General features: G+C 45.3%; 1 pseudogene across 1 annotated transcript; it reads left to right on the top strand.

The window, feature by feature from the left end:
• Positions 1-31514: 31514 nt before the first annotated feature.
• LOC144125137 (sodium-coupled monocarboxylate transporter 1-like) lies at positions 31515-69809 on the top strand (annotated as a pseudogene). Its single transcript, XR_013313339.1, has 17 exons — positions 31515-31635; positions 32160-32622; positions 46299-46364; positions 49755-49828; positions 52380-52447; positions 52605-52758; positions 54757-54897; positions 55764-55893; positions 57925-58013; positions 58117-58229; positions 59544-59611; positions 59792-59878; positions 60378-60550; positions 60632-60729; positions 62348-62466; positions 63823-64015; positions 69534-69809. The product of XR_013313339.1 is annotated as a sodium-coupled monocarboxylate transporter 1-like (transcript).
• The last annotated feature ends 2280 nt before the right edge of the window (positions 69810-72089 follow it).

The raw sequence follows: 72089 nt of genomic DNA, 5'->3' as shown, positions 1-72089 counted from the left end.
CGGAGGGAAAAGCCGTACATTTGTGGCTTGAAAAATCCTCCTCCGCCCCCTTACAGTGCATACAGCAGCAGAGCGGGACAATAGACAGTCACATTTTTTTTTGTTGCAAAGAGGAAAAAAATAAAATAAACAGCACTATATCGCATCACAAAATAAAATAAGCCTAAATAAGAGTTTCAATAGAACACTGGGTTTGGACTCCTGGAAAAACATTTTTTTTTGAAAAGTAAACAATGCAATGTAATTGAACATAAAGATAGACCTGTGCGTTCATTCACAAAAAAAGAGTATGAGTAGCAAAATATTTGTACATATTTGGAAGAGACATATTGGATACATCAGCGCCTTCTTTTTCTGCAGCATTCAATAATCGCGGAAGGTTATACCGGAGTGTTTGTTGTCCATAGGCAGTACGACATTTTGGAACTTTCCATCGTTCTGGAGTTCTGGTGCTGTAGATAGGATAATTGGGTTTTAGTTTTGCCATTTCAGTAAAAACTGTACTCTCTCGTTGGACACTTAAACGGTACTGCCTGCATAATTTGTATTCGTAAATATTTCTTACTTTCAATAAATTCAGCGAAGCAAAGATATCTGAAGAAGGCGCTGTGTATTCAACGTTTTCAATTATTCGTACTATTTTTTTCTGTAGCCTTTCAAGCTTCAACAGATTAGTTTTTGTTGATGTTCCCCAGACTAAATGAGAGTAGTTTAGGTGGGAAACAAAGAGAGCGTTATAGACCATTAGTTTAACTTTTTTTGGAAGAGTATAGCGGTTGCGATTTGAAATTCCAGTTATGCAGCTCAGTTTACTGATTAGACTGTTTACATGATCATTCCATTGTAAAGTTGAAGTAAAATATACCCCTAACACCTTGACAGTATCTACCACATCAATGGCTGCGGATCTAAACATTACGGTTCCTTGTAACGAAATTTGTTTACTTTTTGGTCGAAAAATTACCACCTTTGTTTTGTTTGCGTTAAGTTTTAATTGATTGCTGGAAATCCACGAGTCCAATTTGCGCAGAAAAATATTTGCTTTAGTAATTCCTTCAGCTTCAGAACGTGATGGCACCAAAGCACTCGTGTCGTCGGCATATATAACGAACTTGGTATCTGAGCAGATGTGTACAATATCGTTAATATACAAATTAAATAGGACACGGCCTAAAATGCTACCCTGTGGGACTCCTGAAATTATTTTTTTTCTGTGAGAAATGAAACCATTTATGTCGACATATTGAAATCTATTTGATAGATAACTTTGGAGCAGGGTCACCGAAACCAAGGTGCATAGGGGAACGTTATTTTATTATTATTTTTTAATGTGTTGTGCTTATCAGTGGGATAATATTACTGAGATTAATAAATCGCTTAAATGAAATTGCTTATAAGGCAGCAGAAGAAACAACCATGCCGCCGGTGGGATCCGAACCCACGACCTCCGAATATCGCGTCCGGTGCTCTTACCAACTGAGCTACGGCGACGGCTGTCCGATCTGCTGCTCTCGTGGGTTGTTTTTTTCTGCTGCTTTATAAGTAATTTTATTTAAGCGATTTATTAATCTCAGTAATATTATCCCACTGATAAGCACAACACATTAAAAAATAATATTAAAATAACGTTCTCCTATGCACCTTGGTTTCAGTGACCGTTGGCTCCCTTTATAAGTTTGTCAAACGGGCCCCTCATTCCCATTACCTTGTCTGCTATATATATATATATATATATATATATATATATATATATATATATATATATATATATATATATATATATATATATATATATATATATATATATATATATATATATATATATATATATATATATATATATATATATATATATATATATATATATATATATATATATATTAATATATATATATATATATATATCAGACCGTTTCAGCGCAGGTATAGGTGCAGTTGATTATTCTAGGTGATTGTTTGCGTGGCGACGTGTATATATATAGACCTCCTGCATGTTTGTAACACAAACGAGGTGGCGCTGCAGTCGCTAGCGAGCTCGTGGTAGGCAAAAGGTCGGGGAGTGGCGTCGCGGATAGGTGTTGAGAGCGGGTTTTCAAGGCTTGTAGGCGCGTTTCCAGTTTCTGCGAATCATAGCAATGGTCGATGCTTCCAACTTAGTAATTTGTTGAAGTACACGAGCTCGCGTTGGCCATGTGCGGCCTATAAAGAGAAATAGTTTGCCACTGTATTGTATATATGGTTAGTAGTAAACGTGTAGAAAGCGTTCCTGCCGTTTATTTATGCGCTAGGCATTGAATAAAACAAGTTTTGACACTCTGCACTAGCCGGAATGATTTTACTTCGGGACAATAGTGAGGGGAAGTGCTGGCCTTGTTTCGTCGGAGCAGACATACGCTCATCGTCTGCTGACATACGTACGTGTCGCGCTGTGCGAAAAGTGGGGACAGCGTCGTGTCCCTGATCTCCTGTCTCGCTTAGCGCTGTTTTTAGCCGCATGACCACGCACCAGCCACGCCGACTTGTCCTCTTGTTAGGCTGGTCGATTTGGTGAAAATTTTTGACTTCTAGAATTATTTTCTTTCCTAGTCCTGAAGTCTATTTTCATGACGAAAAATTATAGCAAAATATTCAGTACAAATTTATAAATTACGCTTTTTAGAAGTGTCGTCGTCAAAAATTGTGAGGTAATTTCTTTGATTTCAGTGCCGCATTTCTTTGACCAAAGCGAAAGCGAAGATGCCACAAACGAGGGAATAAACTTTAAGGTTCGTTTTGTGACCTCTCACATTTTCTGCGACTGGATGACTCACTTTCGTAATTCGCATGAAAATCAAATGATTCCATTTGTCGCAAACTATTCCTGAGACGTTGAGGAGCGTAATAAATCTCTCGATTTTTTTCCCTACACGTGCAGTACTGTGTTAGTTATTTCTTGTAAGAAACGTTTTCATGTAACTATGCATGCATAAGTACTGATCATATTGAAAAAGAACTAATCGCGTCATCGTACAGAACAGGGCTTTATGTACATGCTGGCATAAAAAAACTGCGCACTATCTACTCAATTATTTGAGACCTTGGGGGGACTTGACGGTGTCAATTATAATTACATAGAACTGCACCAGGTATAGCTATAAATAAAAGGAATTACTGAAACTAGCGTAGGAATTTCATATTTGCACCAAGTTTAGTTACATATCGCATGCATGAATAACGAAAAAACTTTTCATTGCCACGTCCCCTCTCAATCTCGCCACGTGTCTGTTAGTAGCACGCCTGCGGCTGCTTCTTTTCAAACAAGCTTCGCGATCATGTACTACCTCATGAAACATGAGACATGCATGATGCAATGAAAAATCATATGGCGTTTAACACACTTAAGGTTCGCTATTCTAAGCACACCAACGCGACCGCGCAAGATTGACACAACTTACCAGACTTCTTTCTACTCGAATGAAATAATTACGTCGTCATATCAAGAAACAATTTCAAGTAAATATTAAATGTCATAAAGCGCGCCATTAAAACATGGTGTGCTATTAACAAAAAAACGCCTTCCTTGGGGGCGCGTGAACCTGTCGGCGCCCCGTGCACTCCGGCTCAAGGTGATAAGTACGTGTGCAGCTGCATATGTCTTTTTTTTTTCCTTGAGCAAATATCAGCCTACTATCCTGAAGTTCAGGAGAATGAACACAGTAACTTGCATGCTATTAAGTGCATTGAGTGGCAGTGCCTATCGACTCCCAGACTTCGCGCTTTACTACCGTGGCTTAATGCCTGTTAGCCAGTTTCCGAATGCGGCATTTATGCGCGAGAAACCTATCGAGGCTAATTTAATATTTTTTATGCTACTACGCGGATCCAGCAGTGACGCAGCTGGTTAATACATGCTGCTTCTGCAGTGCACAGGCTTGAAGCAGCCGCCGGTAGCTGCGGCAGCTGCGGTAGGCACGGGCAAGCGGAACCTGTTTTGCCTACCATGCGAAAGTCGCTGCTAACATCAGCGCCACCGCATCTTCGTGACGTCGCGGGGTGAAGGAGGTCCATACACACGTCGCCACACACACAATCACCCAGAATAATAAACTGCGCCTACACCTGCGCTGAAACAAAGACTCCCAGTTCTCTTGTGGATTATAAATAATGCCTACACTCATATTTTGTGGTTATTCACACCACATTGGGTTGCATGCGTAGCTGTAACCCTTTATAAACCCTTCTTATTGGTCAATATTTCCCGTTTATTAACGCGATAGCATTAAAGGCCCCGTTCACTAGAAAATCCGATGTTGGTGTTGTCAGCGTTGGCATCGGTGTTGTGAGCGAAAAATCACCGGCATATGGTTTTGGCAGGCGGTGCCGAGAGGGAAGTCTACGAGGCAGGTGGGGAACCTGGGTCACGTGACCTTACGGCGTCGTCCCAACCTTCCCACCGAATAGTGAGCAAACTGCCAACCGTGGAAGGTGGCAGTTAAATTATTGATTGGTCGCTCGGGGAAAGGAACGCACAGGGCCCACCGCTGGGAGTGCCTCTCATCGCGGGTCAGTGGCGCCTCGCTCAAACGCTGCGTCACTGCGCCAGGAGTGGTATGAGGACTCCCAGGGACCTAAGGATGTAAAGTATAGAGTGTATAGAATGTAAAGCATATGAGGGAATTAACTTACTACGCTGTCTCGTCATATCCTTAAGGCGAAGCTTGTGTCCACTGCAATTGTGTACGCCGTTCACGTATATTCCCATTTTCCCGCATGTTTTAAGTCGTGTAGCGTAACGCAAGAAAAAAGAAGAGCAGAACACTCATGTAAAAGTGCAGCCGGATAGCTATGGGCAAGCGGCGCCAAGCAGGAGAGCCGCTCTTCACTTTTCTGCAAGTACTGTCGCGAGACGAGCCTCCGAGGCAAAACCATCAACGGCGAGTGAATAATGTGAGTGACCAGAGTTTATGATGTGCAATATGTCTAGTGTGCTTCCATTTGCATTTCGTTTCGTGTTTTATCATTATCAGCAATCACTCGTTTCCTTTGGTAATTATAAGCAGCGGAGGTATCGGATTACCCGACTGCCCCTAGCTATTCCAGCCGCGGCGGTCGCATTTCGATGGAGGAGAAATGCTGGAGGCCCGTGTACTGTGCGATGTCAGTGGACGTTAGGGAACCCCAGGTGGTCGAAATTATCCGAAGCCTACCACTATACGGCGCCCCTCGTAGCCTGAGTTGCTTTGGGACGTTGAACCCTATAAACCAACCCAAACCGTACAATGTATGTGCGACACCATATTCGATGTCTCACCGAGTGTGCTGTTAAGAACTTTCTAGAAAATGGGGCGTTCACTTAAAAGCTATATTTGCGCGAGTAAGTTGTCGTTTTACATTATTTTTGAAGACTGTTGCTAGGGTTCCTCAGGATATATTTATTTAGAACATAATACAGGACGAGACAAGCGAGTTCCCGGGAAGGACTCGCCAATAACTATGCTTCATGCAGAAGGCTTGCAATACATACAAGCACAGACATATGAGGAACCAAAAACAAAAAAAAACAACAGATTATCGCGAGAGAGATTTATTTATTTATTTATTTATTTATTTATTTATTTATTTATTTATTTATTTATTTATTTATTTATTTATTTACCGAACCGCTTAGGGCCAGAGGCATTACATAGGGGGATTCGAAATAAATAAGAATAAAATTAGAAAAATAGAGGAGAGAGACAAATTTAAATAACACCTGAGTATACAATGCTAGGTATGGCTTTGCGGAGCATCTAGTAATTATTAAGGTCAGCAATATCTGCTGGAAGGTGATTCCAGTCGCATGAGGTACGCGGCAAGTATGAGAAAAATATTTGGTATTACAAGAATCAAAACCCACTTTACGAGGACGATCAGTACGATGGGATACAGAAGACGACCGCGCAGTATGGGGTGATGGTACAATTTGTGAAACAAAGCGATACGAGACACTTTTTGACGAAGTGACAGCAATGGAAGAGAAAGACTAGATTTCATTGTAGTTATACTTGCAGTGCGGTTGTAATTAGTCAGAACGAAGCGCAGACACCACCACCACCAGACACTCGAACCTGGACCCATGGGCCCCAATACCGGGCATTTTTGAATTCTTAGCCGACACCGGCCCGCACATGTACATGTAACTATCGTATGCCGAAGGGCATATTTGCGCAAATAAAAAAAAGCACAGAGCTATTTCGAACCACCTCAAGAGCAGTAATATGACTGTCATAAGTAGCATCCCAGACTGATGTTGTATACTCCAGTTTGGAGCGAATGAGTGTTTTATATAGCAAAAGTTTCAAAAAATAAGGAACGTTGAAAAAATTGGACGTAAGTAACCTAGCATGCGATTAGCATTGTTGATTACGTGCTCGATATGAAGAGATCAGTCTAGGTTATCAGTGATGTAAACGCCAAGGTATTTATATGAGGTTACAGGCTCTAAAGAAATGTTATCAATGTAATACAAAAGCGGGCAGAAGATTTTCTTGAAACACGCATGACTTTGCATTTGTTAATATTTAGTTGCATTGACCATTTCTTGCATCAGTTAGCTACAGTGGTAAGGTCAGACTAAAGTAGACAGCTGTCTTTGGTGTCGGTTATTTCTCTAAAAATAACGCAATCATCCGCAAAAAAAAAGAGTATATGAGAGTTAACAAGAGACGGAAAATCATCGATGTAGATTACGAACAAAAGAGGCCCAAGGACTGAGCCTTGAGGAACGCCTTAATGCACTTGAGTAAAACCGGAATTAAAACCGTTAGCGGCAAGAAACTGTGAGCGATTAAGGAGAAAACACTGAATCCATTTCAGTAGATTAGGGTCAATATTAAGGTTATTTAGTTTTAATAACAGAAGCCTTTGACACACCTTATCGAAAGCTTTACTAAAATGTAGATATATACACTCGGCTAGTGATGATTGGTCAAGGATACGGTGTAAGCCATGTGTAAAACGTATTAGTTGAGTTTCGCATGAGTAAAATTTTCGGGAACCGTGTTGTGGCAATGAGAAGAAAGCGTTTGATTCAAGAAAATTAACAAGATTTGTAAATATTATACGTTCGGACATTATTCAACACGTGCCAGTTAAAGAGATGGGACGATAGTTGAGGGGAGATGTTCTGCTGCCCGACTTTTAGATCGAAATCACCGTTGCAACTTTCCACTCTTTCGGTAGGGTAGATTGGTCATAAGATTGTTGGAACATTTTTGTTAGCATAATGGAAACATAGGCTGAAGTGTTTTTTTTTTCAAGAACTGAGCATTAATAAGATCACAACCTGGAGCGGAATGAAGATTGAGGTTATCAATAAGTTTAATGACACCAAAAGTATCAAATAATATTCGCGACATATATAGTTGCATAGTGGCGATTATGAGTTGTGGGCATGAGTGCACCAAATTTGACAGAACGGTTCTCAGCAAATGAATGGTTAAGAATAGTGACAACAAGGTCTGAAGGAATAGGGTCACAACAGGAGTCGGTTAGGACGATATTTTCTTCATTCGTGGGAATAATCACGCGGCAAAATTTCATAATATTTGTTGTGAGCATAGACGGAATAATCTGTCAGTGAAACTGTTTCTTTGCGTCTATAATTGCCGCACGTATGCCTCGAATTCAGCCGAGTACGAAGCCTAGCGTTCTCTAGTGGGGGAAAGCTTAGCGATGCGATAAAGTCGCTTCTTTTTATTAGATAAGCGCTTGATAAGATTGCTATACCAGGGAGCATTAGTGTGGTTAATGATGGCGCGTTGAGGAATGAACCGTTCAGTGAGCAGGTCCACTTTGGCCGAAAACATGTTCCAGTTAGTTTAAACAGTACAACTGTCAAAGCCATCAAGAAAAATGTCGATAAAAGTATAGAGTTCAGTGTTTATTGCCTGAATATTGGCTCGCTTATAATCGCGTATCACTGTTACCTTTTTGTTAAATTCTGTACAAGTTCACTTAATTAAAAAGACAAGGAGAGCGTGATCGCTAATGGCAGGCATAATGATTTTTCTTTCGTCACCAGAGAGGAATACATTCATTAAATGGTGGGCAGTCAAGGAAAAATAAAAATTGCCGGGTCCGCACCACCTATGGCACAGTGGACTTAAACAAATTAAAAAACATAATGAGGCACGATGAAATAAAATTAATTATGAAATTCGCATAGCGGGAAAAAAAGCTGTTTTATCATAACACTAACTGCCTAGGGAGGGTCGGGCTTGGGGGCGTTTGCAGAATTTTTGAAGGACTATAGACACCCATTTTTTTTCTTGCGTATTTTCTTCTTTCAAATGGTGCGTTAGATATTAACGTACAGAACACCGCATAATGTTCGCCTACGGCTGCTAAACAATTTATAACTGAATTTTTCTTGACGGTGTATCGGTTTCGGTCTCATCAACCGAAAGATGGCTGCGATGTGTGGGTGACCATGCGATGACCTTGAGGTCACGCGAGGCAAAAAAAAAAGCAATAGAACTGCTGAAACGTCGTTCGTTGTCATTACAGCTCTTCCAGTAGGCTGCTGTATGTGCTCAAGTGAATTAAAACTGCGTATCAGCGTTTATATTGCACACTTTTTTGTGCCTCAAGTGACCTAAATTTTGGTCAACTGAACGCCACAGCCATCGTTCAGTGATTCAGCTGATCAAATCGAAACCGCTGGTGAGAAAAACTACAAATATAAATTATTTACCGGTCGTAGGCAAATACCACGAGGTGGTCCATGTAGTATAGTATTGCCCCGAGCATGATTTGAAAGAAAAAAAAACACGCAACTAAAATTAGGTGCCTAAGATCAGTAGAGTAGTTTTTTAAAATACATGTTCAACTAAACGGGGTGTTTCACCTAACACTTTATACAATTTTTAAAAATAGGTCTTTTGAGTAAGGAGAGCACTTTTTTCGGTATAGAATTGTCAGTGGTGTAGTACATCAGAATACAGCTAAGACTTGCATTGAATAGTTAACTTTTTAACTATTGCTGTTGGGCTCATTAATTATTGAGAGGCGTGTAGTCCACCGTAATACCCATATCAGTTTTTAGAATTTAAAAAAACGCGATTACCGTAGGCGCTGTGGCCCAACAACTTTTGGCGACATCGCGCCAAAACACATGCGCTTTTGAGAGGCTGGCGGGCAAAGCAACCTCTCCAGTGCACGTAACTCGTTGAAATAGACGAAATTTGTTGGGCCTTAGCGCGGATCGTAACTGCATTGTCGAAATTCTAAAAACTGATATGGGCATTACTTACGGTGAACTACACGGCTCTCAGTAATTAAGAGGCCTAACAGTAATAGTTAAAAGTTAGCTATTCAGAATTAGTTAACCAGCCATCTAGTTAGCACGTCTTAGTTGTATTCTGATGTACTACACCGCTAACAATGCTAAGGCGGAAAAAACGCTCTTCTAACTCAAACAGCCTATTTTTAAAAATTGTGTAAAAGTAGCAATAATAATAAAAAGAAAATTGTGAAAGCGAAAGTGTACAGGCTTTGCATATATGATTATACTAGTTATGAGGTCACGATAAATGACAAAAGTTTTTACATAATTTTCGTTAATATTTTATTGAAGAAAAATTGTAAGAAATGCGACTTAAACGGCATATTAACTTCGGCTGTTTCATTATGCAATAGTCATGGGCATCCAAGATCTATAAATCATTTACATAATTTTGAGGTACAAAGAGTAGAATGGGCACGAAAAAGAAATGAAAGACAGCTGCCAGCCCGCGCCAGTTTTGAGGTACAGAAATTAGGATGGGTGAGTAAAAGAAATAATAATAATAATATTGCCCAGCCCGCACTGCTTAAAGCACAACGGGCTTGTTTTGAGGTGCAGTGGCGAATAAATCATCTGCATTGGTTAAGCTTGTGGCCTGACACGAATAATTAAGTGAGAAGCTGACGCCAGTGCTCGGTTTGGCCACGAAGTCTATCACGCTCGCTTTCGGCTTCATGCACGGCTTTGTCGTACCGCCGCTCACGTTTTCCCTCCCATTTAGGAGTAGAAAACTCGTTAGCTTCGGTTTCTACTACTTCAGCACACCTAGTGACTGGAAAATTAATCATGTTTGCAAGGCTGTAAGGCTGCGGCATTGGCCGAATTGTCCAAGGCTGCTCTGTTTGCGACGCCATGGTTGGAATCCCGCTCGCGGATAAAGTTTCTGTGCGAAATTACAACTTCACTAGTTTTCCTGAAAAGAAGCCTCTACCTTTGACCCTTAAGGGGCTCTGAAAGACCTTCCGATGAGACCACATCAACTTGTTCAATCGCTGCATTGTGTTGTCATGAACACCTGAGCCAACTAATGCACTTCTACACGTATCAGAGAACCCACAAGCACGCGACATGCAGTCTACTGTTGCACATTCAGCTAGACGTCTTTATAAACAGTTGCTCGCTGTGGTAGACTGGCATATAAGTGGCATATTCCACATTCGCCGAAGCTGTTACCAACCATTTTTCAACATAACACTTGTTCATTTGGCTGTATGTACCCACCCCTTATGTAATACCCCCAGTGGGTCTTTAAGGTATTAAAATGAAATGAAATGAAATATTCAGGAGCGTGAATGCTGAGCAGCATCACTTTGACCGGATAGACCATAAGGTGCAACGAATGCTGCCTTTTTTCGCGGTCCATATCGTCTACATAGATCTGCCACAAAGGGGGGCAGGGAAATCAATAGATAAAATCATTTCTATCGTCGTGACAGCTTTGAACCGTTTATTTCAGCAGAAAAAAAGGCAGAAAAGCATTCATCTCCTTACTTTTATTTCTAAGGTAGCATCAATAAATAAATACACACCGTGAACGTTTTCTCATATAGATGAACGTCTGAATGACAGTGTGCAAGTGCAAGGAACAAATAAATTGCCCTGTTGCATCGGCCGCCATTGACTGCCGGAGCATCCCCCATGAGAGCGGTAAACATATAACACATAAGCGGCACATAGACAAACACGAAGACAGCACAGAAACACATACTGAACCAACTTTTCAGGCAGTTAGTTGTTCGAAACTGGTTACGTCCCAGAAGGACACGTCCCAGGTTACGTCCCAGAAGTCCTGGGGGAGGCTCCGTAGATCCCGCAATGTCCTGCTCGGACGTAACCTGTTTCGAACAACTAGCGAAAAAAATTGTCAAGAGAACTTAGTCTGAACATGCACAAGCACGTGTATCAATATGTGCACATACTTCCAAGTTCCAACTAGGAGGCCAATGTACCACTATTTGCCGTGAACGCTTCAATCACCAGTATAGTAATGTCGCGTTCCTGACGCAGCTGGGGTTGAAGGGGTCTCGGTGAGGACCACACAGCTGCATTCTGGGAACGTCCGAGCAAAGAGGGGCAGCAGGCGCACACACTTTATTGACGCTTGGTCAACCAGTGCAGCCCACACTGTTGTTGCGACTGAAAGAAGGAAGTGCACGAGTCTGCTCACCGGCTAGCTGAGCCACAATCACTGCAACGTGCAGACAGAATAGTTCTTAAAAGAGACGTGAGAGGAAAGGTTGAAAGAAGAAATTAGCTGCGGTTTAACTATTGCTGAACCTGGTTAGAGAGCGAAAGCTCTGGCGTATCGGGCAAGTAGGCGCAGCTTGGCATCTGTAACTTTGAGTGCGTTCCGCACTCTTTATAGGTAGCGTGCCCACCCTGCCACCCTGGCTGGTGGCAGTTAAATTAATGGTTCATCGCGAGAGGTTGGTCACCCAGTGAACGCTGCGGCCTATTCTGCCGCCCTCTACTGGCGAATCGAAAGGTCAAAGGTCAAGTAGCCACAAGACCTCTGGCTCACTTGAAGGTCAACCGGCAGCGCACGGCGAAATCGGCCTTTACCTAGCGTAGTGAAGTTTTCGTTTCAAAAGACGAATACGTACGTCGCAGCAACGACGTCGGACGTTCCCCCCAAACGACAGCCCCTACTCACGCACACGTACTGAACGCATTCTGCACTGAAGAGGAGGAGCTCGTTGCACCGAACGCTCGCCAGCGTTGTACCTAATGCGCTCACAGATCCGTGCAGTTGTTGCACTGACAGCGCAATGCGAGGACAGACAGGCAGAAAAACTATTGCTGCAAGTGAGTTTTAGACCCTGCTGGGTCCCTGGGCCATTGCGCGGTCCCGCACTGCATCGTGTTGGTCATGTCGGGACGTGGCGTCGGCAGCTCGAGTCATCGCAGCAAGCTGCGATGTCGGGTCTACGGACGTGAGCAGGACCTCTCAGTCCTGAGGGGATGACAGCTGAGGGGATGATAGAGAGCGCTGAGGGGATGACAGAGAGCGGGTCTGGAGGCGTCTGAAGAGGATCTGTTGGGAGTGCGTAAGAGAGTGGTGGGGAGGGGGGGTAAGTCCGACGGTCCAAACGGAGTATTTGCGTGAGCTCTGCAAAGGTGTGCGCCCGCTCCCTCAAGAATCCTGGATCGAGACTGTCCTGAACCCGGCAAATCAAACCTCGGGCCAATTCATCGGCAGTCTCGTTTCCAGGGTTCCCAGAATGAGCCGGCACCCACTGGAGCTCTAGTTTGCGCGGTGAATTTTGGGTAGGGGTGTTCAACAATTACCAGGCAGGGTTGTGAATCATGCCCCTGGCAGCAGAGCCGTTTTGGAGTCGCTGACGATGTATTGGGCGCCCGAATGTGCAAGGGCTAGGGTGATGGCGGTCTCCTCTGCCTCCTCGGGCGTAGAGCCCGAGCGAAGACGGTGAGTTATGGGGTGGGGTAGGGCTGGATTGTAGGCAACTGCTACCGCTTCATGCGCTGTACATGTGGCGTCTACCCAAGCGGCATCGTGGGCTTGCCCATAATACTTATGGAGGGCACTAGCGCGAGCTATGCGGCGAAGGATATGATAGTGGGGATGGACGTTTCGAGGAAGGGGTTTCACAACGAGAGGTGTATGGATGTGTCGAGGGATAGCTATAAGGATTGACTGGTTAGCGGGTATGTTGATGCGAAGGGAGGAGAGTATATGGCGACCAGTGGCGCTCGCGGCAAGTCTAAAGTAGTGTGTCTGAAGGTGCGCGTCAACTAGTTCCTGAATGGTGTTATGCATGCCTGGTGCAAGGAGTTTGGCTGCGCTAGCGCTACGAGGTACGTTTAGGGCTGCCTTAGTCGCAAGGCGGATCATGGTGTTCACGCGTTCGGTTTCCGTGCGGTTTAATTTAAGATGTGGGGTTGCGTATTGAATGCGGCTAAGCGTAAATGCGTGCACTACTTTCATGTTGTCCGCTTCGTCTAAACCCTTGTTAAGGGAGGATACTCGGCCTAGAAGGTGCAACACGGATTGCGTGCACGCCTTGAGTCTTTTAAGGGTATGTTCATTTCGTCCAGAATCTTGCGAGTTGAGGGTGAAAGAAGAGAAGATTAGAGAAGAGGATGGTGAAAAAAAGAGGAAAAGAGAAAAAGAAAGGGTGAATGGTGAAGTCAAGCACACTCACGCACTCACAAACACACACACCTTATTTTCAAAGAGTGTGCACCAAACCTGTGTCTCTTAAAAAAAATCCCTAAAAATGCTTTTGTCCCGCGCACACCCTAAGCCGCGTCCCTCCAGTGTCCAAGGACATGCTCCAGGTGCACGGGGCAAAGTGTACGGGGCAGGTGCACGGGGCACGGGGGTAAGTTAACCTCAGTAGCTATGTGTGATGGCAGGTTGTTCCAGTCTATTATGGTGCGAGGAATGAATATTTCGCGTAAAGCGATGAACGGCACGTTATACGTTTTATTTTGTTATCGTGGTCACGGCGAAGAAAGACTGCGGGAGGGTTGGCAAAAAGAAGTCATCGTGGAGGGTGGGATGATGATACAATTTGTGAAATAAGGTTAGGCAAGCGAAATGGCGTCGACATGATAGTGGTTCCAACTCGCACGTTGTTTTAATGCTGTGACACTGGTGAAGCGTGAATAATCTGAAACGATGAAGCGAACAGCACAGTTTTGCAGGGATTCGATTGTTATGACGGATGCTTGTTGGGTAACCCATATGGCAGAAGCGTACTCAACCTTCGGACAGATTATCGTGATGTAAGCAAGTTTGTTTTTTTAAGTCTTAAGGCGCGTGTTGGAGATTACTCCTAAGAAGGCCGAGTGCGCGGTTTGCTGATGCTAAGATTGTGTTAATGTGGTAATGCCAAGTTAGTAGGTCAGAGGGAAAGTGAACTTGTAAGTTCTACGCTAACATTATTGAGAAAGTAGGCTGTAGGAATTCGAGTGGAGCTGTTAGTAAACGAAATTAACGTTGTTTTAGATGCATTTAGAGACTTTAGCCAGGAGAAACACCAAGCCGTTACAGCGTAAAGATCAGATAACTACAATTTTGACTTCCTATTTTTGGCTGTAATTTGGAAAGTCCGCTTACTACGAATTTCGGACACAAGGAACGTGATCTGCGCGCCGTCAGTTTCGTAATAAGTGGGATCGACTGTATTCAAAGCACACGCGGGTGTACCCACCCCTGCTTACCCTGTTCACGGCGCTTGGAGTGCATAACCTCACCCCAGGTAACACCGCAACGTTACAAACGTTAAAACGTAGCTTTCTTTTTGTTTAGTAGAACGTTAATACATTCTTCCCAATAACGTTTTCTATCTACCGAAACGCTACAAATAAACGCTGGAATAACGTACCTTTTCGTAACCTTGTCGTAACATTTAGACAGTATAGTATGTGCAACTTTCGCTAAAATGGTAACTTTGCAAAAACTTGGCCTGCCAATTCTGATCCGTACACAACTTCAATAAACATATGTTGGAAGAAGCACGAGGCAACGAGTTATATACGCACTAGTTTACATTGGAACTAATACAAGCAGCTCGCACACTCACCTTCAAAACAACAGCATGAACTCAACCTTATATAACCAGCCGAGAAAGGTACCTTATGTGGTAGCGGTGGATGGATAGCATGCAATGTTTTTGTAATTAAATTTTGACCCTGTGCATGCAGTCGACGGCAGGCATCATCTGAGACATTTCCTTGCAAAGTTCTCCTACTTGAAAACATAATTGCACAAACAGTGAGAAAAGTTTCGAGACATAACGCTTGAAAATATACGTAGTGTTGTTTTGGTGTTATTTTAACATTATAATTTGTAATGTGTTTTTATAGTTGATTTGAACATAACAGAGATAGTTCGAGCACATAACACTAAACACGAATTACTCCAAAAGGGAGCCAAAAGAGAGTAAGCCGTCCTTTAGCGCACTCCGTTAGAGCTAGGCAGGGTATGCTGGTATGCTGCCCATGCCATGGGGTAGATTTCCACCACTAAAAATACGGAATACTTGTGGTCGTGCCACGGAGACATTCCCTCTGCAAAAGGTGCGAAGTTCGTGCAGTTCGACGATTTTACCCGATGTTTCAATTCCTATTTGCTAATCTCTCCTTTGCCAACAGCAAGCATATACCGTATATTTAGCGATCTCTACCCCGGTATTTGGCTAGCATATCCTGCCCCTAAAAGGATGTGAGCTGGAGGACAGCTTACTTCCTTTTTACTCCCTTATTGGGCAGTTTTTGTTTACAGCGCAGCATTAGCATAATCCTTAATCAGAACGTTAGTATAAAGTCTGCCACGTAAGTAGGAGGAGGAAAACTATATTAAAGAAGGGGAGTTGTTCGAGCTTATGGGTAGGGTCCTTATTCCGGGGCTTACTGGCTTGAGCTGCCCTACGCACCCGTTGCATGAGGGCCCGTTGGTCTTCTGGGTTATCGCTGGTCAGCAGCGCCTCCCACAGCTCAAAAGACGTGTTTTGCATCAGCAGATTTATTTTCCACTCCGGAGAGCCCAGCACATCGAATTCAATGCTCGAATTTTTAGGTGCTCAGCGGCGCACCTTATCTTTTAGAACACCTATGCACAAGCTGTAAATAACCCAAATATTTATTAAGCTGATGTGTTTATTGCCCCAAAGCATAAAATGGATAACTATATAAATATGAAGAGCATGCTTCATCTAATGAAGTAAAGAAGGCTGCAGCTGTGGCCTAGTAGTTTGGTCGTCCGCCTCGGCTGCGGGATGTGGCAGGATCGAAACCCATCGACGGGTACCCACCGAATGGGTACAGGCGCACCCCGACCTGGCAACCGGTTCGTTCGTGAGGTGCATTCTTGGGAAAGGCTCCGTATATCTCGCTGCGCTCTTCGGAGCATACATTCTGTTTCGAACAGCCGCCTGAAAAGTTGCCAGTTCAGTCAATGTATTTGTCGTTGTGCCGCCGTGATGTTCGATGATAGCCCTCCCAGGAGTGATGCCTACGTCACGTATGCCGAGCAGGCACGGAGACTAACCCTGTCCCTGGGTCCCTCTGTCTCAGCGGCTCACTGTCCAGCGAGTGACCTGTTGAGTCCAGGTGTTGGATTCTCGTTAGCTTCGGCTTCGGCTTCTCAGGAAAGGTACACAAGGTACTCAGGGCATGGAAACAAGTCTTGGTAGTGAGGCAAGTTCCGATTACACGAGATTCCGGAGCTAGAGAACCGTTAACCCGAATTCTCCGAAGCTCAACCTCCTCTGCACAAGTAATTAAGAACACGGTCTTAAACGTTTTTATTGCGATAGCAGTTATAGTGGACATTCCCAGCATTTAGCCATTCTTCGTTTGTTTGTTTGTTTGTATGTATGTATGTATGTATGTATGTATGTATGTATGTATGCATGCATGCATGCATGCATGCATGCATGTATGTATGTATGTATGTATGTATGTATGTATGTATGTATGTATGTATGTATGTATGTATGTATGTATGTATGTATGTATGTATGTATGTATGTATGTATGTATGTATGTATGTATGTATGTATGTATGTATGTATGTATGTATGTATGTATGTATGTGTATGAATGTTCGTTCGTTTGCTTGCTTGTTTGTCTGAAGCCCGCTTTGTGGCAGGCTGCCCACCTGTTCAACGGGTTGTGGGAAACCTTCCAGCTGTATACGATAGACACTGCCCACCGTGTCAGGTAGCAGTTAAATTTATGATTGGTCGCGAGAAGTTGCTCGGGAAGAGCAAGCTGGGTCTCGCAAGCCTCACCGATGACAACACCTGCTATCCCAGCTAGGCAGTGGATCATCGTTTTACGGCTGCAGCACTGCCGCAGGAGTAATACGAGGACCTCCAGGGATCTATTAATGTAATGTAAATAATGATCATTTCCGCATATACGGATATTAACCCATTATCGCTATCCGAACAACTTCCATCGGCGAACCATGTATCCGAGCACCGGAACCTAACTGAAAACAGAAGTTCTCGCGAACCTAATTCCCATTTGGCCTAACTACGCAAACCGACCGTTGTTTTTTTCTTCGTCTCAGTTGGCTATTGGAAGCAGACAGCCCCCAGGATCCAACGAACCACTCTCGATCAGCACCGACGTAAAGACACGGCGAAGAATTGCTCGCATGCATCGTAGAATCTCCCAAAGGCAGTAATTACCCCCTCTTTCGGGAGTTTCAGCACTCAAATCCGTCTAAAGCGTAGGTAAGGGGTTAAACAGTGGCTTCCGCGACTGCCGCAGGCTACAGGCCCTTATGGAACAAGTGGTGTTGACGAGGTTTGATGTTCTGCCTGTGGCTCGCGACACAGTCGGCGCGTGCGTGCGGGAAGATCATGATTGCGGCAATGCAATGAAACCGTGAATATGCAGTACGGCTCCGTTAATGAAGAGCGCTCCTGCGTGTTATTTTCACGCGCAGTTCGCGTGAACGCCTCCTCATGACAATCGGCAGTGACTGAAAGAGAATGGTGGTTTGAAGCCACGTGCGGTCGTCGACTATTGGGGGGCACTAGACGTGCGAGAAAAAGGTGAGGGTGGTGCAGAGCACCTGTGTTGAGAGAGGAAGCTGCTTTTACACGGTGAATGCCGTTCCCTTCTCCACGTGTTTTCACGCGCAAACCTGTGCAGTTCATAATATTTCCACGAACAGACAATGCATCGCTTCAACGCATTCGTCTCTCTAGATAAGTATGACAACAAAACTAGAGACGTAACAGTGACGCCGCAGCATTGACTGTTAGGCGAAGGGAAACGATTTCGTTTCAATGATTCTAACGATAAACGACACTGAGTAGAACCTGTATACGCACGGCGGAAGAAAGGTTGGTTGAGTGTAAGATATTTCAAAATGGTTTGCCGGCACCTCAACTGGAAAACATTTTTTTTTTTGAGGCGGTACTGATCAGTTATTCTGACGCATATCCGCATCGTGCCACGGAATACGCTGTGGCTATTAACGTAGAGCCACCTACCTCGGCTCTGGAGTTCCGTATACGTTTCACGATCGCCATTGGCCCTTGTGAGTATTTCTCACTCAGCAAATGAAGTATTAGGAAGTTGATTGCAAATATACAAGTAACATACCTGAGAGGTTATAGTTAATTGAAAATATAAATCGCAATAAAGCAATACAGGTCTTAATTAGATGAAAACAGGCATATGCTTTGAACGGAGGGTCATCAAACGTACGTTATAGGCAGCTGCCTTGAAGTTCATGCGTCTGGCGGCGCTTGTCTACAGATCGATTTAAGTTTCCGCGATGCCAGTGCCACTGTACAAGGGCGGTAGTAACCCCTATTTGGTCGCGAGGTGCCAGTCCAGAACACCAAGACTGCATACATGTATGGTATGGATGGGAGGGTTCTAATTTTGTTCTTTAAATGAGACTTCTATGCCTGGCGGCAGCGCTAGGAGGTCTCGTGATCCTTAGAGATGAGGTCCTCTTCAGGAATAATATATTGTTGCGGCGCAATATTGAGACTGGGGCTCAAAATGCCTGTAGGCGTAGGCACCTTCATGCTGAGGTAGCCAAAACTGTCATCAGTGGCGCGATGTCACCGCAGCCTCGGATGTCTCTGATATTTTGATCCACTTGGTTCCCCCACTTCGTTTTCATGAGGTGCAAAAAGCGTTTCTGCTGTAAATATGTAGAACGCCCAAAAAAACTGGCTTTGGTGTCATTGTTTTTTTTTTTGCGTCATTAGGGGTGGCAAAGTCAGCAAATTGTCTTTTCTATAGTTTAAAGAAATTCGCAACCCCGAGTTTCCGCAGCAGGACGCGTGCATGTTCTTGTTGAGCCCCCTTCTTTCAGATTCACGAGATCGGATAAATGCTCTGAGTGTGTGAGCAAGGAACAGCGGTTCCAATGGGAAGGCTGACAATCCTTTCTTCTTCCTTGTTCTACAGATCCCTGTCCTTCTGGGCACGTGGTTATATGCACCTGCTCGTGGACATACCGGCACTGCCGCATGGTCACCATGTTCCATACCCCACTTACCAGTGTCAACCCGCCAAAGGCCAACAGGACAGCGGATAACCTCCTTTCTTCAGGCGCATCTTCGCTACCGACGTCACCACACTTCAAAGAAACGTCATCAGCGGCAGCCGAACCGACTATATAAAAGCCTTTTTTTTCAAACGACTTCTTTCCTATAGTTTAAAAAAATTAGCAATCCGTATAACCCGGAGCGGGGAAGGAAGGCCAGCTACAATGCTAAAGCCTGACAATCTGTTCTGCTTCCTTGTTTTCCACATGGGGAATGGCACTTCCTTACGTATGAGGCGTACTTGCAATGTTGGTACGCTGCTTTTTCCTTTGCCCACTTGCATTCGTTTCAACGATGTGTAAATACTTTCGCGTTGTAAAGCTCATTCTCCATGCGCAAAAAATGCCGAAGAGTCTCCCTGATCGTAGCTCACTCCCTATCGTCCAGGACACGCATTCTTTCCCGGCAACGAGCGCGCACACGCACTCGCCCGAGAACTTACAGGCCAGGCGACGGGCGTTCCGACCTCAACGACGCACTTCCGGTAGAACCACTCACATACTCAAATACTACACACGCAGCCCATCCCTACCAAGGGCGGAGGCCATGGCGTGGTGCCAGCTAACAGACCAACTCCTTCTCAACCTCCACCCCAAGCGTACCTTCTTCCCTTCACAATACCCCTCTCACTGCCCATAATGCAATCGCGCCCAACCCACTCTATACCACTCCATCTGGGAGTGCCCTAAGCACCCCGCTCCCCCTCCTCGGCAGCGACCCATACCCCACCCCACTACCTACCTCCTCATTGGAAGCAGCTGCTCTGTCCAGCTCTAGCCTGGGCGATCAGCCGCGACTGATCGCGCTTCCCGCAGGATAGCAGAAGCTACCGGAGTCCACGACTGAGGACCCCGCCTTCGAGGACCGGCCCCCCAGTCACCCTTTCTAAATAGTGCTTTCCTCCTTCTCCTCTTTTTTAATGTTACTGAATGGCACGGAGTTGAATCCCAGCTGAGGACACCCCGCGTCTAACTCAAATGCCGACCTGCTTGCTGCACTTGCTGCACTACTAAACTACCTGCTATGTTATGCCCACCCCTCTGTGCTAATGGATAGATTAAAACAATGAAGGCAAATCAACTTGAACAGCACAGTGTCCGACGCCACTACCAGGCTTCCGACAGTTCAGTTCCAAAGTACAGGGTGCGTCAGAAATTTTCAGGCCACAAGGTCTGCATTTCAGCTGTATATTCTGCAACCTAAGACCCGAATGAAGCTGCCAATGTTGATGATGATATTTTATGGCGCATGGGCACCTGTGGAAAAAAACCACCATGAAACCAAGAAGTTTTCATCTATACTCTATTTCAATTTCAATTTATTGCGGACATAAATGCATGATAAGAAATATGTCCACGAGGTAAGGCACAAAGAGACTGCTATATATATATATATATATATATATATATATATATATATCCTGACGAGGCCTTCACCCCTAACGTACACTTCTGACAGCCCGCACAACATCACTAAAGCTATGTTAGAGACGATGAAATTTGCAGAGATAATTACACAGGTATCCACACCAGAAAGAACGCATATAAAGGCACTGGAACAGAATTATTTGTGAAGACGGTTATACTATTACTAACAGTGCACGTTCCCTAGACTACATGGCAGTATGTCAGGTGAGAGTGGATAAATGAGAAATACAATTGTTTCCTAGCACGCAATGGCAAAAGATCTTTTACTCTGTATATCATGCCAAGAGATCTAGATAGCTTCACTCGGATATCATTTATGTGTTCAGTCCAACTAAGCTCACACCTGAAAAAGTCTCATAGAAAGCGGCATGAGTCTGCGTGCATTATTTTAGAATTATTAATGCTCAGCTTTATATCACAAAGCAGTGGTTTGTTTTTTGGTCGAAATATTACGAAGTGGGTTTTTACGTTTACGTTAGCCTCATTCACATTAAGCCAAATGTGAACCTCGTAAAGCCAGATGTTAGCACGCTTCTGTATTGAGTAAAGGTCTGCTCCTGTAAAGAAAACGTGAGTGTCATCTGCGTACAAAGCAATAGCAGGGGTTAAGGGAATATTAGCAATATCGTTTATGTACAAAAGAAAAATCAAGGAAACTAAAATTAATCCTTGTGGGATACCAAAATTTATATCCCCCAATCCTGACCGGAATTCGTGAAGCCGTGTGTATTGTAGTGTGCCTCCAAGGTAGCTCTCTATTAATGAAAGTGCCAGCCCACGGATACCATATGCAGCGAACTTTCGTAGCAAGATTCGGCGTTTAATAGAATCAAGCGCTTTTCGGTAGTCAAGAAAAATTCCCGCTGTAAGAAGCCGCTGTTCAAAGTTGTCAATAATTATTTCTTTTATACGCAGTAATGCCAATTCAGACAATTTTCCCGACTAAAAACCAAACTGCTGTTTAGAGACTATGTCTTAACTTGTATAATACAATGATACAATGATACAATCTTTTATCAATCGCGCGCTCTTCTATTTTAGAAAAAAAGCGGCAATACCAATATTGGTCTGTAATTATTTAGGTCATTTTTGCGACCACCTTTAAATGTAGCTGTGTTCGTGCTACTTTCATTCTATCAGGGAACCTGCCAGTCACTAGCATGCTGTTACAAATGCAGGTAAGTGGATCAGAAATATAAGACTGGCAGCTTCATTCGGGTCTTAAGTTGCAGAATATACAGCTGAAATGCAGACCTTGTGGCCTGAGAATTTTTGACGCACCCTGTACTTTGGAACTGGACTGTCGGAAGCCTGGTAACGGCGTCGGACATTGTGCTGTTCAAGTTGATTTGCCTTCATTGGGTTAATCTATCCATTAGCACAGCGGCGTGGGCATAGCATAGCAGATAGTTTAGTAGTGCAGCAAGTGCAGCAAGCAGGTCGGAATTTGAGTTAGACGTGGGGTGTCCTCAGCTGGGATTCAACTCAGTGCCATTCAGTAACATTAAAAAAGAGGAGAAGGAGGAAAACACTATTTAGAAAGGGTGACTGGGGGGCCGGTCCTCGTAGGCGGGGTCCTCAGTCGTGGACTCCGGTAGCTTCTGCTATCCTGCGGGCTGCGCGATCAGTCGCGGCTGATCGCCCAGGCTAGAGCTGGACAGAGCAGCTGCTTCCAATGAGGAGGTAGGTAGTGGGGTGGAGTATGGGTCGCTGCCGAGGAGGGGGAGCGGGGTGCTTAGGGCACTCCCAGATGGAGTGGTATAGAGTGGGTTGGGCGCGATTGCATTATGGGCAGTGAGAGGGGTATTGTGAAGGGAAGAAGGTACGCTTGGGGTGGAGGTTGAGAAGGAGTTGGTCTGTTAGCTGGCACCACGCCATGGCCTCCGCCCTTGATAGGGATGGGCTGCGTGTGTAGTATTTGAGTATGTGAGTGGTTCTACCGGAAGTGCGTCGTTGAGGTCGGAACGCCTGGTGCCCGGCCTGTAAGTTCTCGGGCGAGTGCGTGTGCGCGCTCGTTGCCGGGAAAGAATGCGTGTCCTGGAGCCCATACGACAGGGAGTGAGCTAAGATCAGGGAAACTCTTCGGCATTTGTTGCGCATGGAGAATGAGCTTTACAACGCGAAAGTATTTACACATCGTTGAAACGAATGCAAGTGGGCAAAGGAAAAAGCAGCGTACCAACATTGCAAGTACGCCTCATACGTAAGGAAGTGCCATTCCCCATGTGGAAAACAAGGAAGCAGAACAGATTGTCAGGCTTTAGCATTGTAGCTGGCCTTCCTTCCCCGCTCCGGGTTATACGGATTGCTAATTTTTTTAAACTATAGGAAAGAAGTCGTTTGAAAAAAAAAAGGCTTTTATATAGTCGGTTCGGCTGCCGCTGATGATGTTTCTTTGAGGTGTGGTGACGTCGATGGCGAAGATGCGCCTGAAGAAAGGAGGTTATCCGCTGTCCTGTTGGCCTTTGGCGGGTTGACACTGGTAAGTGGGGTATGGAACATGGTGACCATGCGGCAGTGCCGGTATGTCCACGAGCAGGTGCATATAACCACGTGCCCAGAAGGACAGGGATCTGTAGAACAAGGAAGAAGAAAGGATTGTCAGCCTTCCCATTGGAACCGCTGCTCCTTGCCCACACACTCACAGCATTTATCCGATCTCGTCAATCCGAAAGAAGGGGGCTCAACAGGAACATGCACGCGTCCTGCTGCGGAAACACGGGGTTGCGAATTTTCTTAAACTATAGAAAAGACAATTTGCTGACTTTGCCACCCCTAATGACGCAATAAAAAACAATGACACCAAAGCCAGTTTTTTTGGACGTTCTACATCTTTACAGCAGAAACGCTTTTTGCACCTCATGAAAACGAAGTGGGGGAACCAAGTGGATCAAAATATCAGAGACATCCGAGGCTGCGGTGACATCGCGCCACTGATGACAGTTTTGGCGACCTCAGCATGAAGGTGCCTACGCCTACAGGCATTTTGAGCCCCAGTCTCAATATTGCGCCGCAACAATATATTATTCCTGAAAAGGACATCGTCTCTAAGGATCACGAGACCTCCTAGCGCTGCCGCCAGGCATAGAAGTCTCATTTAAAGAACAAAATTAAAACCCTCACATCCATACCATACGTGTATGCAGTCTTGGTGTTCTGGTCTGGCACCTCGCGACCTAATAGGGGTTACTACCGCCCTTGTACAATGGCACTGGCATCGCGGAAACTTAAATCGATCTGTAGACAAGCGCCGCCAGACGCGTGAACTTCAAGGCAGCTGCCTATAACGCACGTTTGATGACCCTCCGTTCAAAGCATATGCCTGTTTTCATTTAATTAAGACCTGTATTGCTTTATTGCGATTTATATTTTCAATTAACTGAAACCTCTCAGGTATGTTACTTGTTGATTTGCAATCAACTTCCTAATACTTCATTTGCTGAGTGAGAAATACTCACAGGGGCCAAGGGCGATCGTGAAACGTATACGGAACTCCAGAGCCGAGGTAGGTGGTTATACGTTGACAGCCACAGCGTATTCGGTGGAACGATGCGGATATGCGTCAGAATAACTGATCAGTTCCGCCTCAAAAAAAAAATGTTTTCCAGTTGAGGTGCCGGCGCGCCATTTTGAAATATCTTACACTCGACTAACCTTTCTTCCGCCGTGCGTATACAGGTTCTACTCAGTGTCGTTTATCGTTAGGATCATTGAAAGGAAGTCGTTTCCCTTCGCCTAATAGTCAATGCTGCGACGTCACTGTTACGTCTCTAGTTTTGTTGTCATACTTATCTAGAGAGACGAATGCGTTGAAAAGATGCATTGTCTGTTCATGGAAATATTATGAATTGCACAGGTTGGCGCGTTAAAACACGTGGAGAAGGGAACGGCATTCAACGTGTAAAAGCAGCTGCCTCTCTCAACACAGGTGCTCTGCACCTACCTCACCTTTTTCTCGCACGTCTAGTGCCCACCAATAGTCGACGACCGCACGTAGCTTCAAACCACCATTCTCTTTCAGTCACTGCCGATTGTCATGAGCAGGCGTTCACGCGAACTGCGCGTGAAAATTACACGCAGGAGCGCTCTTCATTAACGGAGCCGTACTGCTTATTCACGGTTTCATTGCATTGCCGCAATCATGAACTTCCCGCACGCACGCGCCGACTGCGTCGCGGGGCACAGGCAGAACATCAAACTTCGTCAACACCACTTGTTCCATAAGGGCCTGTAGCCTGCGGCAGTCGCGGAAGCCACTGTTTAACCCCTTACCTACGCTTTAGACGGATTTGAGTGCTGAAACACCCGAAAGAGGGGGTAATTACTGCCTTTGGGAGATTCTACGATGCATGCGAGCAATTCCTCGCCGTGTCTTTAGGTCGGGGCTGATCGAGAGTGGTTCGTTGGATCGTGGGGGCTGTCTGCTTCCAATAGCCGACTGAGACGACGAAAAAAATAATGGTCGGTTTGCGTAGTTAGGCTAAATGGGAATTAGGTTCGCGAGAACTTCTGTTTTCAGTTAGGTTCCGGTGCTCGGATACAGTGTTCGCCGATGGAAGTTGTTCGGATAGCGATAATGGGTTAATATCCGTATATGCGGCAATGATCATTATTTACATTACATTAATAGATCCCTGGAGGTCCTCGTATTACTCCTGCGGCAGTGATGCAGCCGTAAAATGATGAGCCACTGCCCTGGGATAGCAGGTGTTGTCATCGGTGAGGCTTGCGAGACCCAGCTTGCTCTTCCCGAGCAACTTCTCGCGACCAATCATAAATTTAACTGCTACCTGACACCGTGGGCAGTGTCTATAGTATATAGCTGGAAGGTTTCCCACAACCCGGTGAACAGGTGGGCAGCCTCCCACAAAGTGGGCTTTAATCAAACAAGCAAGCAAACAAACGAACAAACGAACATTCATACACACGCACATACATACATACATACATACATACATACATACATACATACATACATACATACATACATACATACATACATACATACATACATACATACATACATACATACATACATACATACATACATACATACATACATACATACATACATACATACATACATACATACATACATACATACAAATGAAGAACGGCTAAATGCGCGGAATGACCACTATAACTGCTATCGCAATAAAAACGTTTAAAACCGTGTTCTTAATTACCTGTGCAGAGGAGGTTGAGCTTCGGAGAATTCGGGTTAACTGTTCTCTAGCTCCGGAATCTTGTGTAATCGGAACTTGCCTCACTTCCGAGACTTGTTTCCATGCCCTGAGTACCTTGTGTACCTTTCCTGAGAAGCCGAAGCCGAAGCTAACGAGAATCCAACACCAGGACTCAACAGGTCACTCGCTGGACAGTGAGCCGCTGAGACAGACGGACCCAGGACAGGGCCAATCTCCGTGCCTGCTCGGCATACGTGACGTAGGCATCACTCCTGGGAAGGCTATCATCGAACATCACGGCGGCACAACGACAAATACATGGACTGAACTGGCAACTTTTCAGGCGGCTGTTCGAAACAGAATGTATGCTCCGAAGAGCGCAGCGAGATATACGGAGCCTCTCCCAGGACTGCACCTCACGAACGAACCGGTCGCCAGGTCGGGGTGCGCCTGTACCCATTCGGTGGGTACCCGTCGATGGGTTTCGATCTTGCCACCTCCCGCAGCCGAGGCGGGCGACCAAACTACTAGGCCACAGCTGCAGCCTTCTTTACTTCATTAGATGAAGCATGCTCTTCATATTCATATAGTTATTCCATTTTATGCTTTGGGGCAATAAACACATCAGCTTAATAAATATTTGGGTTATTTACAGCTTGTGCATAGGTGTTCTAAAAGATAAGGTGCGCCGTTGAGCACCTAAAAATTCGAGCATTGAATTCGATGTGCTGGGCTCTACGGAGTCGAAAATACGCGGTTCTCGATCAACCGCGGGACTCGGTGTATATGCGACCGCGCTCAGTAGCAGCTTCGGACAATCTCAACTTTATACCCTCGACCCGTAACCATCCCCACATTATCGCCGGAACTTTTCTCACCGGGACAAGGCTGAGTTTTCGTTCCGACCCTATCGACACACAGAGGCCGCAGTATGACAACACTGCCGAAGTCGGTCGCACTGGGTCCCCAATACGCCTCGTGTTTCTAAAGTGGACGCGAGCGAACGAGGCGGTCACCTCCGGTTTCACCTCACAGAGTGCACAAAAGTAGGCGCGCTCCGGCGGTGTGTAACGCGCTTCGCTTATATTCGAAAGAGAAAGGTTAGCTGGAGGACCAAAAGAACAGAGTTCCCAGTAGAAACAGGACGCCATCCGGAGGACCAAGTTGCAGCTGGCAAACGGGTGCAGCGGCTTCTTCAAAGAATGCGCTCTCGTACAGAGTAAATTCCTCGGAGCTGTCCTCTAAGCCATACTCACTCTCCGGCATCACCGTTGGGCGTAGGCTACGCGACTCGAAATGTTCCAGCATGGTTGAGACAGCAATCCAGTTCCTCAGCTCAGCTTCCTCCATGTCGTCTCTCTTTTGTGTCATCGTTTGTGAACACAGTGCACAGTGCAAAATGAGCTGAATCATCTCTTTTTAAAAGGCTTGCTCGCAGTGCTCCCTTCTGGACCACTTGAACAAGGTGGAGCGTCGTGGGATAAGTTACCACACATACTGTGCCTCTGTGGGCAGGGAATTCGAGTTTGTTTTACTATTTATTTATTTACTAAGTGTTTTTATTTTAGTATTTAGCTGTCATATTTTTGTTACTCTTTTTCTGATTAAGCACTGCTTAAAGGTGCACATGTTTTATGCACATACAAATTAAACGGAGTGCGCATCTTTATAAAGATGTACTCGAAATGACTAATCGAATGCATTAAAAAGTTTGCTCATTATCTGTTTCAATTGTGCTAATCGCGCTCATGTACTGGTGTCAGACATTCGATGACTTCTGCTGAGGCGTGGTTGGTTTAGGTACCGGGAAACGAAACGCTTTAAGACTGGCCCGTTATTGCACTACCTCCGGGATCGGCCTTGTCTTTAGCGCGTCTTTACTATCCTGTCTTTCTATCCCATCTTTCAACTCTCCTTCTATCTACACGTGGTAGCGATTGTGGCTCGGCTTGAGCCAGTGAGCAGGCCTGTGCACTTTCCTTTCTTTCTTCCTGGCAGCAACAGACAGACAGACAGACAGACAGACAGACAGACAGACAGACAGACAGACAGACAGACAGACAGACAGACAGACAGACAGACAGACAGACAGACAGACAGACAGACAGACAGACAGACAGACAGACAGACAGACAGACAGACAGACAGACAGACAGACAGACAGACAGACAGACAGACAGACAGACAGACAGACAGACAGACAGACAGACAGACAGACAGACAGACAGACAGACAGACAGACAGACAGACAGACAGACAGACAGACAGACAGACAGACAGACAGACAGACAGACAGACAGACAGACAGACAGACAGACAGACAGACAGACAGACAGACAGACAGACAGACAGACAGACAGACAGACAGACAGACAGACAGACAGACAGACAGACAGACAGACAGACAGACAGACAGACAGACAGACAGACAGACAGACAGACAGACAGACAGACAGACAGACAGACAGACAGACAGACAGACAGACAGACAGACAGACAGACAGACAGACAGACAGACAGACAGACAGACAGACAGACAGACAGACAGACAGACAGACAGACAGACAGACAGACAGACAGACAGACAGACAGACAGACAGACAGACAGACAGACAGACAGACAGACAGACAGACAGACAGACAGACAGACAGACAGACAGACAGACAGACAGACAGACAGACAGACAGACAGACAGACAGACAGACAGACAGACAGACAGACAGACAGACAGACAGACAGACAGACAGACAGACAGACAGACAGACAGACAGACAGACAGACAGACAGACAGACAGACAGACAGACAGACAGACAGACTATGAAGCTAACGAGCTCAGTCACACTGTTCTTTACATTGATAACGCCATAGAATTGAAGCGTTTGTCAAAAATCTCATGTGACAAACTGTTGGCGGTAGGGGGCGCTGTCCCCTCTGGAGAGATGTTTTGGGGTAGGGGTTGGGGGAGGCGCCCACCCCTCTTGCCCTGTTCCGGAGTCACGGCGAGTGGGCGATGTGAGAGTGTATGAAGGCGTGTTACAACATTAGTAACGTGCTATTTGAGAACAAGCAGCGGTGCTTGCGGAGATTAATTGCTTTGCCCATCTGGAAGGTTATTTCGTGAATGTGCCCATGCCATGCCAATTGAGAGTCACAGCATGCGCCGTTTTTGCGTTTGAACACTTTGTACTACAGTGTCATTATTCAAAAGCCTTTTTTTAGTTAATCGTGTGCTTTCTTTTTAACGGAAATACTATGTAGTTGATGTTAGTAATGTTGGCACAAAGTTTGTTAATCTATAACTAGTGATAGATATTTTTCAGACGCTTTCTTTGCCTTGATATACACTTCTATTGCGTTATCTGATTCATTCATTCAATGCGGCCAGAGAGGCCTGGAAACAGGCATTCGTGGACTAGCTGGTGATGATAATGGGTAGACAATGTGCAGGCACCTCTACACTGTTTCCTGAATGGTGCAATGTACGCCACTTACAGCGTGTGCCCTTCCACGTGAGGCGAGAAATGCACCCAAACTCCTTTTCATGGCCACACACAACTAACGCACCGTCACCGCAGGTCTAGAGCTGACAGAAAGGTTAGTACTCAAAGTTCGAAGTCCCATGATGCTTTAAGTTATCAAACCTGCTTCAGAAGTAACCATTTGGCAGTGCACAATGACGAATTTTACTCATAGCTTCGGAGCAGTTCTTGAAAGTTTACTGCTGTTGCTTGGTTTGCTATGATTCGTGGGCTCTGACAGAGTTGCTTCCGGTGTTTTGCCTTCTTAGCGCCTGCTTGAATGTGTGGTAGGAGGTCCTCATTCCGGTTATTTCTTGTCTTCACGACTTCCATTCCTCATGCAGAGCTGGTATGATGACCCTCCCATACCACAACTGGATGATGCAGCTGACCAGACAGCGCGACAACAGAAACAAGATAAAAGGTGAAGGGAGGCAGAATATATTACTCACTTCTTGTTGCCGCTGCGACAATTAAACTGATGATCGTTGCTGCCCGAAGGGTTCTTCATGCGTGGTTGAGGCCAGAACAAAAGCTATTACAGAGATCGACTCATGAGAACAGCGGTTATCCCACCTGTAAAATTCAAAATACAAGGATATGAAAATATCGAAAAAAATGCATTTCACTTGTCCATATGAACTATTCTGCGACTAGACTGAGGCCGCTACCAATCAGTACTGCGTCTTGAACACACGCAATAGAAACTTTCCTGCTAGAGCTTTCTGGTCAAGAGCATCCCGCTGTCCATGATAAACTCGTATAGCCGAGATTTGTGACGGTATCATCACTTCGATGCTTACACGCTAAGGCATGTAGGCGCCTTTGGTGGGTTATGTGCGAACCGACAGTGGCCCGGCCTATGATATGAGTGGAAGTAGAGCTGTAGAATTTTCTCTCGCTCATATTTTCGTGTCATCCTTTTACTTGAACTTTGTTATTTTTTGGTTATGTTGTCGTGCATTGACTCTGCGATATCTGCTGCTTGCAAAGCGCAGAATTGCTCTCGAGAAAGAGCTTCAGCCACGGGGTACCAAAGGGAAGCGCCGCTAATACCTTCTTTTACTCGTGTACTGCAGATAATCATAAATTCGCCGTCCCCATTATCATTGTACCGCTGGCGCTTCGCTTAATGTGACCGAAACGTACGTTACACGGTGACATAAGGCGTGGTAGAGTGGCTGTGGCATCAGGTAGCGCTACTACTCGGACGATGTAAAACAAAGGTCGCCTGCAGCTTATTCGGAACTACTCTCGTTTCTAGGCGAAGATGCGCTTTTTGTGCCTGTCCCGCACTGTTACAAAATTTTTTTAGACAGTCTATAGGCTGCTCAAAAGCTTCTGTCTATAAAGTGTATAGACTCTCTACAGAGAAATTCTAGAGGACCGTCTATAGGCAATACAAACCCTATAGACAAACGATAGACAATCTATAGATTCATGGTCATACACATTTAGTTGACTTCTGTCTATATACAGTCTTTAAACAATGAATAGACAAAAGAAATATCTATATGAAGGTAACAGCCTATAGATTGTCTATAGACCATTTCCATAAAGGAAGCGACGAAGTGTCAGCAGCGGATCAATTGGCCTCCAAGGGCACAGGGATACCCCACATCCACGCATCTAACCCCTTCCGCCACAAAAGCCGCTCACCTCACGCACGGAGGGTCAAGTCATGTTTCACGTGAAGGTCTAAGCTCAAAGGCCAGTGAGTGAAGTAAGCGCACGTAAACAATGTTATACAACACAAATGAAGCTCACTCATTACTTGCACGCATCACTGTGCAGCCGCATGGACCCCTGTTATCCTATGCATTACGGGCTCACTAACAGCCAATAGCAGTGGGCCAAGGTTGCTGGCTATCGTCACTCTGTCAGGGTCATGGGAAACGACACTGCGCTGTTACGACAGCGGAAGTGGCGCCTGCGTAGCCTGCGTTCTCGCTTGTGCTGTGAGCGGTGCGCCCTAATCTGCATAAGGCGTGCTTTGGCTCCCATGTGCCGCCATCAACACACTAGGCGACAGACGGACCCGTACTGTTGGAGGCGACAGATCGAGAGGTATGGCGCGGAGGGGACCCGGAATGGCACCGAGAACTGCGCATGAGAGTACTCTGGAGAGCAAGGCGTCGCGATAAAGGTTAGCTCTCTTCTGAGAACAGTCACGCTAGGAAGAGCGTAACGACTTGAATGACCACTTTAATTCTTGCCGTCAAATATGACAAACTGGGTCCCGTATATATTTCACTTGTTCTAGCTTTAAAGGAAATCGACAAGCTTGTCTCTCATTGATGAGCGTTAAGCCGGAACCAAAGGATCCCAGAGAGCGGCCGTCTTGCTTTTCACGAAGGTGTACCAACGGTGACTGGCGGCAGATTTGAATAATGGGGATTATTCTTTAAGTTTTAGCTCTGCCCTCTATCAGGACATCTACGAGCTGCTTAAAAGGTTAGCCTGTAAGGCGGGGAAAAATATTCCAATAACCATCGACCATCTACTGATGACATTGTGAGCATTAGTAAGATAGTATGGTATTTGCTGGTAGGCCCCTCGTATACGAAGGTACGATTCGTAAATGTGTGAGGTAAGACCTGATTGAGCACGGTCAGTTACCGTTTTCCTCAAATATTACGCCTAACTTTCTGTAAACAATCGCTGCTGCAGGAGGCCGGTCCAGTCTCGAGCTTGACAACGGGTCGAGAGATTCACTTAAAGAAAGCCGCATCCTTGTCGACAGCCAAAGGACGACACCATGGACAGCGTGGTCCTCCTGTCCTCAACCGACCTTGTGTCGCGCTTTACACCTTACGACTACGCCGTCTTTGTGTGTGCGCTGCTGGGTTCTGGAGCCATTGGCCTGTACCAGGCCTTCGCCGGCGGTTCCGGAGGAAGCCAGTCCCTGCAAGACATGCTGACCGGCGGCCGCCAGCTGCCCCCATGGCCCGTCACCACATCGCTCATGGCCAGCTTCATATCGGCCGCGTACCTGCTCGGCAACGCGACCGAGATATACAGCAACGGGACCATGTACTTTATGGTGTTCCTTTCGTACTTTCTGGTGATTCCGGTCACAGCGTACCTGTACATGCCCGTATTCTACAACCTCAACGTGTGCACCGCTTACGAGGTGAGCAGCTTGATCACTCCGGGAACGGGCGTAGTCAGTAGCGCATGTGCTTCGTATGCTGAGTGAGGTTTTTGTACTCACACTTTAACACCGTGCGCACGACTAGGTGCCGCACTGGTTTTTGTGAGCGTGTGTTTTGGGGGAGCATATGATGCACACCTACCGGCCCATATGTAACCAGAACGAATAAGCTGCCTCCAAGTGTTATCTCTTCCTAATGTCATGTTACATGAAGAGAACAGAGTGGCTCAGGGAATACAGGAAAGCTAATGATATCCTAGCTGATATCAAGAGGAAGAAATTGACAAAGGCTGGGCATGTAATACGAAGGGAAGTTAACCGACGACCCCTTGGGGTAACGGAGTGGGTTCCAAGAAACAAGCGTCTGGTGGGCGCAGAGGACTACGAAGCTTGGGGGGATAAGGTGGTCACAGCTAGCTCAAGGCAGGATTACTTGGAGATAAATAGAAGAGGCCTTTGTCCGGCAGTGAATTTATATAGACTCGTGATGATGATGATGTCCTAACGTCACTGAAACAGTATAATCACTCTTTAAAAAGAAAATGAAGCCACATTCATATCTCGATTACTTTTGCGGTGCACAGCGTATAATTTAATCTTTATGGTCTAGCTTGCTATACTAGTAGCCAGACTAACGGCTCTTTTAGTTTTGATTAAACTCTGTCTGCAACACTCATACAAAAAGCGTACAGCTTGAGCGAAACAAGGAATAAAGACTAAAAGCTGGTCAATCAAGCAGACGTCACGTGAGCAAAAATAGCTTTGATGCGGTATTTTTGAATCAGCAGTGGGATTTTACTTACTTTTAAAATTCATTTTTATTTTAGGTTCTTAATTGCGTCTTTCCGACTTCGCGTTCCGCAGGGGACATTATCACTGAGCGCCTCTTCATCCTGTTCCTATCCCTGTCAGGGTCTTTCGTTGACTCAGACGCCGGCAAGCGCGCTAGTCTGGTGCTCCCGCTGTGGGTGGTACTACTATCCCCCCCCCCCCTACCTTTTTCTTTCGCACTCATCTCGCTTCAACGGCGGCGGCTCCGGCGTGAGTGCTAGTTTTTCCGGCAATCACTATGGGCGGTAATGCAGCGCACCTCCTCTCCTTTTATCCTCGACCACGCCCTTTCACGACGCCCACAACAGATTGTGAGGAAATGAGCGCCATACTGCTTACTCAGTAAATAATCTGGGTTCCTTCATAATGACTTCAAAAATCTAAAAACAAGAATCAGTTTTTCGGCCATTTCACATGGCTATAACAGGTGTCCCAGCTAAATGTAACCAAGCTTTTAAAAAAGATGAACTGTCTCAATCCAGGGATACCAACTGAGGGTTTTTTAGAGTCGCGTGGCCTAGTCTGTAGTATTTTTTTTCGTTCTTCAAACTTAATCAATTAGTTAAGTCTAATTCGCTAACTTTTTAATTACTGACTTGAGGAACAAAGTGTCAATGTGAAACTTGTAGATCGTCTCAAAAAGAACTAGCATTGCGGTTTCCATCAAGGTGCGATTTACACAGCTTTATTTATTGGCCGTAAAAGAAAGCTATCACGTGACCTCCTGCTGCGCCACATCTCTGCCCCAATATGCACGCAAAGGCTCATTGGGGGAGAGTAATTCAGTAAAAATAGATTTTGCTCTCTAAGACGGGTCTTGGAACGTTTAAATTGCACCATTGTCACGTGGACGCTTTTTTTTTATTGTGCGAACTAGGATTCAAGGCCGTAAAAAAAACTGCTTTACATTAACGGTATCTTGGTGCAAACGTTGCAGTCAACTGTTTTTCAAAGTGATCTACAATTTTTTCATTGACACTTTGTTCCCCAGGGTAATAATTAAAAAGTTAGCTAATTAAGCTTAACGAATTAATTAATTTGAAAAGCGAAAAAAAAAACACTGCAGACTAGGTCACGCGATTCTAAACAACCCTCAGTTGTTGAACAACGTTGAAATTCGGGTTTGTTGGTTCATACTTCCGAGTGATAGCGCAAACTGGACAAGGGACCAAGAACGAGTAGACACACACAGCGCTGTGTGTGTCTACTCCTTCTTGGTCCCTTGTCCAGTTTGCGCTATTGTTCCGAAGTATGAACTCTCAGTTGGTCTCACGCAGCTAGGACATTCCGTGTTTTTTAAAAGCTTGGTTACATTTAGCTGGGACACCTGGTATTATTGGTGGTTGGTTGACACATTAGATTTACTTAATATTTATTTATATACCATTGCTTGATCTCCAAAACTCTGATATGCGATTTTTTTGGTCCAGAAAAATATTTTGAAGCACAAAAAAAAAAGCCATGATTACGACGAGGCGGACTCCCGCGCTTACGCGCGCTGCTGTTTTGGCTGACTTGCGCTACGGAAAATTGCAAAAATATTGCCACGAGGGACTAAAATTTTTTTTACAGAATATCTATGATTGGTGCAGAGTGCGCTTAGTTAGTTTGGTAGATTGTTAGTATTATTTTTTTCCCAAAAATTTTCAAAAACGACGCACGAAATGTTTTTTTGCTAACCTCGGAGCTGTATGTTTAAAAGAAGAAATAAGGTACAACAGAGAACATTTAAAGCTGCATTCTACACGAATTTACCTGCTACTACAGTGTGTAAAATTCGCTGACCTATAATTTTCGCATATAGAAATAATAATGGGCAAACTACAAGAACTCACAGAACCACAGGAACTTTGGGCAGCCAATTATAATTTTTATATTTTTATATAAAAAATAATTTTTATATTTTTATATTGATTCCAGATTTTGTGTAAAAATGTTGTACATTCATAAGTAAATTTATAATAATTTAAATTCATAGCTTAAATAATAGTGCTGGTGTACCAGATTGAGCATCTTTTCAGAGACCATATTTTACGCCCACTGCAGTTGCTGCCATATTCAGTTATGAATGACTTCAAGCATGTTCGAAAGAAATGCCTAAAAGACTGAGAGGTCATTTCGATTAACAGTAGAACGCATGCACTTATTTTTATCGTCTTGTAAACCTTATTCTGTATGAAATTTCTAGAACTTTGCACATACAACGCTTTTTGCTATGTTTCCGACTTCTGAATTTAAGCAAAAATAAACTATAACTGTTATATGCACAATTTTCTGCTAAACGATATAAAACTCACTGATATATCGCAAACTTCAAGAAACCACAGAATAACAAAGATTTTTCGAAGGCGAATAAGAGAACTTCTCATTATTATTTGTGTATTTTATCGACGCATTTCATATAACATGGATATTCATAAGGTGTGTGAAGATATATTCCATACTATTGCTGGCAGATAAAGCACGTCTAATGAGACCCTTATGAACCACTCGACCTATCTTGTTGCTATGAAGGTGGCTGCTTTCCGCAGCGTGTAAACACGCCGGTTGTTTTAGATGAGAAGCTTTATTTATTTACTAATGCATACTGCCGGGACAGCCAAAGGAGAATCTGCCGTTGTGCAAATACACATATTTTCGGAATTATCTGCAAGTGAAATACAACAAAAACAAACAAATTACGAACTCTTTGAAAATTAGCAATTCTTGCACGTGACTGACAGCACGCGATATGACAAAATCTTGTCAGAAACAAAAGTAAGCGCTCAAACGAATGCTTGAAAAGTGCACGAATCATCAGTCGTACTGGAAAACTTGCGATGTGAAAAGAAAAAAAGGTGCATGGCCGAATTCAGAAAGTACATACAATTGTGATCAAGAGCAGGTCCCACCGAAAGGAAAGGAAAAAGAAACAACGCACATAGAACACCTAGAGGATAAGAACTAAAAAGGCTTGTATACAAATATTTTCATGTACTCATAAAATATTCCCGCACTAGGCGGAACTGTCTGCTATACCCTATCTTCCAAGATTTACTTTGTAATAGCCACACAAAATATGATAAAAGAAAATCCTTTTGTGTTCCATTTTCTTTTTAACAGAGTTAGTCCTGCCTTTTTCTTAAGTTATGAAGCTGACCGAAATCTAGAATATGTATAGAAAGTTAACCTAAGGGCCGTGTTCTGCACACGTTCACATTTCAAAATATTCTCTTCAGTGTATGGCTCCCAAACGGAGCTTGCGTAAGTAAGTCGGGGGAGGACTATCATTTTGGTTTAGAGCCAAGTAAATAAATAACGTTATATGTAAAATCCAATCGGCCAAATAACTTAAAGCACTCAGTGCTATGCAGCCAATGCTTCAGTTTATTCAATACATATGCGCACATTAAGATTTCTGCCACTCAAAACTTCAGAGAAAGCACATTCGAAGGCAGGCTAGGAGGCTTTAACGCTTCGCACGAGTAAACCGATGTTTTCATCTCATAGTGAGACGCTCATGGTATTTCCGTCATACCAAATTCCTGACTACATAACTTATTGTACACATGGTCTCTTCTCCTGTTAGCAAAAGTGGCCTACAGCAACAAACCTGCAGCCATTAGCATGCTTTCAAAGCTTATGCATATTAATATAATGCCAAAAACCTGCTGTGAATATAAATGTATTATTTAGAACGCTTTTTTAGTCGTCTTCCGAAATCTTTGCTGTTTTGCAGATGCTTGAAATTTGCGCGGTCCAATTTGTGTAGTCATGGACGGTTTTGGTTTTATGAGGTTCGTGCAATGCTTCTTTCTAGATCACTGAAAGGTTTACATTTTCCTCACAACGAGCCGAACCAGGACAAGCCAAAAGCCTTAGGCTCAGCAGACTACTATGCATTTGATGTTGTTGCCATCAGCACTTGCAAGAATTTATCAAAGATGCTTCTGTAATCCTATGAACAAAATGTTTCTCACGCATAGCAAATTGCTATGCACAAATTGCACAAATTGCTATGCACAAGTCCCAAAGCGGCTCGTGCTATGACGGACGCAGTAGTGAAGGGCTCCGGAAATTTCTACCACCTGGGGTTCTTTAACGTGCACTGACATCGCACAGCACACGGGCCTCTAGAATTTCGCCTCCATCGAAATTCGACCACCGCGGATGGGATCGAACTCGCGTCTTTCGGGTCAGCAGCCGAGTGCCATAACCACTGAGCCATCGTGGCGGCTGTAGTCATGAAAGATATGGCACAATATTTTGCATCGTTTAGCTGGTAGCAGTGTATGTAGCGCAGTGAAAATAAGGTACAGTTGCAGTTAATTTCCTTCTATGAATAAAAGCCTCCAAAGTTAGCGAATAAATATTCGTGCGTGCCAAGTTTCCAAACTTTTTGATGAACAATAAAAGTAACAAAAAGTAACAAAAATAAAGGTAACAAAAAAAAGCACTCTTTTCAACTCGCGTCGTTCGAAGAAGAATGATGATAATGAAAGACGGTATCAGCGCGAATATTCTCGCGGTATCTTGATTTTGTAAGCAATTTGCTAAGCGTGAGAAAACTTTTGTTCAAAGGATTACAGAAGCACTTTCGAAGACTTCTTGCAAGTGCTGATGGCAACAACATCAAATGCATAGTAGTCGGCTGAGCCTACCGCTTTTGTCTTGTCCTAGTTCGGCTCGTTGTGAGGAAAATGTAAACCTTTCAGTCATCTAGAAAGAAGTATTTCACGAATGATCATGCTGATTTTAAGCACAATTAGTAAACAAAATTAACATTACAGCCGATTTAGCTTACTTGCCCAAATACGAAGTATGTGCGCTAGCACGTCGCGTTTTATTTCGCTTTCGGTTCGAGGTTAGGACTCCAAGGTCAGGCTTCAGGCAAGATTGGCGAAATCGGTGATTAGGGACCTTAGTCCCTCCCCTCCTGCACCTATTTCTCTCTTTTTTCTTTTCCTCCCAGCTTCCTCTCTTCCCTTACGGCGTGGTTGAGGCGTCCGCCATGAAGTGAGAGAGTTGTTGCACCATTTCCTCTCCTTGAAAACCACACCTTAGTGATAGCACACTACAAAATTTTGGAACCGCTTAACGCACCTCGGGAGGGCAGTGCGATAGCGTTGTGTTCTGGGTCCATTGCGAACGAATGAAAGTTTATGAAGACGACGACATGCAATGCACAGCGAAGGAGATGGCCGTTAAACACGAGGGATGATTGGACAGCATAGTGCTCTCGTGCAGTGGCCAATGAAGCTGGTCTGTTCGCGCCACCCCGGGTTCGAATCCCAGCCGCGGTGCAGTCACCGCCATGTTTATTTCTACGGGTCTCGCGTGCTTCAGAAAAACAGTGTTTTTTTTTTTTCAAGATTGGAAGCCTTAGTGCTGGCGCACAAATATAAGGGTTCCACCCAGCTGTACAAGCTTTTATAAAAAAACTGAATATCTCTTGAAGCTTCGTTTGAACCGTCGAGAGGTGGCCTATGTAGCTTACTGTGGGGCTTGCAGCCACAAAACAAAATCACCTCAGCGCTCCTTTAAAATAGTTTGGGAAAATGTAGAAACTGTATCCATACAGACGGCAGAAACGCTTATATGTTATAGAATAGAAGCCTTAGCATGTTCTTTGGAGCATCTTTCGAGCCTATAGCTTTTACGCAAGAGCGAGCTGCTACGCCTACACACAGGCTAATAGACGACGATGACGATGAGAGCAGGCTGTAACCAAAATTTGAGTCTAGGTCACAAAATTGTTCATTTACTCCACTCCTTGCCAGTGAGTGCGTTTGTATCAGCAATGCACCCTGGCCAATCCTCTGACGTGGGTATGTGCCATTAAGCCTGATGACATCATCATCATCAACCATTGCGGTGGGAGGTCATCGCAGTTGGGACCTAGCCGCTAGCGTGTGTACATAGGTCATTTTTTTCTCTATATTCCTTAGATTAATTTGTCAAACTTAAAGTAATAACTATGTGCCCAACCGTTTTGACGCAGAAATGCATTCTTGAACCCAGGAGTTCCCTGGTTCGAACCCGATCGCGGCGGCTGCGTTTTGATGGAAGCAACACGCTAAAGATCCCCAGTGCACGTTAAAGATCCCAAGGTGGTCGAAAATTACCGGACCCCTCCACTATGGCACCTCTTCCATTCTTTCATTCCCTCCTTTATTCCTTCCCTTACGGTGCGGTTCAGGTGTCCAACGATATACGAGACAGATATTGCGCCATTTCCTTTCCCCCAAGACCAATTCTTCTTCTTCTTCTTCTTCTTCTTCTTCTTCTTCTTCTTCTTCTTCTTCTTCTTCTTCTTCTTATTATTATTATTATTATTATTATTATTATTATTATTATTATTATTATTATTATTATTATTATTATTATTATTATTATTATTATTATTATCGGCGGATATTCATGATTATCAGCCTGGCTACGCCCACTGCAGAACGAAGACCTCTCATATCTCTGCAATCAACCCTGTCCTGTGCTAGCTGCAGCCGCCTTCTCCCAGCAAACTTCTTAATCTTATCCGGCCACCTAACTTTCTGCCGTCCCCTGCTACGCTTACGTTCTTTTGGTATCCAGTCCGTTACCCTCATGACCATCGGTTATCTTGCCTTAGCATAGAGGGGCCAAAGCCCATTTCATATTCTTGATTTCGACTACGATGTTGTTAACCCGCTTATGTTTCCTGACCCATTTTGCCCTCTTCTTGTCTTTTAACGTTACACCTAACATTTTCCTTTTCATAGCGCTCTGCTTTGTCCAATATAAGCTGTACCTTTTAAGTTAGCCTCCACGTTTCTGCCCCTAACATGTGTGCCTTTAAGATCCAGCCGTTATACACTTTTTCAGGATGGATTGATAAAGTTGTTTTCTCAAAAGTAGGTAGAGGCTTTCGTGGCGTGAGGCGGTCAAATGGTCGTAGCCAAAACATGGATACGCCTGAATGGGAGTAAAAATAAAGTCGTCCTCTAGTGCACTATATTTTATAAAAGGAAGTCCGACAGTCTATCTGTTTAGAGTGTAGAGCGTTCTGTTATAGTGCAGGCTCTTTTGGGCCCTGACGAGCTCGATGGCTCACTCCGTTGCCCGGCGTTGCACGACCGGGTCTGAGCGCGGCCTTCCAAGCTGGAGATTAGTTAGCTACAGTTCCTTACGAGGGGAGGGCGGATCTGCTGGGCAGTCCGTCAAAATATGTGGTATGTTGGCTCGGGAGCCACATTGTTTGCATAGGGGAGAGTGCGGGGTCGAGTACATGGCGGCATACTGAACAGGATTAGAGTGGGAGTGGGTCTGGAGCTACCTCCTTATGACCTCCTGTTGATGGGTGAGAGATTTATGCCCAGGAGGGAGCACCGTTCTCACCAGGCGGTATTACTGGGTGACTTCGTGGTAGGTGATCATGCGGTCTCTAACGGAGCGGAACGGAGCTCCCAGGGGATTTGAGGGTGCCCATTCGCCCTGTTGGTAAGGCCTCAGGCTATAGCATAGGCTGCCTCGTATTAGCTTTTGCCCAGATAAACTGGGCAGGGAATGGGAGGGTATGGGGTGAGGACGTGGGCATAAAAAGAGCTACAGGGGCATCCTGCTTTTTGAGACATTTAGAATAGCAGTGTTGGAGTCACTGATCATTTACTCGCCGCCGGAGGAGGCGCGGGTCACAGCAACGGCGACCTCTTCAGCCTCCTTCGGCGCGGCAGTAGTGAGAGATATAGTAGAAAGGGGTAGTCTCTGCTAACCACCGCTACTACAAAGACAGCGCCCGTCCCTGTGCTTCCATGTTTGACTTCTGTCCTGTTCTTAGCGCTGTTCCTACACCAGTATGGTTAAGGTATTGGACGGCGTCAACATAGACCACATCTTCTGGTTGGTAGCACTGATCGTGAAGAGATTTAGCCTGTTCCTTCCGCCTGATCTCGTGATGTTGGGGGCGCATTTTGCGGTGGATGGTGAGGCTTTTGAGGTGAGTTGCACGTAGGGTTGCAGGATATGATACCGCTAATCGCGAACGCCTGTACAAAGCGCCGTAAGTCAGCCTCCTGCATAACTCGATTTCTGCTGGTAATGCGTCATATCGTACGGATGGCCTGTGTATCGATGTCTGTTAATAAGGCGTCTGATCATACGGACGGTCTGCGCGATGCAGACCTTTAATTTGACTATTGTGTCGCCGTTATTAGTGTTATTTTGGATTAGCATACCGAGGACCCAAATAGTGGGACCTGCGGGATGCGCTGACCCGGAGCATAATTAATGGGGAGTAGCCTCTTCTTGCGGGTAGCGCCTCGGGTGAGGAGTTGAGACTTCCGAGGGAAGGATGCGAGCCCTGCTCCAGTGACGTAGGTGTCAATGACATTCACTGCGCTTTGGAGGGAGTCTTCTATCTCGGCATCGCTGGCGGTCGAGGTCCACAGTGTAATGTCGTCTGCATAGAGGGTGTACGATAGGTTAGGTATTTGTGTCAAGAAATCCGGGAGGAGAGAGATAGAGAAAATAAGATGCGATAGGACCGATCCTTGCTGGTGCCTTTGCCAGCCACTGGGAAAGGATGGAGAGAGACCACCTGTTCTACTTTCCGCCGTTCTGTCGTGCAGAAATGTAATGTAGTTTAAAATTTTTTAGCCAGGATTAAGAGACTGCAAATTTGTGAGTGTGGTCTCGTGGGAGACGTTAATGGTGTTATCTCAATTACGGAGGGCATTATTGGTGATGCCCTACGGCCCTGAGATGGATTGGGTGCGTAGTTGTGTGAGTGCTGCCCGGACCTCCACTACAGAAAAAGGAGTGTCAAGAGGGGGATTTGGGGCCCCGTTATAAAGGGGAAGAGAGGGGAGTGATATGTTGGGATTTGGACATTCTGTGCACAGATCATCGAGGAGGTCTGTATCCTTACCTTCGTATCTGTGCACGATAAGCTCTAGGTGTAGTCTTTGCGTGAATTTGCAGCCGCATGTGCCGAGGAGGTACCGGAACAAGCGGAATGTGAGCGCGAGGCCTCGCTGGCCGTTAAAGCAATCGCGCACTTATTGCAGTCGCGCAGTTTATTCGGGGGTGCATTTTTGGATCGTATGATATAGCTGCACCAATATGGGGTGGAGGCAGCGACTATGTTTTTGTGTTTTCTATATATTTTGGAGGGAGCCGCGGGCTCTTGAGAAGCGCCGGAAGTGGCTGCCCAGGGGTTTTTGGGTGGCCACCTCCGGCTCCTCCTCGGTGGCCCGCTCGGTGAGTTTCCGGAGGGCGGCCGCCCATTCCGCGATGTTAGTGATGGTACTGAGAGTGGACTCGTCCCGCTGAGTGCGGAACGAGCGCTAGCCCACCAGTGCATGTGTTTGCCTTACCGGGTGTGATTAGTGTGTGAAGAGATGGTGGTGGATGTGATGTACTGGTCGCTGCCCAAGTTCTAGAGGGCGTTAACCCAGGAGTCGACGGGGAGGTTGTGCGGTATGGTGAGTCACTGTGCCGGTGTGGTACTCGTTCGGTTTATCGATTACGTCGAGGCCGGCGGCGAGGGGCGCCGCTCAACCCATGAACGGGTGCTTAAGAAGTGCGCTCAAAGATGGCGTTACGTGAGAGCTATAATACAACATCATTTTGAAAGCACAGCACACAACAAAAAATAATGCCAACAATACAGCCTTGACACAGTGCCGGTAAAGCTCAGAAGAAAGCAGTAATTTACAAAGATGATGCCCATAATTAAGTCGACATAATTAAGCCTACTTGTTCAGACAGCCTATTTCAATCTCAAGAAGGCCTAGGAAAAAAAAGTTCTTATTCATGTCGGTCATATAGTTACTTTCCGCTACTTTCAATGAAATCACTATGCCGTAGAGAGAACAAGAGATGTTTTATTATTGGAAAGTATAGATTTTAGCCGGCAAGAAAAATTCGCGGACATGTTTCTTTGGGTGGGGAATTTTGGATAGAAAGACAGAAGGAGAGAGGCGCACAAAATTAGGTAAAGATGCAAAAGAAGGAAAGAAGAAAAACAAGTATGGCAAAAGAATGAAAATACACGGGCAGTGAATTTGGGCTGAGGTGCATTAAAGAGTAATGCTATAAGATATTAAATGGTAAAGTGCATGCCCTGCAGACGAGCTGACGAAGTTCACTGCATGAAGAGCGCACAATGGTGAGAGTTACGGAGATGTTAGAGTTTGGCGAGGGGACTGACGCCGACTAAATAGGCAAATAAAAAGTTGATTGTACGCTTCTGCTGCGTGAAGCAGGCTAAGGAACTGAAGACACAGTCCACTGTTAGGCGCACTTGGGTGAGCGGCTCCATAAAATTGTCATAGTACGCATGCTCATCGGCATACACTGGGCATTCAAACAGAATAGATGTTGTACTGTTCCTACTGAGTCGGCGGAGCCGCAATTATCGCAGTAGGCACTGTTCACTTGTCCTAAACAGTACAGAAACCTGTTTGTAAATGTGGGGTTCAGACAGGAGATGATAGTCTTCAGATGGCGTGGAAGACTGGGTGGTAGTCTAGACATGAGGTGTGGGAAGAGTAAATGCAGAAATGGGTAATGGAGCGACAATGAGTGCCCTAGCCGATTCGTTCCTTCATAGGCATATCTTTTAAGCAGTTAGGATGCATCTGATTTAATGAACCAAATTCTCTTCTGATGCTCTGGTCCTTTGCAGGCCGCTTCTGTTTTTTCGTTGGCTAGAATGCCACAGTGAGCTGGACCCTATTGAAATCCTATACAGTGGCCCGCGGCACTAGCCAAGTTATGTAGGTGTGCAACGTCGAGAGAAACTGGCTGGTGATTGCTTTTTCCAACCGGCTGGGCAGGGTTTTTAGCGCTGCTTTGGACTCAGTGAATATCACTCATCGGACAGGGGTTCGACGCAGGATATGAAAGACAGCTTCTTTAACGCCGCGAAACCCTGCTGTCGTGAAGGATGTCTTCCTCTGCAGGCGATACGAAAGCATTTGTCTCGTTGAAAGTGCATAAAGGCCACAGCAAGAAGTCTGCTGTGAAGTTGACCTATCGGTGATAATGTGGCTGTGCTCAGAATATTTATTTGCAAAGTAGGCGAGAGCAGCTTGTTACAGCGCAACCTGTGTTATGTAGCTCTACGCATCCGCACCTAGTATCATCTGTTTGATCTTTAGAGGCGAGTGTGCCCTGGGAGGAAAGGCCGGAGTCAGTAATGTCTGCGGCTGAGTAATAGTAGGGACGGGCAGGAGTTGCAGATTAACTCTGGCTTCGGCCAAGCTGTGCAAGTTATGTGAACATGACGACGGAAATTCTTCTCTTGGAGTACGTGCCAGAAATGAGTACGCATATAGATTCCTAGGAGGCGATGACTTATAGCGGGGGACATCGTGTTTCCGCCACTGTCCCCGAATGAGAGAATCCCTTTGTAAGGCCAAGACAGATGCGCAGACACTTGTTCCGCGCGGCTTCCAGGGCCTTCTCATTTGTTGTAGATAATCGATGAAGTAGCAGTAAACAATATCGTAATGTTTCTTAAACGTCAGCTTTTTAAATCAGAACCATTGAGCGACAGTTGCTGCCCCATCGTGTTCCCTCCATCAGCTTATACATTTGGGATGCTGTGGTAATCCTCTCAGGGAGTTTTTTAACGTTAGGTGTCGAAAAGAGATTTCTATATATGGAAATAACAAGGAACCGCTGAGACCGTACGTAAGGTAGCACCCGTCTACTTTTGAGGATATCTGGTCATTGTTTTTCTTGTGAAAGCCACGGTGACAAACTTTTTCCGGCGAGAGACGAATACCCGGAGGAGCCGAATGAATGGAGACGTTCAGTAACGCTCTCTGATGACGTTGCTGGGTGATATATCGCGAGCGTGACCTGCTGCAGATGAATGTATCATCGGCACAGATTGTGATGCGGTCTCCTCGCTTGAGGTTTATCTTTATCAGGCTAATATTAAATAGCAGAGGGCTGAGCACAGCTACCTGAAGTACGCCCTTCACTGGAAGTATCAACAGTGTACCATTTAGTGTACTCACAAGTATTTGCCTTTCTTTTAAATAGCTATCAATCCACTGGTATAACTTCCCTCCAGGTGAATACTGCCCAAGGTTGCCAGAACGGCACGGTGAAAAACAAAGTAAAAGAAAAAGGCTGTTGGGATGTGTTCAGCATGAAGTTTCTCTTCAAGTAACGAAACGAGAGCGATGACGTTATGAATCGCAGACCTGTTTTGGCGAAACCCGTTTTTTTTTCTTGGAAATACTCGTTTCGGCTTTCGGGGAAACATGAGATGCGTTTCGAGATCGTCTGTCCTATCAGCTAACCTACGCAACTCAATAGCGCAGCGGAGAGATGCGTAGCTTGTTGGCTGCTCCGCAGGATTCTGAACGGGGACAATTTTCGTCAGTTTCCACGCCGTAAAGCGATATATAGATGGGTTTGTGGATGTACAGATCTCTATTTAGGCCAGTTTGAGAGTAGTATATACTGAAAAGTCTTGAATATTAAAAATGTACGCGTTTTTCTAGTAACTACCATACTCCATTGAGTTCTTTGTGGCTGCGAAAAACTCAAATTCCCGCTGTTATTACGTTAAACACAACGCGAACCCTCAAACTTAGTACATTGTCCAGGGGGGAGGTTGAAGGCCTTCGGTGCATATAAAATGAGAACAAGGTGCTGGACAAAAATGTACGAATGGTCCAAATCTTAACTATGGTTCCTGCACGCGTATATGAGATTGATGAGCGAAAAAACGCTGGTGTGTGCGCCATAGTATATTAATCTTGAAGAGATCGAAATTATGTCCATTTTAATTAATGTGCACTACTACAGCGTTCTTTATCGTTCTGTTGTTCTTATTGCTCCGCTTGCAGTATCTGGAACTGCGGTTTAACCGAGCCATACGCTTCACAGCCGTGGGACTATACACTGTCCAAATGGTAAGCACAAAGCTATCTTTCGTCCACGTAATGTTTGCAGCGCAGTGCGTTGCGCCTAATTTGCCTAAACAATTGCCTGTATCAGTGAATGATTACGCGTGTATATTATTAGCACTAGGCCTGGAGTCTCAGCATGCTGCGATTTACACGGTTCCAGATGTTCCAAATGTGCAGTCGGAGCTGGTATACGTGTCGTTTTTAGCCACATACTGTGTAGCTGTAGCCGCTGAGCTATAGAACAGAGTTTCTCCATAACGAAACTTTAAACCTAACTATCGTGTGCTTTTCGGCCTTCGGTAAAAAAGTCGACATCGAATAACAAGAGAGAGAGAGAGAGGGTTTATTGATAAGAAAGGCAGAGAGGTTGGCAAATCAACACATGGAGGTAGGTACACGCTGCTACAGTATAAGAGCGAACAAAAATCCGCATTTGAACGATGATTGCTATGAGTGAAAAACGCACTTTTGCCTTGGTTCTAAATAGTTTTCCACTGCACGCGTAATTGCCTTGAGAGATTTTCACTTTCGCTGTAGACGGAACAATAGAGTTAGTTATTGCGTGCAAACTCCCTTTCCCGTTTGAAATTGCAGCTATCGATTTTTTGAGTCTGATCATAACCGTATAAAACGCTGAATTCGTTGTTCCTCGGTCCACGTCAGTTACGTGGCGGAAGTTTCGAAATGTACCGACCAAACCTCCTTATCATAACCAAACGCAAAGACAAAGACAAGGACAAGCAAATAGAAGGAAACCTTAATATGCCTTTCTCTTTAAGATGCCAGATATGTATCGAGAAGTGTATCCGACCGTTCGCATCCCGCTGTGACATGTTCAAATATTCATTTTTTTTCCGTTCACCATCGAAGAGTGGAATACATTGCCGAGTGATATTATATATGTGGGCACACGAACTTTTTGTTAAAAAAGTGAGTCTGCTCAAACAGTGAAGCTCCTAAAATAATTACTAAACCTTTAATTTGTTGTTTGTAGCAATTTATAAGCAGTGTATAATACCTGATCTTGCCTCTTTTAGGAATGTATGAATGCGCATGTTAATTTATTGTCAGTTGTTAGTGCGACTGCGCACTTTTCGTCGCGTCTCCAAGCAGTGCCTGCTTGGACCAAACTGTGCAATCCACTCTTGTTTGAGCCTGGAAATCAGGCTCACAGTATTGTAAATAAATAATGAATAAATAAATACCACCTAAACACCGGTGATAGTAGGATGGCACAAGGGCGCTATGGAACCCGAGCGCTGACTTCCAAGCGTTTAACTCTTGCTGGGGCACAATTTACAAACGCATACAAAACGGCGGCAAAAAAGAAAAAGAAGACACGATTGGAACGCAGTGATAAATGTTAGTTGTGTGCTGAAAGCCAAACATGTAATGGCATGTGCTCTTTCTTCGACACTGCGGCCGATGCTATGCTTCCACATCTTCTTTCTGCGCATGCTACGTACTTTAGCCATCTTGATGATTAAGGCCACAGTGTTTGCAAGTCAGCGCTCGTGTTGCTGTGTGCCCTTGTTTGGCCTATGCAGATTTCGCCCTGTTTAGGTGGTATGCACAACAATACGCCCAACAAGTTTCCACTCTTATAGAGGTTATTGAGAAATTTTAGATGTTATTTCGCTGTCGCGAAATGTCACCATTCATTTTCTGCTGCACTGAAAAGAAGTTTGCCGGTTTTCAAGGACCCGCTGCGGTGGCTCAGTGGTTAGGGCGCTCGACTACTTATCCGGAGTTTCCGGGTTCGAACCCGACCGCGGCGGCTGCGTTTTTAAGAAGGAAAAACGCCAAGGCGCCCGTGTGCTGTGCGATGTCAGTGCACGTTAAAGATCCCGTGGTGGTCGAAATTATTCCGGAGCCCTCCACTACGACACCTCATTCTTCCTTTCTTCTTTCACTCCCTCCTTTATCCCTTCCCTTACAGCGCGGTTCAGGTGTCCGCCGATATATAAGACAGATACTGCGCCATTTCCTTTCCTCCAAAACCAATTATTATTATTATTATTATTATTATTACTATTATTATTATTATTATTATTATTATTATTATTATTATTATTATTATTATTATTATTATTATTATATTATTATTGTTGTTGTTGTTGTTGTTGTTGTTGTTGTTGTTGTTGTTGTTGTTGTTGTTGTTGTTGTTGTTGTTGTTGTTGTTGTTGTTGTTGTTGTTGTTTGTTGTTGTTGTTGTTGTTGTTGTTGTTGTTGTTGTTGTTACTATTTTCAAGGACTCCAGTGAAAAAAGAAAACAGCAAAAAACGCTCCATTACTGGAGGCATCTTCGCATTCATTAGAAACTATGCCCTGGCCTACGAAGGGCTACCACTAGGAGATAGTGTATAATGCGTGTATGTTATGTTCAGACGGTTATCTTTTGGTTGACACCCCTTAATGTCTACACCAGGAGGATCGAGGTTTGTTTAAGTAAATAGATAACTTCCATATGCATAATAAATGCCGAGGAGCGTGTTGATAAGCGACCGCTTCCCCCTTGCCCGTATCGAGAAAGTGTCTTTTAACATCTCCGCCTCCATAAACGGGTCACTTGGACCATAAAAGGATCAGGATCATAAGAGGATCACTTGTCTACTGAGCCTGGGCATCCGGGCTCGAACCCGGCCGCGGCTGCCGCGTTTTGATGCAGGCGAATCGCAAAAGGCGCCCGAGTCCTGCGCAGTGTCGGTGCACGTCAAAGATCCCCAGGTGGTCGAAATTATTCCAGAGCCCTCCATTGCGACAAATCTTTCCTCTTCTCTTTCACTCCCACCTTCCTCCCTTCCCTGATAGCGCTGTTAAGGTCTCCACCGAGGAGTGGGACAGCTACTGCGACTTTCCTATCATCAATGCCAATTTTCTGGATCTCCAGTAGTTTCCTCTGTATCCGCGCCTGATACTATTATAATAATAATAATTGGTTTCTGGGGGAAGTAAATGGCGCAGTATCTGTCTCATATATCGTTGGACACCTGAACCGCGCCGTAAGGGAAGGGTAAATGAGGGAGTGAAAGAAGAAAGGAAGAAAGGGGTGCCGTAGTGGAGGGCTCCGGAATAATTTCGACCACCAGGGGATCCTTAACGTGCACTGACATCGCACAGCACACGGGCGCCTTAGCGTTTTTCCTTCATAAAAACGCTGCCGCCGCGGTCGGGTTCGAAGATACTATATCCAGGTTTATGAACCTCGTCCTCAGGGAAGTCTGCTCAATGGCGGAAATCCATAGGCAGGGTATTAACCACAAACTATTTCGTAAAAACTCCTAAATGACGGTCCTTTGTTGACGTGCGTGTGGTGAAATAGGTCAGCGACGAGTCAACCGCGGACTGCATTCGTGCTGATGATTCGGATAACTACTCTGTTCTCCGTTGCAGGCCCTTTACTTGGCTGTCTCCCTCTACGCTCCTGCGCTAGCGCTTTCGAAAGGTGGGAGGACGAATTTTTAAGTGTGTATGTGATGGAGTGCAGTGAACGTTATATGTATGCCCATTCCAGTGACCTGATTTCTCGAGTATTCTTTTTTTGTTTGTGCGAAACTTGTGCGTTGTAGTACATTATAGGTGCAAACACACCTACGTTTCAGTCTCAGTGATGCAATAATAATTGGTTTTTTTTTGGGGGGGGGGAAGGAAATGGCGCAGTATCTGTCTCATATATCGTTGGACACCTGAACCGCGCCGTAAGGAAGGGAGAAGGGAGGGAGTGAAAGAAGAAAGGAAGAAGAAGGTGCCGTAGTGGAGGGCTCCGGAATAATTTCGACCACCTGGGCAACAAGAGTGTTTTTGAAAGATATAAAATAAAAAGTAAAAATGGCACGTGCCAGCTTCCTCTAAAAAAGGTAAAAGACAAGGCACGGGATGCTTTTAATCCTTAACGAGCACTGATGTGCTGTGCGATGTCAGTGCACGTTAAAGATCCCCAGGTGGTAGAAATTATTCCGGAGCCCTCCACTACGGCACCTCTCTCTTCCTTTCTTCTTTCACTTTCTCCTTTACCCTTCCCTTACGGCGCGGTTCTGGTGTCAACGATATATGAGACAGATACTGCGCCATTTCCTTTCCCCCAAAACCAATTAATAATTAATAATAATGCTTTTAAGCTTATTTTCATTTCATCTGAACGCACCTTGTGTAGTCAGTGTAACAGGGCGAAACTTGGGTTAATCAATTAATCATTTTGTACGCGCTACTGGAATTGCAGAGTACGTGTGGTCAAGAAATAATAACGAAGCACACATGGAGCGACTTCAAGCTGTTTATTATAGGCTCGTTGACACGAATATTGTCCATTAAGGTTTATCTTTATTATAAGGCGAATGTCATTCATATATGCTGAAGATCAGTTCCCCGATATTTTTTTTTTTCATTGAGTAAGCGCTACGTCACTTTCTGCAAGAGTGATCTGTGATCTACGCGGAGGAGAGGCCACTGTTGGCACGATTCCAGCGCACGGACGGACTGCGACTTCGAGCATGAGCCATTAAAGGCTTTCGCCTTAATAATAGTTCGGGGAAGGTGGTGTGCTTACCGCCCTGAAGCGACAAATGGGCTATGAGAGACTCCGTAGTACGTGGAGGGCTTTGAATTTATTCCGACAGCTTGGGGTCCTTTACGGGGCCCTGACTTCGCACAGCACACGGCGCCATTTGCACTTGAACTCCATGGCCACGCGTTGGCATGAACAGGGATTCGATTCCGCGACTTTGTGCTCAGCAGCAGAACGCTAAAATCCGTAACACATCGCGACGGGTAGTTTTGTGGAAGATGGTGTAAGGTGTTGAATAAATGTGTGGTCTCGCGAGGTGGCCCCTCTTCCACTGCACCTCTTGGGAACGCACCGCACACGTGCAGCAGCTCTTACTGCACCCCCCCCCCCTCTAATTAGGACGTCAATGGTGGAGGTATTCAAAGTGAGCTATTATGTCTCTGTTTTCGCTCGCCTGTAGCCATTGTTAGTGCGATATGAAAAGGGCTCCCGCACCGCCGAAAAGTCGTTGTCTGTGTGGGAAGCCTGCTTCTGGCAGGTGGCACACCTGCCATGATGAGCAGGTGGCAACATTCCCACCGTTGTCTCTTTGTCTGTTTGTAACAAAAGAACTGTAGCGCAACCAAGACGAGCACATGAAAGAGGCACACAGACTAGCGCTGTGGTCTGTTTGTTTAGCGTCTAGTTGTGTGGTCTAGCGCTGTGTGTCTGTTTGTCTGCCTGGTCCCTCCGCGACCTGGAAGAGCTGGGTGCTAACCGCCTCGGTAGCAAGTGGGCCACCTAAGTCACGTGACCTTGTGACGTCATCAAAAACCTGCCCTCTGGAATGGGAGCGAACTGCCCACCGTGACAGGTTCGATTAATGATAAGTCGCGGGAGTTTCTCGGGAAGAGCAACTTGGTCTCACAAGTCCTACCGATGGCAGCACCTGCCATTGCAGGGCAGTGGCGCGTGACTTAACCGCTGCAGCCCTGAGCCAAGAGTGGTGTGAGGACTCCCAGCGATCTATGAATTCAGACAATGACAAATTCTAATGAATCACAAGTCTAAAACGATGCCATATCATGCAAACTTACATCATATGATATATCATCCAAGGAAAGCCAGTTCAAATCAAGCAGAACAGATAGAAAGGAAGCTAAACCATGAAAAACCATGGCTGACCATGCAAACGCTCGATAATTAGTGATTACACCCACACTAAACCGCCCGTGATTTTTTTGCACCCCTTTCACTTTGAACGAGACATCCAGGAATGTACCGTGTGTTTGGCTTAAATTTCACGGCGGCAGCAATGCCTAGAAAGCAATTTTTCTAAGCGTAGCCTGTTGTGAACGCTTGCAGAGAGACTGCGTACATTGTCGTGGGCTTCCACGTAGACTTTGGACAGAGGCGTAACCTTATGAATGCCAATATTTAGCTTCGCTCACTTATGCGCCGCCTTTATACCTAGATACGCTGTTGAGCTAGAAACATAATAGAAAAAGTAACGGCGTTGCATTTTACTTCCGCAGTCATGGATGCCTCTTTTGGGCGGCTGTGGCAGTTCTCGGAATCGTATGCACCAATCTACACCAGCATTGTAAGTGAAATTATATTTTCTTAAATTTAATATTTTCTAAGATTTCAGATTTTTTAAGATAGTATATAATCTGGCGGCGCTTTCAATTGCGTGATGTTTGCGTTCGATATAGCCGTTGGCTTTGGAATCCTTGTTTGCACGTTCACCTGATGCGCAGGGTGGCATCAAGGCGGTGGTGTACACGGACACCTTTCAGTGCGTCGTCATGTTCATCGCTTTCATTGTGGTGGTCAGCATTGGCTTCAAGGAAGTGGGAGGATTTGAGAACGCCTGGAACATCGCCAGGGAAGGCGCAGAATCGAGTTCGACAGGTAAGCGCGCAAAGTGGTCTGGAGAGGAGGTGTTTTTCGCATCACTAACGACACCTGTTTGCCGCGTGTAGAACTTGCATGCCAAACCAATCACGATAGGCAGTGAAGTATTGGCAGTCGTTGGGGAATACATCTAAGTACAGGGGAGATAGTGGCCACAGACGCTGACTACAAGAGTGAAACAACTAAGGGTATAAAATGCACCAGAGTGCATCCAGCAAGCACTCTCAGGTGATTAATAGCATTAAACATTGTAGAGAAAAGTACACATGTAAAATAGTTGTATCTTGCCTGTGCTTCCCTATGCGGCAGGAAGTTGGAGGGTAAATAAAAGGCTTGAAATTAAATTGAAGACGGCACAGCCAGCTATGGAAATGAAAATGGCAGGTGTAAAGTTAAGAGACCGGAAACTGGCAGAGTGGGCGAGAGAACAAACGCGAGTTAATGACATCCTAGACGAAACCAAGAAGACGAAATGGATGCGGGCAGGGCATGTAATGGGAACAGAATCTGACTTCCTTAGGGAGCGGCAACGAGTCAGGTGGGCAGATGAGACAAATCTGCGGGGGATAAGGGGGCCGCGGCTCACCCAGGACACTCTTAATTTCAAGGATAAGGGAGAGGTCCTTGTCTTCCAGTGGACGTAGTTAGACAGCTGCTGCTTATGACACGACACTAAATGATCTCATTCAGCGGATATAAGTCTAGGAAATGAGATAATTTAGGAGGTTTGTTGCGATGGGTCTGTAATAATAAGATAAACAGGCCGCTCTAAAAAATAGGCAGGAAAGGAAAGAAAGCACATGCATGGACTTAGCTTCACATATGTGTATAGCTTTAATTGCCCTGATTAGCTTAAAATAAGTCAGCTTTTAAATGCTAATTGGACGCAAAATGTCAGCGACATTAGTCTGCGCTTTGAACTAGCTTTGCACTTTTGAAATAATTGTATAACTCTTCACATTGCAGGCGCATAGTATAAGACGTCATCTGCATTTTTTCTTTTGCATAACATATAAAATTTAGTGAATTTAAATAAGTGAGCTAGCCTGTCCTTTTGGTGATGAAAATATTTAAATCGCTACCAATAATTCGGGACGGCAGCTTAGTTCATCTGTTATGCATGCATGCGGAGCATGAGAAGAAAGTAACGGTCGTATTTCTTCCCGTAAGAAAGTGCACGACCGAAGCGAAGATTTGGGCTGAGAGCATTTTTATCTGTGTGGTGTGATGCTAGACTCATCGGCTACGGAGTGACGTGCGCGCTCCAACGGACGCCGCGGCGTGTAGCCCTCCAGCGTGGGATGGGGTAGCCGTGTTCTGAAAATGTCCATTTTGCACAATTTTCCTCTTTATTTCGACAAACAAGACATTGATAAATGTAAAGCCTAGTCCCTGCTCTATTTGACGCCGCTCGAAAAAAAGTGATTGGAGGTGTATGTTCCTCAAAATTTGTGTTTTTGTCACCGTAATGCTCTGTAAATTTTCTTCGTTTGCGTAGACGCCCATTGTTCGTATCTTCCCTCGTTTTTTGATCAAACCTTAGGCAAGGCATCGAGACGCCGCTGAATTTAACGTGTGCGGAAGATCGCCTTGAACATATACTGTGAGAAAAAAAAAAACTCGGCGTGTTATTTGTACGATTAGTTACAACAAAAATGCGACTCCTCTCATTGACGGGCCTTAGGTCGCGAGGCTTACCGGCGCTGTCCCTAATTTCTGATAATGAGTATTTCACTGTTAAAAAATACTCAAGTATCTGATTAACTAAGTATTCCATCGCGAAATACTCAGGTTCAGTGTACAATAAAAGTTTATTACATAATGTGATTCGCGAATAAGTACACTTTGATTACAGGGTTCGAGATCACGAATGAATCATATTTAAAACAGAAAACCAGTTAAGTTAAGAACGCAGTTATGGTATCATTTGTACATCAGTGTCTACGGCCGGCAAGTGATTAAACAAAAACAGTGAGCCTTGTTCCTTCCTTCCAGCGCCACCCACAAGGTGACCGTGCGCCACACCATCTGGGGGCTCATCATCGGCGCGTGGTTCGCGAACTCTGCCAGCTACGCCACCAACCAGATGATGGTGCTGCGCTACTTGACCGTCAGCTCTCTCAAAAAGGCCAGAATGTGCGTACTACGCATGCGCGTCATAAAGCATGTGGGAGTCAATGCAACATGGCTTCCCCCTTTTCTTGGCGTCTTATCGATAGAGTGCTGTCCTAACTTAGCTTTGGGAAAAAAAAATTACTCGGAAAGCTGTAGCGTGCTATATCTTCGCAATAATTTGCGCTTGAAAATGATTTTGGCATTTGTGCACTTATTGATGTTTTATTTTTATTTAATGGCGTCCGTGATTATGAACAACAGCACAAGAAAGCAAGTTACTTCGTGAAAATTCACGTTCCAAAACTCTGCAGCACGAGAAAGAGGCAGGTCGGCGCCCGCGTGTGAATCTTCTACTTGGGCCCTGCGTATTTTTCGCGCTGTAAGCTTTTTAACGTGCGCTCATGAATATTTCAAGCAACGAGCAAGTGCCTAATATAATTGTGTTGGAACTGCTACTTGGGCTAGTTGGCATAGATTCACATGCTATGAGGCAGCGCACAGAGAGGACGGACTAGAAAAGACACACAGCAAGGCGCTAATATAATGTCGTACTTTTGAATCGCGCAGTTCAAAACTATCCAACTGTCTTAAGTAGACGTAGTATTTTAACTTGCCTTCGCTGCAAGTTCTGGTGAAATTACCAGTTTAGGATAGTTCAGACTGTACCAAGAAAATGGTCCCATTAGTGCGTAGCAATAATCGCAGCTTTCGCGAAGGTACAACATTAACCACTCGATTTTACTCGTTCCCTCGGTTCGCTTGCTTCGCTAAAAAAAAAATAAACGAGGCCATCTGCCAGAAGAGCCCCTACATTTCACTGAACCTCCTCAGCCACTGTTCTGCCTCAGATGCGAGGTATGGCAAGATGAAATAACTTGCTGCCGCAGTGTGGTGTGGCTGAACCTGCCGTACCTGTGCCTGATACTGCTGCTGAGTTGCTTGTCCGGGCTCATGATCTACGCTCGCTACGCCACCTGCGATCCACTGCTCACAAAACGGATCGACACGCCTGACCAGGTAAGCCCAACTTATTACTAAGAATTGACCTAAGTAGCTCGAAATGATGAGTAGCTTAGCTCTTCGGGCGATGCCCCTGGTCTGAGACCCACAGGCCGCGTTCGTACCACTTCGAAACGGTACGCTGTTGTGCAGTAGCCGTGTTGTCGGACCACCGCTCCACGCACTTGGTTGAGGTGCGCTTGGGAAAGGGTGAGTTGATTATGATCAGAGGTCACCTAGCTACCCAAGCACTCACAACATCAACAACAGCTTCACTGAGCGCAGTGCAACAAGCAATAAACTCTAAAGTTTCGCGCGTGTTGGGATCGGGGCAATGTGTTGACCATTCCAGATCTTTCTGCCTTTGCGTACGTGCGTAGAGCACGTGATATTTCAGTACACTGTAAGCTTCAGGCGCTCTATCTAGTTTAGCCGTGCGTCTGTCTAGCTTCAGCAAATATATCTCGCATTTCTATTATCTGCACTGAGGAGTTGTTTTTTTTTACTTCCCATCGACACCAAAAGTGATTCTTCATTTGTACTCGCATGCGTTGCCCCGACACCGGATGCAACCTTACATAATGCCGAAGTAGCCGTGCCCGAATACCATGGCTGGACAAGATACATGAAAGAAGTATCTTCAATACCGATACCTTTAAAAATTGTATTTCCGATACCGATTCAAGATACCTAACCAGAATTGATTTCTGATACAGATACTCGGTACTGTATCGTCGATACTTCGATACATCTCTAAAATCGCCAATAATAATGAAGCTGGTAATATTATTAGCTATCGCAGCGGTGGCCAAGTGGTTGAGCATCCGCCTCGCTTTCGGGAGGTGAGGGGTTCGATCCCCAGTGCCGCCGGGTACCCACCGGTGACAAAATGGGTACAAGCTTTCCCCTGGCCTGGTGCTCGGCTTATCGTGGGTGGAATGCTCCGGAAATGGGTCATTCACCCCACCTTGAGTAATCGATAATACATTGTGCCATAGTGCTCTTTAACCATAGATTATTAATATTATAGATTAGAATATTATTAGCAAAGTTCAGCACCGTTTCTGAAAATTTTTGTGCGTTTGACATAGCACACTGTACTTTAAATTGTAAGGGTTGATCCAGTCGCGCCTATTTCTTTACGCTCCACTGTGAGTACAGCTGGTTCCGTTAAGACTTTAGTATTAATGTTCTTCATGCGAATTGGTCCCTGAGCACTGAACGCATGCATACGAATAAAGTTGAAACTCTTTCTGATGCCCTTCATTCGTTACTGCAGTATTTACCGGTAGCCTTTACCTTTGCTGTGTCATAAAAGGTGCAAGCTTCGTCTGCTTGGAAAAGACGAACAGCTATTTCCCCAGGACTATGTTTAACAGGAGAGTGCGGTGTGAGCTAGTTGGTACGACATTCCTTTAAAAAAAGCTAGTTCACGCACGGGACACAGAAAAGAAGCAAATGGGACCAGCCCAGACCAGCAACTGGTTTATTCCACCGGCGACTCATTTCTACTTCAACAAACGCTGACTTCAACAACAAAGCGCCCGCGCCCGAAACACAAAATGCCATCAAATGCACAATCAACATCTCAAGCCAAGAAAATCCAGTTCCTTACTGTGCAAGTGGATGCGAGCCTCACTTACGCATATGTCGAGGCCAATTATCGCTATGTGCAAGGCTTCAAGAACTTCGCGCTCCTTTATTTTCCTCGCACCACCGATAATCTTTGCTTGGCCGAAAACTTACGTGCATGCTTCATCATCATGCCTGCTGGACCTCCGTTTTTTTTTTCTGTGTGTGTGTTCTGCAGGACTTCCATAATCTTAGCTGTAGAAAAGAAAGGTTCAGTTCGTTTACATAGAGTGATTTTTGGTTACTGCACTTTTACTCGCATGAAGCGCTTATAACCTTTTCCATAAGCTCAGCTCGATGTACTTCAGCATCACTAGCGCGGCTACACAACCACGAAGAAACGCTTAATTCAGTGCTCTGCGCGCTGAGTGCTTTGTATCGTGGCAACCAGTGTATTGTTTCCCCTCTTCGTCGCAGCTGCTGCCGTACTTCGTCATGGACGTACTGGCCCACAGAACTGGAGTGGCTGGTGTGTTCGTCACCGGGATCTTCATGGCTTCACTTAGGTGAGACCAGCATCTCAAATGGAATAAATACGTTGTAGCTACTGTAAGCGCGCTGCCCAACAGCAGCAATTTCGCTGCATTCGCTGATCATGCAACATCGCAGTTCGGTGTCCTCCGCGATCAACGCGCTGGCGACGGTGTTCTACGTGGACGTCATAGCCGTGCTCAGGCCAGACATCAAAGAATCCACTGGTTCGCACATCATGGTCGGCCTCGGTGAGTTAACGACCCTGACGTTCATGTGTTATGCTTCTGTGTGTGGACAGTTCTAGAGGAAGTATTTGTGTGTGTGCAACGGAAACATGTTGCCTATAAAAAAAATAACATTCCTTGCAAGATGACATACAGGAACAGTGATTTTTGTTCTGAGGCATGCAAAGAAAGAAGGAAGTGTAGAAGCTGCAGTTTAAAACACTGCAGCTAAGCAGCGACAGCTTTTTAATTTAAACGCGATAGTATTAATTTTCCCGTTCTGCAGAAAACCCGTGGTCGTCGTCGGCGGCGTTGTGAGCGAAAAATTTCCGGAAAAATCCGGAAAAATCTCAGGTCATGTTACCTGAAGCGTCGTCACAGCATGCCTTCCGGATTGATAGCAAATTGACCATGGTGGAAGGTGGCAGCTAAATTAATGCTTAGTCGCGAGAGGTTTCTCGGGAAGCGCAACCTGGGTCTCATGAGCGCCACCTGTGGCAGCACGTGCCATCCCCAGGGCAGTGACGCATCGCTTAACCCTGCACCACTGCGCCAGGAGCGGTGTGAGGACTACCAGGCATCTATGAATGTAAAGTAGAGAATGACCAATTCTTCATATACGTGCATCAAGTTAACCAATTAACGCCATCATGTCATACCCTTAAGCCGGACCTGAAGAGTATGACGCCCTTCAATTTTTTTATTTTGAGGAAAAGGCAGCTTTTATCGCGCCTGTAATAAAGGCGTCGTCTTGTGGTTAACTGCAAGTCGAGTAGTCATTAAGTATTGATGATGTCACAGAAATCACGCAGATGATGTGATCGCATAATATAGTGCATAACTGCAGACGAAAATTTAGGGACAGTTGAAGGCGCTACAGGACTTTTTAGCAGCTAGGATCTAAGCGTTACGGTGACCGCTCAATGATTCGAAATGTTGAGAGAGCTTGGATTTTTTTGTAGATAAGATAATGATTAAATGAGCGAAAAGTCAAGTCATGCTTAGAGAAAACAAAGAAAGTTAGCGTTTCATTTATTTTATATTCTTGAATATTTTTGACACATTTATGATTAGTAGGAACCTCAATGGTGACATAAATGTTTTCATACTTCTTCTGAGATAGTTAATACTAAGGGTTCGCCGCATCAAGAAACGAGTCAAGTTAAGAAGTAAGAGTGGAGGAAAGCAGGATTAAAAATACCAGCGAGCTATCTAGGGACTGGCCTATTCTTCCTCCTGCGCATCCCTGTACGTAACAGAAAGCCCTGGACCAAGCAATCCTAAATTCTCACTCAGGACTAGATGATGTAATAAAGACTTTGTCTCTCCCTCTCGCAGGTGTGTTCTTCGGAATGGTGTCCATCGCGCTGGTCGCTGTGGCTATGAACCTGGGAGACGTTCTCGCGGTATTGCATTCAATTAATCCCAAAAGCTTGCAATCATTTGCGCCTGAAAAATCGGTGCAGCATTCGTTCACACTGTGCAGCATGAGCGCACCGTTCCCTGCGCCCCGCATGAATGTTTCAGTACTTTTAGGATGGAAAATATAGCACCAAAGTTTACCGACGCCCCGACGCTCTTTGCAGGCGCAGTCGGCGATCAACAGCGGCATTGGAGGACCTCTGCTCGGCCTGTTCTCCATGGGCATGTTCATCCCACACGTCTCATCGAAGGTGAGATTTTGATCGGCTTTACCATCTGCTCTGTTTTTGTCCTAGGTAGCCAAGATTCTGAACGACTTAATGATCAATCAATCAATCAATCAATAAGTCAGTCAATCAATCAATCAATCAATAATAAGAGCACCTTTGCAGGTTTAATTCGACCATGAGCATGAGCATTCACATGTTTCCGCATTCGTCACTCACTCACTCACTCACTCACTCACTCACTCACTCACTCATTCACTCACTCACTCACTCACTCACTCACTCACTCACTCACTCACTCACTCACTCACGCGCACACACATGCACACGCACAAGCGCCCGCGCAGGCACGTGCGCACACATGCACACTGGATAACACGTACACATGCACATGTACACGCACACGGAATTAGAGTCTATATATACGTGAACTGCAATTTGCAACGCTAGCTGAGCGCCCGTATTACCTGTCTGGGACGTTCGGCAGTGGCTCACGTATCGACTCTCCGCTCACCGCGCACAGGGCGCCATGTTGGGGCTGCTGACGTCCTTGGGCATCGCCTTGTGGATCTGCATAGGAAGCCTGGTCAACCCGACAGTCTACCCGGCGCCTCCGCTGTCGGTGGACGGCTGCCCAACTCTGTACCGAAACGTCACCAACAGCTCTAAGCCTTACGTGGACCCCGTCCTGGTCGAGTAAGCGCCGCTCGGCTGAGTAACGCGGAGAGACCGTGGGCGAGAATTTGACATCTCCTTCGCGCCATTCTTTTCTTCCAGCGAACCCGAAGGGATCTACGCGTTGTCCTACCTGTGGCAGTCGCTGGTGGCCTTCCTCATCAGCTTCGCCGTCGGAATTCCCGCCAGCTTTTACGCGAGTGAGTAGGCTGACCACAGCGATTGAAGCTCTACCCGTGGAAGGCGAGACGAAACCCTCATTTGGGAGCCTTAACCAATGTCTCTGACAGAGCATAACCAGTTCGCGACGTACACAGCCACCCCTGATGTTTCCTTCAGCTGACGGAACTGCACGCAGTTGTAAGCTCCTGGGATTCGTATTCCTGGGATTGGGTAATCTGCCCAATAGTGGCAGTGTTCAGTCCACGTCACAAGTAGAGAGTGCATCCAGTGCGTGCCGCACGAGGTGTTTCCGCAGTTGCGTGGTGAGTTTCCAGTGATATACGAGATCTTTGGCAGCCAGGACGACCGCCCTGTTCAATTTATAGGCTTCTGAGACCTCCATTTGTGCACGTTAAGTGGCTCATGTACTTAGATTCCAGCTGCGCACACATTTATAGTCGTGCCTCTAGTTTTAATAATACCGTTATGCCTTTTCTAGTACCATGCGTTCAGCTAGAAGGGCAGATATCTCTTGGACTGATTAGTAGCTTCCGGAGAAAAAGGGCTTTTCAGCGCGCTGACGATCTCGGCAGTGAAGGGCGCCTCCTGCTCGAAGCAGGACACAAATGAGTTTGTTTTCGCTTTCCAGGCAGGAAAAGGGATGAATCCTCGCAGCAGCATTCATGGTTTAACCTAACTTAACCTGTGTAATTTCGTCATACGTCAGGCGGGCTTCGTCTAAAATTAGGTTAAAGCTGAGCACTTTCTGAAGGTTGGCTATATGTGGATGAGATTACGCATTTCGCGGTGTGAACTTTACGCAATCCAGAGAGACATCGAATAATAATAATAATAATAATAATAATAATAATAATAATAATAATAATAATAATAATAATAATAATAATAATAATAATAATAATAATAATAATAATAATAATAATAATTGGTTTTGGGGGAAAGGAAATGGCGCAGTATCTGTCTCATATATCGTTGGACACCTGATTTTGAAATCTCGCCTGTTACGTCTTTGCGTATTGTTACTGTTTTTAGTGTTCGGTTTAAATACACCGAAACTATTAGATTATTACATGACCAGTTTGTATGTAACGCAGTACCAGCCAGTAGCATCCATGACGCGAGGTTAATAATAATAATAATAATAATAATAATAATAATAATAATAATAATAATAATAATAATTGTTCTTTGAGGAAAGGAAATGGCGCAGTATCTGTCTCATATCTCGTTGGACACCAGAACCGCGCCGTAAGGGAAGGGATAAAGGAGGGAGTGAAAGAATAAGGGACGAAATAGGTGCCGTAGTGGAGGGCTCCGGAATAACTTCGACCACCTGGGGATCTTTAACGTGCACTGACATTGACATCGCGAGGTTGAGAGTTTCATCTCGAATTATGTGTGCGCATGCTGAGTTCCGTGACACTCTCAGGGTCTTACTTCAAGCTCTTCATATACCAAGGTCGAAAACGTAAAAACAATGACGTTCCTGTGATTTCTCAATGGATTCCATGGGTATTTAATCCCAACATTTGCGCTCCAGCAATATCAGCCCATCGCTCTAACTGATCACGTTGTTTGTTTACGTGGAGACAACGATGGCGCTCTCATTTCTCTTTTTCTGTTCTTCTGTTGTAGCTGCGAACGATCCGAAGACTATGAACCCCAAGCTAATCTGCCCAATAGTGGACATTCTGTTTCCGTACCTGCCAGAGAGGTACAGGAGACCATTTAGATTCAAGTTGGGACAGAACTACGTAAGTATGCCAGGGCCTTTTTTACATAGCGCTCTCCTTTACATCTTAGCTTGTTTTGCCTGACACTCTGCTATAGAGCGAGAGAGTGAGGGAGAGCAGGCGGCGAGGGCGCGTGGAGTTAGAGCAATGAAACGTGCCTTCGAGGCTATATACGGTATCACCTATAAGCAGTTGTTCGTAATGCTCGCGCGCCCCACTCTAAATGCCGGGTCGTTGCTTTCGCTCTGCTTTTGTAGCAATAGCACTTTTAGGTACGGGAACTTCGCGAAAATCGCGTTGAAGGCATTCCTGCTTCTGTCTCCGTGACAATCCATGGAGATGAGGGAGGCGGTGGAGTGGAAGTGTTGAAACGATTGTTGGTAGCTAATTGAATGCAAATAGCATTTTTCCGGAGGAACACGGCCACACAGAACAAGACAACACGGGCGCTGACGTTCGTCTGAGATTGTGCTTGTCAGTGTATTGGAACTCCGCAAAAGAAAGGAATAAAAAGATAATGAAAATTAAAAGACATCTGGCCGCGTGTTTCAGGGTAAAATTTAACTTGACAGATCGAAGTTGAGGTTGTTACACCGACCCTTACAAAAATTTTTTATATAGTCTATAGACTATCCTTTGACTTCTGTCTTTAAAGTCTATAGACTCTGAATAGACAAACCCTAGAGAACAATCTATAGGCAATACAATTCCTGTAGACAGTCTGTGAAAATCTGTAGAATTATGGCCATACACTTTTAGTAGACTTTTGTCTATAGACAGTCTATAGACTATGAATAGACAAAAAATAAATATCTATAGGAAGGCAATACAGTCTATAAGAAGTCTACAAACTGTCTATAGAGGCCGCCGCGGTGGCTGAGTGGTTATGGCGCTCGGCTGCTGGCCCGAAAGACGCGGGTTCGATCCCGGCCGCTGCGGTCGAATTTCGATGGAGGCGAAATTCTAGAGGCCCGTGTACAGTGCGATGTCAGTGCACGTAAAAGAACCCCAGGTGGTCGAAATTTCCGGAGCCCTTCACTACGGCGTCCCTCATAGCCTGAGTCGCTTTGGGACGTTAAACCCCCATAAACCAACAAACTGTCTATAGACCATTTTTGTAAGGGTCCTCAGCCTCAGCTTCCCTCCAGTTTAAAAGGCGCTGTTCGCCTTCAGAAACGGCAGTGTATAGTACTTCGGTCTGTCAGTGGAGAGAAATGCTGCGCGAGAGCGGCGTCTTGTCACTGCAGGATCGAACTGTCTTGCTAATTGAGTGGTGGAGTCTTGTCAGCGTATGAAACGATAACACCAGGCTGAATTAAGTTTATATTTTTTTCATGCTTTGTGATGCCGTAATGTTTTTGTCATCCTCGCTCGCAGATGGGCCCAGCAACGCCGCGCCCGAGCCTGAGCCAGGGGAAGAGCTGGCCTCAGGCCAACATCACCATTGCCGCCCTGCCTGTCGATCCAGAGTCCAAGATCATCGGTCTGAACGTGTCACGCATCCAGGCGCTGACGGAGCAGCTTTATCCCGAACAACCGTATCCACCGGTCAAACCTCTGCGTTCACCCAGTCAGTACTTCACGCACTTATAGCACCCCGTGCAGACATCGTAATTTACCGGCGATCAGGATTTTTGAAGAAGTGCACCGCCCTCTGGCGAGAGCGCGAAAATTCATCTGCTACACTGAAAACTGGTAGGAAAGACGAACATGTGAACACCGTAGGTGCGATCCGCTTCCGCGAACACCAAATACGCATGTGAGGTGGAAGATGTACAGGCTCGGACAAAAGTAAACGGAGCACGCTATTGACTTCCAAAACTTTTCACGCGTTGCCTAATTGAAATTGCCAGCAATGGTGTGTGCATACTGGTAGGGGACGCCAGTGCGCTTTCTCATGGATGAACAATTTTTATTCAATTTCTATAGAAAAAACGTGTTTGCACTTCAAAACGAAATCGCGTGCTCCGTTTACTTACGTCCGCGCCTGTACGCTTGCAACTGCTGCTCCTTGCAATTGTCACCGATACAAACTGCGCATTCGCTCTACATGCTGTCGTTTGTTGTCAACCGGTGAAGCGCAGGGGAGGGCAGATGAAAACAGGTTCGCGTGTGCAAAGCGACCATGTTCAAAAGGTGGTTTTTGGGGCCATATATGCGTTTCGATGGAGGCGAAGCGCAAAAGGCGCCCGTGTGCTGTGCGATGTCAGTGCACGTTAAAGATCCCCAGGTGGTCTAAATTATTCCGGAGCCCCCCACTACGGCACCTCCTTCTCCCTTTCTTCTCTCAGTCCCGTCTTTATCCTTTTCTTTACGGCACGGTTCGGGTGTCCGTCGATATATGTGAGACATACTGCGCCATTTCCTTTCCCCAAAAACCAATTTTCATTTCATTTTCATATGCCGGTTCATCGTCACCGCATCTCACATTAGTCTTCTGGCCTCCGGCATGAAGCGGTGAACAATGAGAGAAAAAAGCCTCAATAATTAGTGCATGAAATTTGCCAAGATTTAAAGGCAATCAGGCAAAAAACTGCATGTGGTAGTGTGTTTGCAGAGGAATGTAGTATTTGAAAAGAATTTACGGGCTGACAGTCAGGCAAACCAGCTCACTGAAAATCGTAGAATAAGTGGGTAGGCTTTCTCTATCCGCTGGAACGAATACCAGGCGACCGGATTGTAGAACGATGCATAAATATATATAGGGTGTCCCAGCTAACTTTAGCCAGAGTTTTAAAATATGCCGCGGCACTCTAAGACGATGCGACCAAATGCAAGTTGCTGGCTTTCGTGCGGAGCAACTCACCCTATTTTTCGTATTGTGCTTAATTGCATAATTAGTTAAGATTAACTACATTCGCAAGCAATAAAGATAGACGAAAAAGACCAATTAGAAAGTTGTAGAACGGTCCGCGAAATATCGAACTCAACAGTTTATTGCTTTCCATATATTAAGTATCGGCTTTTTTTAGCTCACTGCAAATGCCCGCGAAATACAAAAAAAAAACCGCGTGACATGTCCGCTTGCGCCGCGCGATTGCAGTGCTCTCAAACGTGCTCTCAATAGGCAAGCGGTATGGTTCCCTTGTGGCGCTTGATAGCGAGATGCAGACACAGTCCTTATTGCTTGCGCTCCCGTAAATCGCACAGCCAGCGCCTGCGCCGCATCCCTGTCACCTTTTTAAGCAGCAGCACACCGGCTAAATGATCTGTTCGTTCCCACACGGAACGTTTGAGAACACTTTAATCGCGGCGCCTAAGTGGACACGTCATGTGGTATTTTATTTCGCGGGAATCTGCAGAGAGCGAGAAAAAGCCGACACGTAACAGATGGACAGTTAGAAACTGATCAGTTGCACGTTTCGCGGACCGTTCTACAACTTTCTCATTGGACGTTTTCGCCTATCTTCGTTGCTTGCGAAGTTGGTTAATTAATTTCGACTAATTGTGCAATTAAGCACAATACAAAAATAGTGTGAGCTGTTCCATACAACAGCCGGAAAAATGTATTTGGCCGATAGGCGCCTGGTTGCAATTATAAATTTGTAGCCGGCCGTTAGTAACAGCCTTATCAATTTTTAGAATTTCGAAAACACGATTACCCTCGACAAAATTTGGCTATTTCGACTAGTTGCGTGCACTGGAGTGGTTGCTTTGCCTACATGCTTTTTGAAAATGCATGTGTTTTGGCATGATGTAGAGAAAATAAGTTGAGTCACAGCGGCGAGAGCAATTGCGTTTTCGAGATTCTAAAAACTGATATGGCTGTTACTAACGGCCTGCTACAAAGTGCTAATTGCAATCAGGAGCCTATAGGTAATAGTTAAATTGTTAACTATTAAAATTTAGTTAATCACTTTACTAGTTAACAATATTCGCCTTCGCCTGTTTTCTTACGTCTGCCAACGCTGGTATTACTATGCCGCTTCTCTTTACCTTTCCGTGAATAGTAGAACGTCCCTTAAATGGAAACCTCACCTGGGCTGATTTATTTTTTAAACTTATTTTTAAAGCACACGCGTCACCTGTTAGTAGATCAGCGCCTTGCGCTCTGGGCAGCGGAAACTTTCCGTAGGCGAGGTAACAACTCGCAGCCGTGAGAGGTCGCGTCCTTCGTTGCTTACATGTTTCCGTCGTAAGAGCACCGGAAGTTTGCATCAGGGTTACGCTTTCGGCAGGCGGACAGCGAATGCAACGTTGCCAGGCGTTTATGTTGTTCTTCACGCAACCACGACCTTTTGCGATTTCAAAACCACCGGATGCTGCGATGCGCCGCTCGAACATTCCAGGCCGTTCACCGCCGTTCGCTCCCTATTTCGACTATGCAGTGCGAGTGAACTCCAATCGCGCCTATTTCGTGAGGGCCAGGGTGGCGTGAAAACGAACACAAACCGTTCAAACTCTAAAAGCGTTGCTTGGCACGAGCGTCACGCCATAACTTGTATCAGGAAAAACGGGGTTACCATAAGGGAAAGACTCAAGCTAAAACGGTTGAAATTGGACTGAGCAGAGTGCAGCGGTTCATAGGAAGAAGTGATGATGTGATTAGGGTGACGGCTGAGAGACATAACGAGAGTAGCGTGGATTAGAGCATAAGTGCGGGTTAATGATATCCTAGCTAAAAATCAAGTTTAAATGATCTCGGGTGGGACGTGCAATGAAGAGCAGAGAAAGTCCAGCAGATGGCGCTGGTCTGGTGAATACATAGATGTCTTAGAAACGTATCTTCCAGTTATGTACTGAGGCGTTCATGAATATGGTTTGATTACGAGCGTGCAAATTAGAAATTTTCCAGTTATGAGAGTTGCGAAGTTGTCCGCAACGCACTCAACGTTACAGAGGCCAAGCCGCATCTAGTTGCCCAATAGACCACAGCTTCTGCTCTCTAACCGGGTTCAACAGTAGTTCTACCACAGCTAATTTCTTTCTTCAGTAAAGGTTGCTTCCAGCGCCTTTGGAGACACGTGCGGTTTGGGCGACCAGAAAACAACGCCCTCTCCCGCGAAACAAGCTCAACCGGCACGGGTTTAGCATCAGGGGTGTCCATGAAACGCTGTAACACGACAATGGCTACCCATTGTCTGTATGGAAGTGCTGTGAGAAAAAGGCAAACGTCACAAAAGAAAAAAGTGCGAACACTTCCTGGCGGTACGAATGTCACGCAACGCGTTGCACAGAGATATCAATGCGAGAGCTTTCTTTATGCACGGATGCGCGCGGCTATGCCGCCACATGGGGTGTTTACGCGCGAGCTTACCGCTTCGTCGAGCTACCGTCACAACGCACCCGCAGTGCATGTCTAGACTAAGCGGGCAGAGCGCAGACATCATGCACGGACGGGGGCGAGTACATCGCTTGAGCGCCACTCGCAAAAAAAGCAACCGTATACACACATTCCGCGGCGAGAGATGGCGCTTGTAGGATGTGGCCGCTAAAGTGGCAGCGCTTACGACGCAAGTGATTAGCCGTGTGCTAAAGCGTTTCATATGTGAGACGTGTAGCTCGGATGCAATTCACACTTTGAGTTCTGTAGCACTGACCGACAAGCTATACGCTCGCAATGAGGGAATTTTGCTTTTAATGTGCGCGCAAATCTGCCGTGACAGGAATATTAAGGTGGTGGATTATTCTTTGTGTGCTGCACTTTTAGGCTGCTCTATGTAGGCGAACTTGCGCGATGCATTATTTATTTCATACATTATAGAACAAACGAGGTGCGTGATCTTAAGTTTATTTATTACTTGATTCACATTTAATATTATTTATTTCATCATGTGCCCCTACCAAACATCAGCTACGTATCGTCAGTAGCGCATGAGTTTGAAAAGCGTGTGTGCATTTCTTATAAGGCAAACTTCCGTTATACTGTCAAACCCATCTGAGACCGCAGCTTGCGTTCCTTATAACTTTGTAACTTGTACACTTCCTGAGAAATAAATACTGCTGAACAAAGGACGACGCTTTTTTTTACTTATATAATATATATTAAAGAGAGGTTGGTGCATGACAGCGGTGTAGGCTACTCTTTTCACATATTAGGGGAAACAACCTGGACTGACGATATAAATATAAATCTCAAGAAAGCCCGACACAACTACAACATACGCTGCACACAACGTATAGGACACAGTGCACATGTCAGAAGAAATAAATGTGAGGGAGCATGACTGAAAAAGGAACGCATTCTTTTGTTCACTAGAGCCCAGATTGTGATGTGCCCGCAGGCGGTTAAAGACCATAAGCTGTAAAAGATGGTTTAGGGGAGTTTAACGCCCCAAAGCGACTGAGGCTATGAGAGACGCCGTAGTGAAGGGCTCCGGAAATTTCGACCACCTGGCGTTCTTTAACGTGCACTGACATCGCACAGCACACGGGCCTCTGTAATTTCGTGTAATATATATATATATATATATATATATATATATATATATATATATATATATATATATATATATATATATATATATATATATATATATATATATATATATATATATATATATATATATATATATATATATATATATATATAACATAAAATAAGAAGTCTCAGATGGTCCTGAAGTCAAGTAATAAACATAAACATTGGTTTTCATTTTTTACGATATATATTTATATCTAATAATGCGCTGCAAAGAAGTCATCCTTGATGTATGTATATCACACACACATGCATACATACTATAAACTAGACTGACACACTTTTAAAAACATATGGGTTTACTGACGTTTCGACTGGGGACGAGTCTTCATCAGAGTTGTAAAAGATTGTTTCAGATCAATACTTATAGTGGTTTGAAAGAGGCTGCTACAATGTGGTTCACTTGTCTGTTTCCGGTTCACTTGTCTGCAGCGTGCTTAACGTTTTTAGGCACGCGGATCAAAACAATAAACACACTGCACATTAAGCGCTGCGTTAAGCACATTAAACACAAGAATAAACTATGTGAGGGAATATTCCGGCTACTTGTCGAAATCAGTCCAAGTACAAGGACTGCGTACGGCACCTGGGACGTCGGCGTTGTTCTCGACAGACAAATCTGTTTGCGGCGTCTCATGCACGATTGTGTTTCTCTTGTTGCACGTAGGGTCGACGCCCCCGGACCCAGGGGCGTCCCCAACTGGAGTCGTGTGCCACCAGGAGCCACAGTTCTCGTTCCCAGCTACACGTCGAAGGAACTCGAGTAACCGCGGCGGCACCCACGGCAGCAGTTCAAGGCTGTAGAAAGACCATCCCCACTTCTCTCTTTATCACTGCAGTGTGCTGTGCGGTGTCAGCGAAGGTTAAAGATCTCCAGCCAGTCGGAATGATCGCAGAGCAGCCCTTCTCCCCCTCCCTCCATACGACGGCTCTCTTTCTCTATTACCCCCTTCTTTCACTCCCGCCATCATTCCTTCCCTTACGGTGCGGTTGAGGTGTCTACCGAGTATAGTAAGACAGCTACCGCATGATCACTTTCCTTTAAATCAATTTTCATTTTCATTGGAAGCGGTCAAAGGTCAACTGGATAAAACTCCGGCCCTGAGTGCCGCAAAGGAACCCCTTAACACTGCCAAGGAGCTCATAGCCCAAACGTTTTTCTTTTTTTTTATTTCGTCGCGAGTGAGCGCGATGCGATTGTCACTCGATTGATTGGGGTTTGCTTGTGAACGCGGCCACGGATGGCCCTGCCGTTAGAGTCACTGAAAGCTTTAACCTACCGCCAGGAGGAATTCTGCGGAAGACTGTCATGTTCTTCGAGGCAGGGGCCGTCTTTTAGCAAGAATCTTTCAAAATGGAAGGCTGCAAAAAGTTTCTTACTGCTTGACATCATTTTTACAGCGAGAAGGCATTTAAGGAACGGCATCAGTGTAATCATTCCCCGAAGAAGAAGAAGGACAGGAAGGAAGAGAGGAGTAAATACCTCATTGGGATTATCTACTGAACCTTGGCCAATCCCCCTGCGTGGGTATGTGCCATGCTTACTAAGGAGAAGAAGAAGAAGAGAGGAGTTCAGTTGCGCTGAAAGTTGAGCTGTTGTATGCTACAGGCGGGATTAGCATTGCTTATTCTGTCGGCAATTGCTCCACCGTAGCGTCACTTATATGTTAATAATGACCTCAACCTGTCGGATCCGCCCAGCTATGCGCACAGTCACTTAGGATAGTACATATTCCACTCCCGCAGTCACCATCTATGCACGCATTCACTCACAGTATAACATAGACCACTCCAGAAGACACCATCTACGCACACATTCAATCACAGTAGACCATAGTACGTTCCTGTTGTCACCATTTAGAGACAAGATCAGTGTCCTGCAGAAATGTTAAAATAAGGCATGCAGACCCGATTCAGCATGTCTGCCTTCCACTCCAGTAGACAATGTGCTGAACTCTACTGTTAAGGGTTCCTGTCTTCTTGAAGGAAGCGAACATCACATACCTTTCCGCGTTGTACCCTGGGCAGTACATAATATAATGTTCTATATCCCCACGCACACACAGCGGAGACGATGCCATGACCGTCTTATGCACCCAGGCAGGAGTACGAGCAGAGCCCGTGCGAATTCGATGTAGTAGAGGGGCCTGGGATGTTCTCAGTCCCTTGGTCACACATGGCTTGTGGAAGCACTCCTCAGGGTACTAAAATGGAAGAGAAGAAAGCGAAAGGTATCATAAAGCATTGGCTGTGCGATGCAATAAGCAGTGAAGAAGCAAACTAGTGTAACAAAAGCAACACAACACCAAACTTTGTATGTGTCACTTGTACTTACTATCATTATACACTGTCGTCATCTAAGGAAGCACCTCAACAGCAGCCAAAACAGATACCAAGCTTCCATCCTTATGATAGCTCCTCGTTGTATTGAAGGCGTCAAGCTATAGCAAAGCAGCCGATATTGTAACTAAACAAAAAAACAAATTCAAAGAAAACGTTTTTTCGACGACTGGCATACAAGCAATTTTTAAGGATTTGATTTTATATCATGACTGTTGTTGTTGATTTATTAAAGGATACATTTCTCAGGAAATGAACCCACTGGGCTTGATCACTTGACCCTAGCACACGCCTTGTTGTAGGAAGAAAAAATTTGCGGACAAATCCGCGCTACGCCTAAATTACGCCGCTGCAGGGATGCCGGCGTGCTGTTCCTTGTTTTGATCGCATGCATACACAAGAAAGGTTCTCACTGAACATTATTTTGTGTACTATTTTATTTGTGTCACTTGTAAGCACCCACGTGGCAGCATCGATGGCGTAACGTGTACCAGAGTCTCTTTAAGGGAGAGCGTTGTTGGGCGAGTCGATCAGAGATTTCAACAAGAGGTACTGCGCACGCAAAAACAAGGACGAGAAGGTTAACACAAGCGCAGACCCGCGACTGATAAATTCGACAGAAAAAACACGTTTTATACCCTCGAAAATGCCATGTCTACGACCACTCACCGTTCATAAGTCTTCCTTCTTTCTCGTACAAGTTAATCGACGGGTCACTGATACAGACATCCCCACCTTTTCTTATGAAAAACGCCTCGGCAGGTTCACGTGCGACCTGAGCCTTGCTTCTCCTTGATATTTTTTTTTTCATCAAAGGCGGGCACGGCTTGTCGCGAGCAGCCTCGGGGCATGCGCCGCAGAGCAGGAGTAGATTCGACCCTGT

Source organism: Amblyomma americanum, chromosome 3 (genome assembly GCF_052857255.1).
Source record: "Amblyomma americanum isolate KBUSLIRL-KWMA chromosome 3, ASM5285725v1, whole genome shotgun sequence".
Taxonomy (NCBI): Eukaryota; Metazoa; Arthropoda; class Arachnida; order Ixodida; family Ixodidae; genus Amblyomma; species Amblyomma americanum.
The sequence above is the reverse complement of the archived record's forward strand: the minus strand, read 5'-3'. Positions and strand labels throughout refer to the sequence as shown.